Source organism: Pinus tabuliformis, chromosome Q (genome assembly GCF_031772625.1).
Source record: "Pinus tabuliformis cultivar Carrire ecotype Pingquan chromosome Q, CPIR1, whole genome shotgun sequence".
Lineage (NCBI taxonomy): Eukaryota > Viridiplantae > Streptophyta > Pinopsida > Pinales > Pinaceae > Pinus > Pinus tabuliformis.
In genome coordinates, this window is record NC_142296.1 from 1075815203 (window position 1) to 1075887291 (window position 72089).

Here is a 72089-nt window from a genome sequence, read left to right on the forward strand (position 1 = left end):
ACGACTCCTCCCTTCGCCACATCTTCCGTTATGGCCGGAAGTAACGACTTTATAAACCACTCAGCTAAAAGCTGATCAGGAACGTATGTTTTAACCATTCTTCGTCGACATCGCCACTCATGTATATGGTCTGATATATGAGTTGCGGTTGTCTGTTTGAAGTTAGTCAGTATTTCTATTCCCGTTTCATACCTTATCGGTAATTGAAAGTGGGTTAAGAATGTTGTGGCAAGGGAGCTAAAATTGTCGAACGAAGCTCTTGGCAATTCTATATACCATTTTGCCGCTGGACCTGTCAATGTCCTCTGAAAGAGGCGAAGCCTTATCGAATCATCATTTAGAGTGTTCGACGAACACCACAGATGAAATGTCATCACATGATTCGACGGGTCTTCACCTGGATTTCCATTGAATTTAGGAATGTCGGATGGAAGTTTGTGTGGGATCACTGGCCACCATGGGGCGTAAGCAATTGGATCATTGGTTAACCGATGTAAATCAGGCAACTCTAAAGTCGCCACGAATGGTAAGTGTTGATTCAAGTTAGGTGAAGCATAAGCAGGGTACGATGGAATCGCCTGAACAGTTGGTCTTTGCATACCAGCATAATGGAGTTGATGTTGGTATGACTGATACGGTTGATGGACTTGACCACTATAAAGTGGTTGATTTTGACCATTTTGGATATATGGTTGTCCAGTATTCGCAAAGATTTGCTGTTCAGAACCTTGGTACACTTGCTGGAATTGTGGCTGTTGGTATTGCACTATCCACAGTTGCGATACCATGGGTTGTTGTGCTACACTAACCATTGGACCAAGATGTGGGGTACTTGTACCCGATTGTACTTGTGTTGCCCCACTAGTAGGCGATTGTGGTTGGGTCGCAGGGTCAAGGGGCTGTTGCATGAGAACCTGAGAAATCTGAGGTTGACATACAACAGGCATCGTTTGAACTTGCGACACGGTTACAATAGCCGGTGTAGTTGGGATGTTCGTTACAGGTACACACTATTGCATAGAATATACAACTCTTGGTGGCTGGGATAGCATAGGTACCCAACTACTCGTTGCAATTCCACCATAACTTGAGTAAGGTTGAGAACTCCCGTATGGGTACCCTCCTGGAGGGGGTAATGAAAAGGCATACTGCCCCCCATACGGTGGTAATCCAGAACTTAAGGCAATTGATTTTCCTGGAGGACTGGATGGCCTAAATTGATTCCCAAAAGGGTCAATTTGATGAGTCTCACCATAAGAGTTACCAGACATTACTCCGGAACAGACAGGAACAGACCATACTGTCGAGATAGTCCCTTGGTGGACTCCTTCTAGCGATTGAGAGCTAGTTGGGACAAATGGTATGCCGGCGAACATTGTTGGATTCGCAGCAGGTAATTCTGCTGTCGCCGTGTCATTTGACACAGTCCTAGATGTCGACGGTTGTTCAGACATTTTGAGTCTATCCAATTGATTGCCTAGTGATTCTACAGGAACTTCCACTGGTGATGGACAAACTTCTATTGTAGCAGGAGATAGAGTGACCTCTACTCCAAAATGAATTGGAGTGGATACTTGCGGTTCCTCTATAATTTCCTCTATCGCAATCAGACGAGGTGGAAGAGGAAGACCATCAAGTCCGTAAAAGATTTCCGGTGCCGAAGAAGGGGTTGTATCAACAGCGACAGATGTTTGAGGAACAAAACTCTCTGGACCAGTTACAGATGGAACTGGTTCAGTTATACAAGTATTTGCCCCCAGACTAGGATCAATATTACTGTCCTTCTATGGCGGTTGAACTTCTTCTATAGAGGCAGGATTTCCGGAAATGTTTGGAGTAACCAGAATCTCAGATGTTGTCGGAACACTTGTTCTAACTTTTAAAGGAGATTTTGAACTGGTTCGACGAGCTCGCTTTGTCCGGATTGTTTTCGATTCCGGAGACAAAGATGGTTGACTCGCAAGCCTCCGAGAACGACGGATATTCAATTGACTTTCTTCCACGATTGCGGATTACTCGATCAACTAAAATATAAAGGGGGAAATTTGTGTTTCCGATTTGAATGAATTTTATTAGACGCTTTTAAACATAACTTTGCTTTTTCATGTTTTAAGAGTCGAGAAAAAGCTAAAGATGACTCTAGTCTCCTTCGATGTATTAACGAGCCCGAAGTGACAAATGCTCGGTTGGACCTTTTCAGTTATAGAGTTTGAAAAGGGCCCAAAAGAAACTGCTCTGGAGATATAGGCAGAGGGTGTGCCAAACCTTTCGCGAAACCACAGAATACATTTTACGGTACGGGTGGTCGATCTTCGTGAATGTTGTGTTCACTGCATCGCGATCAGTAGGGCGGCCGACATGGCTTCCTAAGGATAAAGGATAAATGCCTATAGGGGTCTCCCAATATATACGCGACGGTACGTGGGAGCACAAGTCCGTATTAGTGCCACCGACTCTCAGGAGGAATCACCCACCTTCGTAGAGATCGACAGTCACTATGTTTAACGACGCCGGAACACGTCTCTACCTAGACCTCTATGTGTTTGCATTATGTTTCAAATGCGTTGTTAGGTTCATTCAGTATATTTTAAGTTGATCTTTTTAAAGTTTGCCTTTCGAGGTTCACCACGAGATGTATATGAACAATTCCTAAATGCAGCCTAAGATGAGAAGCAAGCTTTTTCAAATCTTTTTGACTGATGAAAATCTTAACTACTGAGGGAGAAGAAAGGCAAATCTTTTCACACAGTTCATACAACACAAACTAATGCACTTTCTCCTAAATCATCATGCAAACTTTTTCAAATGCAAAATGCACAATGCATGTATTTTCTTTTCCCTTTCTTAATGTTGATGTATTACAAAAAGAAAGTTGTTATATAACTTTGATTTCGATTTAAAGCGAAAACAAACAAGCTTGTCCAAAATCAAAAGACACCTTAAGATTCACTTGCTTAATCACTGGAAATGCATGAAATCAAACCATAATGACGAAAGTAAATGACTAATCAGCTATGGACAGCAAACAAGCTAACTCTTTAGACCAGCAAAATGCCTAACACAGGTTCAGATCTAAGAGGCCAAAAGCAAGACTAGTTTACTCTTCGTTATGGGAAATTGTAAATGAGTAAGAAATACAAAGAAAAAGTACAATTTCGTTATATAACAGAGGCAGAATGATGGCAAGTAATATTGGTTTCAGAACAGGTGCAAGACTGGTAACTGGCAGCCAAATCTATAGTGAAAACAGGCAAGAAAAAAGGAGGAAACCCCAACTGCACTAGGCAAAATTGGGCCAACGCAGGTGCTGCACAGCCAGTCTGGCTCTCAGCGCAGGTAGCCCCTTTGGGACCTGCGTTGCAAAGCAGGTAACCTGTGTACTACCTGCTTTGGAAAACGAATGTTGCGTTTTCACAGTTTTCGGGTCACAATTTTCTAAAAAATGCACAGTTTTTGCTCAAATCAGAAGCAATCAGTCAAGCACGCTCAAAGGGATGATTAGGAAGGTGAAAAGCTATCACTAAGAGTTTACAAGGATCCTTGTAGATCAGCTCTTCAAATCATGAACTTGCTCAGAAATGAGCTAGAGTAGCTGCCCTCTACTTCGCTTTTGATATAGTCAAAAGCTTTTCGATTTGGTACTCTTTTGTTCAGGAAATGAATAGCAAAATACTACAAACACAATCAAACGGATACGATCCCTAGCGGAGTCGCCAGTTTGTTGTAGGGAAAAGTATCCGACTCGGATGACCCTATCCCACTCTAAGGGTGATAGTACCTCAACAACAACTGTAAAACAGACTACTTAAGGTTTACTTCTTTATGAAAGCAAAAGAGAATGGAGAAATGCACTAACCGTTGCCTTGCGCTTAATGTCGAATCCAAACTCTTCTCTTTGGCTGCTTGCTCCCAGCTCCTTGCTCTTTTGCTGGCCCAGCTACAATGAGATCCTGCAACATAACAAAGAAGGAAACTACAAGAAGCATGCAATCATAACTGGTTTAAGGATTAGTGTAAACCAAACATGCAATTATCACAATATATTATTGAAATAAGAGCACATAGAAGAACCTCAATAGCTTTTATTAATGAAGAAGTAAAGGTTCTGGGAGTATTACAACCATTGAAGGCTCCAATCCAGCAACACCTCCCAGCAGAAAGAATTTCTCCTCTTCACCTCTCTCAAACAATCACCCAATAGCTCTATAGTGAAACCAACAACATATCATTACTTTGCACAAAATTCCAGCCTCCTGAGCTCATAGGAGAGAGCTCAATATATAGATGAATTGAGAAAGGATGAGTCAGCTTGCAACTGATGTGTAGCTGCCTTGTGTCCTCTCTCTCTTCAGTTAATCTTTAGTTGATCTTCAGTTCTTGAGTCCACTTGGAGAACCTTGCTTCCACTTGGAGAAACAGAGCCTCTGACTCATCACAAGGCGAAATCCCTGATCCAAGTGTCATTTTTGGAAGATTCCAGAGCAATGACTCATTGTGCCACTTGTCCCATCTCGCTCAGCGCAGGTGGCCTTTGTTCCACTTGCTTTGCAACGTAGGTACACCATGGAGGATCTGAGTTTCAGCGCAGAAGCCTAGTGGAGCACCTGCTTTGATTTCAGGATTGCTTGTTTTTGAGTGTTTTCAGGTGGAGAACTGATCTGAGAGCTGTTGGTTTGCTGACCTTGTTCCTCTAGGGGTAGGAACATCATGCTTAGGGAACTTTGGATCTCCTGGATTATTGACAATTCATGCTTGTTGCTGTAAGGCACAAAATTGTCTATAACATGCGCAATTCTCCTAACCCTGCGCATCTAGTGATAAGTTCCTGTAGCCGTTTGAATGCCTTGCTATCATGCAACAATTTCATGCATGTCTCCAAAAAGGTAGTGAGCATGGAAGGATCCATCCCTGGTTCTAGTTGATCCTTAGTACGTGAAGTGGAGGCCTTCATGAAACTCTTCTTAGCTTCCATGAATGTCTCCTTCACACATTCTAAATCAAACTCGGGTTCCTTTATATGAGCCTTATGAACCCACATGCTTTCTTTTGGCTACTTCCCTTTATCATCTCCCATCGTCATACTGCTCCTAAGCATGATGTTTACATTTGGGTCTTCTTCGCGCAGTTCAAACCTCATCATTTGTAAATTCTAGGTCCGTGGGGGTTGTAGTACCCCTTTCTCATGCATCTTCGCTGTTAGCGAAGGGCAATCTTCTGCCTCATGATCAAATTGAGTATAGTACCAAAATGATATCCTAGTCAGGTTCGTACAATCACGGGCATAATGCCCTGGCCCTCCGCAATTGTAACAGATTATCTATCCGCGACCCCTCCCTGGTCCCATTCCACCTCGACCCTGACCACTCCCCTGAAACCCAGCGTGTGCCATCCCTATATTTGAGTCGAGGGCTCACGTTTTGGCCTGCACCTTATAGGCAGTAGTCTGATCCATCATTAGTTCATAACTTTGGTCGGTGAATTCGTTATGGCCTACCGACCTACAAAAATTAAAAAACAATTGCTAGGATGTTTGTGTATACTTCTACAACATATGACAATTATCTATGGTATGTTTTCCTCCTATCTGGTAGATCGCGCACCATAACACAGACACCACACTCAGCCCCACCTGTGCCTCCGATCTTAATGGCATTGGCCCTCCTCATGCCAAGTAGTTCGCAAACACTAGATAGTGATCTCTGTCATGGCCCTGGCCTTTGCATTTTATACACCATACTTCTTCGCACACCTCTGTCCAAGGTGCCCTATCCTATTTCAAACTCTGCATTTCCAGACATAGATTCTCTAGCTGCACGTGGATCTATTGGACTCCTAATCCAGGGTCTTGTATAGGGGTCTCATGCAACCTCATTACCATCTCCAACGCTTCAGCCTGGGTGGAATGTTTTTATTGTGACAGCATCATCCTTAAGTGTGGCATAAGTGAGGCGACAAACCATGCGCAATGTTGTGCATCTGTTAACGTCATATTGGCTTCGTGGATCATACTCTTCAACCTTTGGTCCAAATCCCAGGGGGTCTCACTTGGAAGCATCACGATCTCTTTAAACCTATTGATTGACTATGTCTTTGATTTTGGCCTGCTAAATTTCTTGTTCAATGCATTCTGGATCTCTGCAATTCCTGCATTTTGGCAGTCATTGGAATGCTTGATATACCAGGTTAATGCACAATCCTGCAGCGTGCTAACCAGCGTAGCCTTTTTGATATTATCATCCACGACACCCTGTGCTTCCCATATTTCTCTTCCTATGAACTAGAATTGGTCTGGATCTTCATTCCTTACTCCTCTGAATACTGGTAGTTTGATCGCACTTGCCATATTGAACTGTGGAGGTGGTCGAGGTCAAGTGGGTGGAGATGGAGTTGAGGAGGGTGAAGCAGGAGGTGGTATGGGTGGAGGGGGTAAATGCGAAATTTGCTACCTTATCAAACTGATCGCACTTCTCGGAGAAGCCTTCGCGAGCTCGTCCTTGCTCTCCCGTGAGGGTGAAACTAATGGATTGTTTTCTAATTCTTCACTACTTCCAATTCTATAGATCTTTCCACTCTGCTAGTTCCAAACATTAATTTATTTGCATAAGCTGCTTTTCACACAATAGCATCTTAATCCAAGTGTTCAAATATTTAACGTACTTACCTCACGGTCCCTTGAGAAAATGTCACTCTACCTTACTGTAGCTGATAATCATGTCTACCGCAAACTTAGTGATAAATCCTCTTATTATTCGGTTGATCCAATTGTCCATAGCTCGTGTTATCTTCTCTTCTGAGGCTTCTAGTTTGTGCACTACTTTTGCAGTCCACATTATTGGTTTGTTGAGCCTACACCTTCCCTGGATGTCTGCTAACTTTACAATCCACTGATATGTTAGAAAATTATATATTACGGAGCAATGGAACACATAAAATATTGCAGAAATATAAACACAGAAAACGTACAAAACAAGAGAGACACAGATATACGTGGTTCACCCAGTTTGGGCTACCTCCACCCCGAACAGCCAGTCCTTCCTTTCTATTATCCAGCAAAATGAAGAGACACAACCTACAGCAAATCTGCTGTAATATCCTCTGTTTTCTCTCACAGTCTCACCTCTCTGTTTGTCGCTCACAGAATACACATCTATCACACAGCCTCAAATACAATGCCCTCATACAAAGAGAGGGGTTGCCTTCTAGGGCAAAGAACCCTAAACTAAACATAAGTTCTACCGTCAGATCATCCGCCTAATGAATGGCCCAGATTGACTAGAAATTACTATACTTTTACAAGGCAATTTTACATTTATTTTTGGCTTCGGGGGCGTTGCCCCCGAGCCCCCGCCGAGGGACCGCTGGCCCCCGGACCCCTGCAGGGGGGACAAGTCCCCCCCGCACCCCCCCGTGTGGAGGGGTGTACAAAACTTCCTCAGGTATACATCCGACTGAAACAAAGACCTATGAACAATCATGCTCCACACACAACAATCTCCCACTTGGAGAATGATTGTAGAAACTCCACCGCTGCTTCATTTGCTGGACAATGACTCCTCTTTAGACCTGGCTGTTTCTCATCTTCATCGTCATCCTTGAAGACCAATTGAAACTGAGCATATTCTCAGTTTCTCCCTGGTTACAACTTTTGTTAGCATATCTGCAGGATTCTGGCTAGTGTGTATCTTTTCCAGCTTCAACTCTCCATCCTCCAACACTGATCGTATGAAATGGTACTTGAGCTGTATGTGTTTAGTCCTGGAATGAAATGCTGAGTTCTTTGCAAGATGAATGGCGCTTTGGCTATCACTGTATAATATGCCCTTATCATGCTCCTTACCCAATTCACCCATAAACCTTTGTAACCAAATCATTTCTTTACTAGCCTCTGTAGCAGCAACATACTCTGCTTCTGTTGTTGAAAGTGCAACAACACTTTGGATTTTTGAAACCCAACTGACAGTTGTTCCTCCAACAGTAAATACATATCCTGTAGTGCTCCTCCTGTTATCTCTATCACCTGCCATATCTGCATCAACGTATCCCTGTAGAGAAATGTTTGCACCACCAAAGCATAATGCTTGATTTGTGGTACCTTTAAAATATCTAAGAATCCATTTCACTGCCATCCAATGTTCCTTTCCTGGATTGTTCATGTACCTGCTTACAACTCCCACTGCATGTGCAATATCAGGCCTTGTGCAGACCATTGAATACATTAAGCTTCCAACTGCTGATGCATATGGAACTTTAGACATATAATCCATGTCTTCTTGGGTCTTTGGGCACATTTCCTTGCTAAGTTTGAAATGGATAGGAAAAGGTGTACTAACTAGTTTTACATTGTGCATGTTAAATCTTTTCAACACCTTTTGTATGTACTCATTCTGAGACAATGTTAATTTACGATTTTTCCTGTCTCTAGTTATTCTCATACCAAGGATTTGTTTTGCAGCTCCCAAATCCTTCATTGCAAATGAATTTGCCAATTTTCTTTTGAGCACATTTATTTCCTGCATGTTAGATCCTGCAACAAGCATGTCATCTACATACAATAACAATATAATATAGCTGCCATCATTTTGCTTTTTCAAATAAACACAATGATCAGAGTGACATCTAGTATAACCTTGTTCAGACATAAACTTGTCAAATTTTAGATACCACTGCCTTGGAGCCTGTTTTAAGCCATACAAGCTCTTCTTCAACCTGCACACTAGTTTCTCCTTCCCTTTCACCTCATATCCTTGTGGCTGATGTATATATATCTCTTCCTCCAAATCCCAATGGAGAAAGGTTGTCTTTACATCTAACTGCTCAAGATGCAAATCTTCAGCTGCTACAAGACTTAAAATGGTTCTGATTGAAGTCATTTTAACAACAGGAGAAAATATTTCATCAAAATCAATACCTTTCTTATGTGCAAACCCCTTAACCACAAGTCTAGCTTTATACCTCTGTTTTCCTCCATCTTCTTCCTTCAGCCTGTAAACCCATTTATTCTTCAATGTAGTTTTTCCTACAGGCAACCTGACTAAATCCCAAGTCTGGTTATGCATTAAGGAGTCCATCTCTTCTTCCATGGCTACCTCCCACTTCTTCCTTCTTTCAACCTGCATTGCTTCTTCATAACATTCGGGTTCACCAGAATCAGTCAACAATAAATAAAATAATGAAGGAGAGTATCGTTCAGGGGGTCTACTTATCCTGGTAGATCTTCTAACACCACTTTCAGGTGTTTGGGGTGCCTGTTGCTGTTGTGGTGGTTGCTGTTGTTTATTATTATTATTTTCAGGCACCTTTACCTTTTTAGTGATTTCATCAAGAACTGCATATTCCTTGTTTTCCTTTTCCTGTTTCTTTTCCTGCAACTGGTTCTTATACAAGACCTTTTCATTGAATATTACATCTCTGCTCCTAATGATTTTGTGATTTTCGTAATCATATAAGCGATAACTAAAATCATTAACACCATATCCAATAAAGGTACATTTCTTTGACGTTGCCTCAAGCTTTGTTCTATTTTCTTTATCAATATGGACAAAGGCCTCACAACCAAAATGCTTTAAAAAGGAGTAGTTTACCTTTTTACCTGTCCATGCTTCCTTCGGAACACCACCATCCAAGGAACTTGAAGGCCCTCTGTTTATTAGATAAACAGCAATATCTACAGCATCTACCCAAAACTGTAAAGGCAATCCTGCATGCAATCTCATGCACCTTGCACGCTCCATGATTGTTCTGTTCATCCTTTTTTACACACCATTTTCTTGTGGTGTTCTTGGAACTGTCTTCTCTCTGCGAATTCCATGCTCTGATCAGTACCTGTCAAACTTTTTGCTGCAATATTCACCTCCATTGTCTGATCTAAGACACTTCAATTTCTTTCCTGTCTCAATCTCAACCAAAGCTTTCCATTTCTTGAAAGTATCAAATACATCATATTTATTCTTAATACAATAAATCCAAGTTTTTCTAGTTACATCATCAATAAAAGTAACATAATAACGAGAGCCACCGAGAGATGATACCTGAGCAGGTCCCCATACATCTGTATGCACAAGCTCTAATTTTTCATTCTTCTCTTCTTTCCCAACTCTGAGAAATCTGACTCTCTTCTGTTTTCCATAAATGCAATTCTCACAGAAGTCCAAATCAACATTCTTCAAACCCAACAACAAATTCCTTGAGTAAAGAATCTTCATCCCCTTTTCACTCATGTGTCCGAGCCTATGATGCCATAATGTTGCATCTGCTCCTTTGGAAGTTAAAGCATTAAAAGAGTTTGAAATACCATTGCATAAATACAATGTACCAACCTTTTCGCCTTTTGCTATTACTAGGGCTCCTTTGGTGACCTTCCAAGCTTTATCTGTGAAAGTTGTCACACAACCTTCACCGCCTAACTGCCCTGTTGAAATCAGATTTTTCTTTAGATCTGGAACATGCCTTACCTCCTTTAATAGCCATTGGTTTCCATTCTGCTGTTTTACAAGAACCTTACCCATTCCAACGATTTTACAGGGTTTATCATCACCCAGACGAACTTGTCCAAAATCTCCTTGAACATAGTCATGAAAGTATTTCTTATCAGGTGTGGCATGGAATGAAGCCCCTAAATCTAACACCCAGCAATCAGTAATATTTTCGAAAGAAAGAATCAAAGCATCTTGTAACACCTCACCTGTCACATTTGCTTCATGATTGTTTTCTTGCTGTACATCTCCTTCTTTTCCCTTCCGAGATCTATAGTCTTTCTTTAGGCATCCTTTCTTTCCACATTTCCAGCACACTATCCCCGATCTGGACTTGGATCTGCCTTTCCTTGATTTACTGCGATATCCTGAGCTCTTTCCTCTTTCCATTTTTCTTCCTCTAGACTCCGCACTCAAAGCATTTCTCGATGTCTCACCAGAGCTTTTCCGTCGCATTTCCTCGCTAAGGATAGCATCGACAACATCATCAAACTTTAAAGTACTAGATCCAGAAACGGAGTTACTAATGGCCATTACCAAACCATTCCAACTTTCTGGTAATGAGCACAAGAATAACAGAGCTCTAACTTCATCATCAAAGTTTACCCCTACAGAACTTAACTGACTTGTAACTGTATTAAAATCATTTAAATGGTTTGCAACAAATCCACCTTCCGACATATTCATATTAAATAACCGTTTCATAAGAAATACCTTGTTTGAGGCCGAGGGTTTTTCATATAGTTTTGACAATGTCAGCATCAAACCCTATGTCGTGGTTTCCTTTGAAATGTTGAAGGCGACTGATGCAGCAAGGCACAACCGTATTGTTCCGAGTGCCTTTCTATCGAGAAGGTTCCATTCATCATCTTTCATACCCGTCAGCATCTTTGTTTTTACGCCCAATGGTAGGTATAGATCTTTTTGATACAGATAATCTTCCATCTGCATCTTCCACAGCGAGAAGTTTTGGCCGTTAAATTTTTCGACCCTAAACTTACCATCTTCCGCCATTGCTCCCACTTGAACCAGGAACCCTTCTTTCCTGCGAGTTTATCAGCCAAATAGACCTTCGGCTCTGATACCAGTTGTTAGAAAATTATATATTACGGAGCAATGGAACACATAAAATATTGTAGAAATATAAACACAGAAAACACACAAAACAAGAGAGACACAGATATACGTGGTTCACCCAGTTTGGGCTACGTCCACCCCGAACAGCCAGTCGTTCCTTTCTATTATCCAGCAAAATGAAGAGACACAACCTACAACAAATCCGTTGTAATATCCTCTGTTCTCTCTCACAGTCTCACCTCTCTGTTTGTCGCTCACAGAATACACATCTATCACACAGCCTCAAATACAATGCCCTCATACAAAGAGAGGCGTTTCCTTCTAGGGCAAAAAACCCTAAACTAAACATAAGTTCTACCGTCAGATCATCCGCCTAATGAACGGCCCAGATTGACTAGAAATTACTATACTTTTACAAGGCAATTTTACATTTATTTTTGGCTTCGGGGGCGCTGCCCCCGAGCCCCCGCCAGGGGACCGCTGGCCCCCGAACCCCTGCAGGGGGGACAAGTCCCCCCCGCGTGGAGGGGTGTACAAAACTTCCTGGGGTATACATCCGGCTGAAACAAAGACCTCTGAACAATCATGCTCCACACACAACATGATATAGCTCAAATGGAAAAGATGCATAGAAAATTTCAGGGATTTCAGTGATCCATACACTACTCCTTAGATACTCACGAATTTCTATTTTCCTATGCTACGAACTCGTGAATATTCTTGTCCAACCATTCTTCAATTTCTTTCTGTGTAGGGTTCTAGTGGCACGACATCAGACATCCTTTACGTAGATCTCGGTTCCGGTAATGGAACCATTTGCTGGCTTAGTGGGGCCTGACCCAGGTTCAGAGGTGATTTAGCCAAGCAAATCCCAGTACTACTGGCCCTTTCGGCAATAGTCCGCGGAGCATGGATTGAGGTCTAACCCAAAGTAGTATTGGAGAGTGCTCGAACCAAGTTTCTGCACCCTTGGAATGTCTGATGGAATTCTATAGGTTCGCGGTATGACCGGTCGCTGCACGTACTTGCAATCCCTTCGCAACCTGCGGTGTGGCTATCGTGAAGCCCTACTCGGGGTGCCACTTGTATAATAGTCAAGTCCCTTGCTATTTAAACGATTAATTAACTGGTGTGTGTGAGATTTGTTGTTATCACAACATATATCAGTGCGCGCAATACATATACGAATATAAACATAAAGAAGATAATGCACAGCGGTACACAAAATTAAGATAAACTTCTCTTTTTTAGCTTTTTGTCCCAATTACATGACTCGACTCTGCCATGCACACTTAGCTGCGAGGGTTTGTGCACTCAGTTGATGACTCTACCAGTCCTTTATGCACTCAGCTACAGAGCCTCTTCCTACTACTACAACCCAAGACACTTAGAACTCTAATCTAAGCTTGAACCATTCCTTTTCTCTTCTCTCTTAATCGCTATCTTTACAACTTAGAGCCTCGCTCTATTTATACAATCCCATGGTCCGTGGGCCATGGGTAGGCTAACTTTACACTAATTTACAATAAAATGTTTTAGGGCGGACAACCCTATGACTCAATTGTACAATTCGCGCTCTGCGCCCGCAATTTGCGTAGTTTTACAATATCTTTGACCAAAACTTGGGCTTTGAGCCCCAAAACCTACTGTGGGAAGATTCCATGCCCAAAGAGGTTCATGTCATAAAAGATAATAAAGGAAAAATAAGACCAAGGTTATGGGACACGTATTTCAAGTTGAATGTTGTGAAAGTACTTTAGTGGGAATCACTTTTGGTTTATTATTGGTTATGGAAATTGGCAAAGGAAAAAGGAAATAATTGGAATTTAATTGTGAAAATAACTGAAAATAGGAGAATATGGAGGTGAGGAGACACTAGTTTTCATGATAAGAAAATTAGAATGAAAACAAAGGAAAATGAAGAAAAACAAGACATCAATAATAAAAATGCATAAGAGGATCAATTCACAACTTTTGATCAATTTTTGCTTTTGCCAACTTAGTTTTTGGCTCTCTCATTTTCATTCTCTGTCATTCACTCTTGCACACTTAGAGTATTCTTGGAGAACTTTGGAACTCATTTGGATTTGGAGAACATAAAACAACCAAGAAAAGGAAGGAAAAGGACAATCAAAGGTAAGCGTAGGAAAGCAAGGAGAACATTTGATCAATAAATTCAACAAGAGGATTTGCAGGTAACATATTACATGAGTGATTTCCTAGATGAGGTGTGAATGCAGCGTACATGCATTTGTTTATTTGGTGAATTTTCCATCATTGGCATAGGTTTTTCCTAGTTTGATAGTGGTTTCAAACTTGCCCTTCCACTTCCTAGATCGTCATGGGGTGATGGGATTCTATTAAAAATTAATTAACAAAGAAAAAAACTTATAAAAATATTGCAGAAACGTAAACACGGAAACATATAAAAAAAAAGAGACACAAATGTATGTGGTTTATGAAATTTTGGCTACGTCCATGGAGAAACATCTAGTCCTTCCTTTCATATTATCTAGCAAAATGAAGAGATACAACCTATACCAGATCCACTGTAATTTCCTCTTCACTCTCACAAAGTCTCTTCTCTCATTTTCTCTCAGATTAATTGTACACAACCGCAATACAATTCCCTCATATAAACTGAGGGTTTCCTTCCACGGAAAAACACCCTAGATTAACATAAATTCTACCATCATATCTTCTTCCTGATGAATGATCCAGATTGACTATGAAATTACAATATTTTACAAGGTAAAATTTCATCTATTTTTAGCTTCAGGGGAGCTACCCCTAAACCCGTGCTAGGGGGAGGGGTTCATAGAATCACCATAACCTACCATGGACCCCCTTGATAGTGATCAAACAAGGATCCAATGCACCTGAAAACAAATAAACTCTAAACAATCAGGATGATAATCAATTTCCACACCTAACAATCTCCCACTTGGAGACTGATTATATAAACTCCATCATTGCTTCATTTGCTTGACAATGACTCCACTTGGACCTGGCTTTTCTCATCTGCACCATCATACTTGAATACCAATTGAAACTGAGTAGAATATCAGTTTCTCCCTAGTTATAACTTTTACTAACATATCTATAGGATTCTGGCTAGTGTGTATCCTTTCTAGCTTCAACTATTTATCTTCCAACATTGACCATATGAAATGGTACTTGGCCTATATATGTTTAGTCTTTAAATGAACTGTTGATTTCTTGTAAGATGGATGGAACTCTAGATGTCACTATAGAATGTTCTCATCTCCTACTTCTTTCCCAATTCATCCATAAACCTTTGTAACCAGATCATTTTTTACTATCCTCTATAGTAGCAACATACTCTGCTTCCATTGTTGAAAACGCAACAATGTTTTGCAATTTTGAAACCCAATTGATAGTTGTTCCACCTATAGTAAACACATACCCTGTGGTGCTCTTGTTTTTGTCTCTACCACCTTCCATACATGCGTCAACATATCCCTGTAGAGTAATGTTTGAACCACCAAAGCATAATTCTTGATTTGTTGTACCACTCAAATTCTTGAGAATCCAATTCATTGTCATCCAATGCTCTTTTCTTGGATTGTTCATATATCTAGTTACAACTCCAACTCCATGTGCAATATCAGACATTATGTAGACCATTGAATACATTAAGCTTCAAACTCCTGACGCATATGGAACTTTACACATATAGTCCATCTTTTCTTAATTTTTTAGACACATCTCCTTAGTTTGAAATGGCTAATTGGTTTTTCTTTCTGCATATTAAATTTTTCCAACACCTTTTCTATGTACTCACTCTAAGACAACGTTAATTTGTTATTTTTTCTGTGTCTAGTTATTCTCATACCAAGGATTTGTTTTACAGTACCCAAATCCTTCATTGCAAATGAATTTTCCAATTTTCCTTTGAGCACATTTATTTCCTACATGTTAGACCCTACAACAAGCATGTCATCTACATACAATATAATATAGCTTCCATCATTTTTCTTTTTAAGATAAACAAAATGGTCAAAGTGACATCTAGTATAACCTTGTTTGAACATAAAGCTATGAAATTTTAGACACAATTTCCTTAGAGCCTATTTTAATCCATACAATTTCTTCTTCAATTTGCACACTAATATATCCTTCCCTTGACCTCATACACTTGTGGTTGTTGCATATATATGTATTCTTCCAAATCTCCATCAAGAAAGGCTCTCTTTACATATAATTGGTCAAGATGGAAATCTTCTCTGCCCCTAGACTTAAAATAGTTCTTATTGAAGTAATTTTAACAATAGGAGAAAAAATTTCATCAATGTCTATAACTTTCTTTTTTGCAAACCCCTTCACCTCTATACAAAGCATTTCAAAATATATCAAGGTTTTCTCCTTTTCCTATTAGTAGGGATCCTTTCATGACCTTCCATGTTTTCTTTGTAAAACTAGTTACACAACCTTCACCTCCCAATTTCCATGGTGAAAAAATTCTTTTATTTAGATCTGGAACATGCCTTACCTCCTTGAATATCCATTTATTTTCATTCTATTTCTTTATTAAAACCTTACTGTTGTAGGGAAAAGTATCCGACTCGGATGACCCTATCCCACTCTAAGGCTGATAGTACCTCAGCAACAACTGTAAAACAAACTACTTAAGGTTTACTTCTTTATGAAAGCAAAAGAGAATGGAGAAATGCACTAACCGTTGCCTTGCGCTTAATGTCGAATCCAAACTCTTCTCTTTGGCTGCTTGCTCCCAGCTCCTTGCTCTTTTGCTGGCCCAGCTACAATGAGATCCTGCAACATAACAAAGAAGGAAACTACAAGAAGCATGCAATCATAACTGGTTTAAGGATTAGTGTAAACCAAACATGCAATTATCACAATATATTATTGAAACAAGAGCACATAGAAGAACCTCAATAGCTTTTATTAATGAAGAAGTAAAGGTTCTGGGAGTATTACAACCATTGAAGGCTCCAATCCAGCAACACCTCCTAGCAGAAAGAATTTCTCCTCTTCACCTCTCTCAAACAATCACCCAATAGCTCTATAGTGAAACCAACAGCATATCATTACTTTGCACAAAATTCCAGCCTCTTGAGCTCATAGGAGAGAGCTCAATATATAGATGAATTGAGAAAGGATGAGTCAGCTTGCAACTGATGTGTAGCTGCCTTGTGTCCTCTCTCTCTTCAGTTAATCTTTAGTTGATCTTCAGTTCTTGAGTCCACTTGGAGAACCTTGCTTCCACTTGGAGAAACAGAGCCTCTGACTCATCACAAGGCGAAATACCTGATCCAAGTGTCATTTTTGGAAGATTCCAGAGCAATGACTCAGTGTGCCACTTGTCCCATCTCGCTCAGCGTAGGTGGCCTTTGTTCCACTTGCTTTGCAACGCAGGTACACCATAGAGCAACTGAGTTTCAGCGCAGAAACCTAGTGGAGCACCTGCTTTGATTTCATGATTGCTTGTTTTTGAGTGTTTTTAGGTGGAGAACTGATCTGAGAGCTGTTGGTTTGCTGACCTTGTTCCTCTAGGGGTAGGAACATCATGTTTAGGGAACTTTGGATCCCTTGGATTATTGACAATTCATGCTTGTTGCTGTAAGGCACAAATTTGTCTATAACAGATGCCCCCTAAAGTATGAGGTCGTTTATCGGGTGAAATGCTTTATTGAGAGGATCTGAAGTTCATTCAATCTGCTGAGAAGTGTCCTGTAATAAGATACAATACGATACATTATTTTTCATACATTTTCATGATCTAGCTGAGGCGGGCATTCCCATGCTCAGCTTTATAAATACATTTTGGTACATAGAACAGACGATCGTCTGATTGTAGACTGATAATTCTCTGCTGAAATTATCATCCTTTGAGAAGGATGATCATCTGCTGCAATGATGTACATATCAAGTGTCTTTATATCCTGAATATATATCGCAGCCCGGATGGATGAAACTAGATCCGGGGTCTTCAATCTCTTCCGATCATCACTCGATGTACAAGTCGATCCATGTGAGAATTTCTTGAAGTCGAACATGGAAAGACATCGCTTGATTACCGGCCAATGATGTAAACTGTTAACAAGCGCGAGAGGAATCACCGATAAGGATGATGAACCTCAAGGTACAGCAGTACAATTCACATGGTGGGAATAAAGGACTTGGCGTCGACCACCATGCAAAATCCTCTGGTCGAAGGTCATTGATGTATACCTGTCGCCAGAAGTGAGAAACTTGCCATTGAGGCATGCAAGCTTCAAAGTACTGAAGGGGTTGTTCCTAGATCAACTCCTTGGATAATGAGCTGATGTCGACAAGGAGCGATCCGTCAAAGGAGGGCCTTAATGAATCCCACATCATTGACACGGAACGGAGCTAGTGATTGTGATGAGGTGAAAACAAACTGTGATGTATGATTCAGGGTGGCGGTCATGAAATGGATGAAGGACAATGTATGGCAGTGGATGGGACACGGTTGACTCTTTGCAGAACAACATCTCTTGAACATATAACGACACTGATGTGATGGATCGGTAGCATTACCCCAAATGTGGATGGTGTGGCGAGGACCATGGTGATGAGACCGGTGAATGAAACAACCCAACCCGATGTCATACGGAGGACAAAGTGTCATGTTCAAGAGCGACTTGCTACCATTAAAGCTGTGAGGTTCTCCCAATTTTTCCCCAGTCATTGCTGACCAGTACCTCTTTATTTTTGTCAAGCTTGAGGAGGATAACATATGCTTGTTCTATAACCTGCCCTTCGGGCAAGCCCATCGCTATGTTTTAACGAGCCTAGCGATAGGGAAACTCGTTCTCGTCTAAAGACAAGTTTGTCGCTATTTAATGAATTTAACGAGTCTAACGACAAGGATAACTCGGTCCTTTTCATTTTTAGAGAGTCTGAAAAGGTACGTAAAGTCAACTCCAAAATTCCTTTTTCGTCATCTAATCCCTTAAGTCCGGAAAAGTATAAAACAATACAGAAGGGATGAATTTTCGATTGCTTTAACGAGCCGAACAAAACAAGCGCTCGATCTTTTTGTGCAATAATCCCTCAGGTCCAAAAAGATTAAAATCTAGAGGAGGGATAGCTTTCCGGTCGCTTTAACGAGCTGGAAGGCCAAAACTCGGCAATCTTTTCATATTTTACGAGTCAGTGAAAAGAGCTTAAAGACGACTCGTCTTTTGAGGAACGAGTGATGAACAGGGTAGCAGCAGATTCCAGGTACAGGTTGGAATATTCCAATCACGGCAGTGTCACAAGGATGGCTTAGTGAAATCACTCTTCGCAGCTGTTCCTCAAAACGGGTAAACAAACATATGGAGATGAACGATTGGCCAAATGAACGGATGGAGGTGAGACTGCAAGAACACGACCAAGGGCTTTAATATGGCTGTCAAAGGTTACATTTACCAATGTTATTGACCGGTTCATTTTTTCTGGGTGAGCTTGAACTCTAGGGGAAGATTGCTCACAACTTATGTTTATTTTTTAACGAGCATGAACTATGTGCTAAAACTGCTCAGATCTTGCGTTTATTTTTTAACGAGCATGAACTGTGTGCTAAAACTGCTCGAATTCTTGCGTTTATTTTTTAACGAGCATGAACATTGCTAAAACTGCTCGATGATGCCCCCAGCATAATAATGCAGACGAGGCACATGTCCCTTAATCCCTAAGGGAACATTTCATTTTTTTAATGAGGTTGACCTTGTAAAGAACTGTCCTCTTGACTCCTTGTTTCATTTTTTAACGAGGTTGACATGAGATAAGAACCGTCCTCGGAACTTTTAGATCCATCAAAAATAGAAGGCTTCATATTCCGTTGCACCCATCTCCGTAAGATTACTCGGCGGTGGTGGGGCAAAAGTACCCATTAAAGAAGGGCCTTTTAGGAAAATTACTCCGATATATTGGAGAGGATGATTGCCTCCATGGATCGTTGGAATGCTTCTTGTGTTGGATGGCGGCACAACTTCTGTCGAAGTTGTTGTCGAACTGCCTGATCGACTTTTTCTCTCGCCATTCAACGACTGTGAATTCCCATGGCTTTTGTTTAATGTTGAAATTAAAGCATCATCTTGGCGCTTAAAGCTTGACAACATCATAACTTGTGATGGGGAAGCATTTCCACTGTCAACCAGATTCTGACTTGGGTCGGGAAATGGATCAGTCAACACGGCTGGAGTGTGTGGGTTCTTTACGAATCTTTTAAACTCAGCTTTGTACGGGCAATCTGCCGTCCAATGATCATCGTCACATATGTGACATCTCCTAGGTGTTTTCTCCTTTCTACGAGGAGTTTTTTGAGGAGATGACTTTCTTTGATCTTTCTTCCCTTCGTTTTGATTCTTCTTGCTTCCTGGTTGATTGGTTTCTTTGCCCTTATCTGTCGATACGGCATTTACTTCCGAAGCAAGAACTTCTTCATGCGCATTTTGATTCGAATCTTTACGGGCCTTCTTTTGATTGGCCTTTTTCGGATTCGAGTTTGCCGTGCCAATCATGCCATCTCCGGCATGAGAGTCACTATTTGATTTAGGAGGAGGAGGGATTGAAAACTCTGGTCTAGGGGCATCTGGTATTTTGTCATAGAGCGTGCCGGACTGAGTATATACTAAGTCCAAATATTGCGCACGAGCAATAACCTGCTCTTCTGTTACGACTCCTCCCTTCGCCACATCTTCCGTTATGGCCGGAAGTAACGACTTTATAAACCACTCAACTAAAAGCTGATCAGGAACGTATGTTTTAACCATTCTTCGTCGACGTCGCCACTCATGTATATTGTCTGATATATGAGTTGCGGTTGTCTGTTTGAAGTTAGTCAGTATTTCTGTTCCCGTTTCATACCTTACCGGTAATTGAAAGTGGGTTAAGAATGTTGTGGCAAGGGAGCTAAAATTGTCGAACGAAGCTCTTGGCAATTCTATATACCATTTTGCCGCTGGACCTGTCAATGTCCTTTGAAAGAGGCGAAGCCTTATCGAATCATCATTTAGAGTGTTCGACGAACACCACAGATGAAATGTCATCACATGATTCGACGGGTCTTCACCTGGATTTCCATTGAATTTAGGAATGTCGGATGGAAGTTTGTGTGGGATCACTGGCCACCATGGGGCGTAAGCAATTGGATCATTGGTTAACCGATGTAAATCAGGCAACTCTAAAGTCGCCACGAATGGTAACTGTTGATTCAAGTTAGGTGAAGCGTAACCAGGGTACGATGGAATTGCCTGAACAGTTGGTCTTTGCATACCAGCATAATGGAGTTGATGTTGGTATGACTGATACGGTTGATGGACTTGACCACTATAAAGTGGTTGATTTTGACCATTTTGGATATATGGTTGTCCAGTATTCGCAAAGATTTGCTGTTCAGAACCTTGGTACACTTGCTGGAATTGTGGCTGTTGGTATTGCACTATCCACGGTTGCAATACCATGGGTTGTTGTGCTACACTAACCATTGGACCAAGATGTGGGGTACTTGTACCCGATTGTACTTGTGTTGCCCCACCAGTAGGCGATTGTGGTTGGGTCGCAGGGTCAAGGGGCTGTTGCATGAGAACCTGAGAAATCTGAGGTTGACATACAACAGGCATCGTTTGAACTTGCGACACGGTTACAATAGCCGGTGTAGTTGGGATGTTCGTTACAGGTACACACTGTTGCATAGAATATACAACTCTTGGTGGCTGGGATAGCATAGGTACCCAACTACTCGTTGCAATTCCACCATAACTTGAGTAAGGTTGAGAACTCCCGTATGGGTACCCTCCCGGAGGGGGTAATGAAAAGGCATACTGCCCCCCATACGATGGTAATCCAGAACTTAAGGCAATTGATTTTCCTGGAGGACTGGATGGCCTAAATTGATTCCCAAAAGGGTCAATTTGATGAGTCTCACCATAAGAGTTACCAGACATTACTCCGGAACAGACAGGAACAGACCATACTGTCGAGATAGTCCCTTGGTGGACTCCCTCTAGTGATTGAGAGCTAGTTGGGACAGATGGTATGCTGGCGAACATTGTTGGATTCGCAGCAGGTAATTCTGCTGTCGCCATGTCATTTGACACAGTCCTAGATGTCGACGGTTGTTCAGACATTTTGAGTCTATCCAATTGATTGCCTAGTGATTCTACAGGAACTTCCACTGGTGATGGACAAACTTCTGTTGTAGCAGGAGATAGAGTGACCTCTACTCCAAAATGAATTGGAGTGGATACTTGCGGTTCCTCTATAATTTCCTCTATCGCAATCAGACCAGGTGGAAGAGGAAGACCGTCAGGTCCGTAAAAGATTTCCGGTGCCGAAGAAGGGGTTGTATCAACAGCGACAGATGTTTGAGGAACAAAACTCTCTGGACCAGTTACAGATGGAACTGGTTCAGTTATACAAGTATTTGCCCCCAGACTAGGATCAGTATTACTGTCCTTCTGTGGCGGTTGAACTTCTTCTATAGAGGCAGGATTTCCGGAAATGTTTGGAGTAACCAGAATCTCAGATGTTGTCGGAACACTTGTTCTAACTTTTAAAGGAGATTTTGAACTGGTTCGACGAGCTCGCTTTGTCCGGATTGTTTTCGATTCCGGAGACAAAGATGGTTGACTCGCAAGCCTCCGAGAATGACGGATATTCAATTGACTTTCTTCCACGATTGCGGATTACTCGATCAACTAAAATATAAAGGGGGAAATTTGTGTTTCCGATTTGAATGAATTTTATTAGACGCTTTTAAACATAACTTTGCTTTTTCATGTTTTAAGAGTCGAGAAAAAGCTAAAGATGACTCTAGTCTCCTTCGATGTATTAACGAGCCCGAAGTGACAAATGCTCGGTTGGACCTTTTCAGTTATAGAGTTTGAAAAGGGCCCAAAAGAAACTGCTCTGGAGATCTAGGCAGAGGGTGTGCCAAACCTTTCGCGAAACCACAGAATACGTTTTACGGTACGGGTGGTCGATCTTCGTGAATGCTGTGTTCACTGCATCGCGATCAGTAGGGCGGCCGACACGGCTTCCTAAGGATAAAGGATAAATGCCTATAGGGGTCTCCCAATATATACGCGACGGTACGTGGGAGCACAAGTCCGTATTAGTGCCACCGACTCTCAGGAGGAATCACCCACCTTCGTAGAGATCGACAGTCACTATGTTTAACGACGCCGGAACACGTCTCTACCTAGACCTCTATGTGTTTGCGTTATGTTTCAAATGCGTTGTTAGGTTCATTCAGTATATTTTAAGTTGATCTTTTTAAAGTTTGCCTTTCGAGGTTCACCACGAGATGTATATGAACAATTCCTAAATGCAGCCTAAGATGAGAAGCAAGCTTTTTCAAATCTTTTTGACTGATGAAAATCTTAACTACTGAGGGAGAAGAAAGGCAAGTCTTTTCACACAGTTCATACAGCACAAACTAATGCACTTTCTCCTAAATCATCATGCAAACTTTTTCAAATGCAAAATGCACAATGCATGTATTTTCTTTTCCCTTTCTTAATGTTGATGTATTACAAAAAGAAAGTTGTTATATAACTTTGATTTCGATTTAAAGCGAAAACAAACAAGCTTGTCCAAAATCAAAAGACACCTTAAGATTCACTTGCTTAATCACTGGAAATGCATGAAATCAAACCATAATGACGAAAGTAAATGACTAATCAGCTATGGACAGCAAACAAGCTAACTCTTTAGACCAGCAAAATGCCTAACACAGGTTCAGATCTAAGAGGCCAAAAGCAAGACTAGTTTAATCTTCATTATGGGAAATTGTAAATGAGTAAGAAATACAAAGAACAAGTACAATTTCATTATATAACAGAGGCAGAATGATGGCAAGTAATATTGGTTTCAGAACAGGTGCAAGACTAGTAACTGGCAGCCAAATCTATAGTGAAAACAGGCAAGAAAAAAGGAGGAAACCCCAACTGCACTAGGCAAAATTGGGCCAACGCAGGTGCTGCACAGCCAGCCTGGCTCTCAGCGCAGGTAGCCCCTTCGGGACCTGCATTGCAAAGCAGGTAGCCTGTGTACTACCTTCTTTGGAAAATGAAGGTTGCGTTTTCACAGTTTCCGAGTCACAATTTTCTCAAAAATGCACAGTTTTTGCTCAAATCAGAAGCAATCAGTCAAGCACGCTCAAAGGGATGATTAGGAAGGTGAAAAGCTATCACTAAGAGTTTACAAGGATCCTTGTAGATCAGCTCTTCAAATCATGATCTTGCTCAGAAATGAGCTAGAGTAGCTGCCCTCTACTTCGCTTTTGATATAGTCAAAAGCTTTTCGATTTGGTACTCTTTTGTTCAGGAAATGAATAGCAAAATACTACAAACACAATCAAACGGATATGATCCCTAGCGGAGTCGCCAGTTTGTTGTAGGGAAAAGTATCCGACTCGGATGACCCTATCCCACTCTAAGGGTGATAGTACCTCAGCAACAACTGTAAAACAAACTACTTAAGGTTTACTTCTTTATGAAAGCAAAAGAGAATGGTGAAATGCACTAACCGTTGCCTTGCGCTTAATGTCGAATCCAAACTCTTCTCTTTGGCTGCTTGCTCCCAGCTCCTTACTCTTTTGCTAGCCCAGCTACAATGAGATCCTGCAACATAACAAAGAAGGAAACTACAAGAAGCATGCAATCATAACTGGTTTAAGGATTAGTGTAAACCAAACATGCAATTATCACAATATATTATTGAAACAAGAGCACATAGAAGAACCTCAATAGCTTTTATTAATGAAGAAGTAAAGGTTCTGGGAGTATTACAACCATTGAAGGCTCCAATCCAGCAACACCTCCCAGCAGAAAGAATTTCTCCTCTTCACCTCTCTCAAACAATCAGCCAATAGCTCTATAGTGAAACCAACAGCATATCATTACTTTGCACAAAATTCCAGCCTCTTGAGCTCATAGGAGAGAGCTCAATATATAGATGAATTGAGAAAGGATGAGTTAGCTTGCAACTGATGTGTAGCTGCCTTGTGTCCTCTCTCTCTTCAGTTAATCTTTAGTTGATCTTCAGTTCTTGAGTCCACTTGGAGAACCTTGCTTCCACTTGGAGAAACAGAGCCTCTGACTCATCACAAGGCGAAATACCTGATCCAAGTGTCATTTTTGGAAGATTCCAGAGCAATGACTCAGTGTGCCACTTGTCCCATCTCGCTCAGCGCAGGTGGCCTTTGTTCCACTTGCTTTGCAACGCAGGTACACCATGGAGCAACTGAGTTTCAGCGCAGAAACCTAGTGGAGCACCTGCTTTGATTTCAGGATTGCTTGTTTTTGAGTGTTTTCAGGTGGAGAACTGATCTGAGAGCTGTTGGTTTGCTGACCTTGTTCCTCTAGGGGTAGGAACATCATGTTTAGGGAACTTTGGATCCCTTGGATTATTGACAATTCATGCTTGTTGCTGTAAGGCACAAATTTGTCTATAACACTTACCCATTGCAATTAGTCTATTGAGTAGAAAACGATTAGTTGAGTATCAAGTATAAGAGTACTCCCTTGGCATAGAAGATACCTTGAGAAGTTTAAAGGTAGAAATCAAAAGTTGCAAGAAAGATAAAGACAGGATAATTGAGTCACAGGAAAGGCTTTCCAGAGATGAAGAAAGGCAAGCCTAGGTTAATGAAATGATTCTACAAAGCTTATCATATCTGTATAGACAAGGAAAACCAAGGATCATTGATGGATAGGAGGAAAGGACTAATGGGGAATATGGTAACAGGTCTCGATCAAGATACAAGTTGGACATGGATGATACAGCTAGAGGTGGCAGATGGTTGGATACACTTGACAGGAGAGGTAGTGCTTATGGGTTCTATTCTAGTTTTGGTTCAGAGAGACATCATTGTCATCACCACCATCATCCTTATAGGAGGAATCATAAGCAATACTTACCAGATGAGTTCAAAAAATCCAAACCTCCTACATTCAATGGAGAGATGAAGAAACCGAAAGATGTAGAGGTGTGGTTGCTTGGGATGAAGAAGTTGTTTGAATTGCATGATTTTACAAATAATATGAAAGCCAAGATATTTATCTTTAGTCTCAAGATAAAGGTAGTTATCTTGTGGGAATATGTGAAGTGTGTCAGACACTTCAAGATAGAGGAATTGAATTGGCATGCACTTAAAAGACTCTTCATAAAGAATTACTTATTTGAGAGATATTATGATGGATAGGCTAAGGATTTCTATGAGATTGTGATGGGTTTCATGATAAATGAATAGTACATGACTAAGTTTCTACAGTGATTGAGGTATGTGTCTTACCTAAAGGATGAGAAGGTGAAGGTCCAAAGGTTCATCAGTGGACTGCCATTAGCATTCAAGGATCAGATTGATTATGATGAGCCTCGGCCATTGAAGGAAGTCATTGAGAAATTGAAGTGTTGTAATGAGTAGTCAAAGCGCAAGTCTAAGCATAAGTGTGATTGGAAAGGGAATGAAAAGGATAAAGGAAAATGGCCTAAGAAGTGGGGAAGACCTCAAGATGTAGGTGAGAAAGAAAATGTGGTTCCTTACAAGAAGTTTAATGCAACTAAAAAGAGACATGAAGCTCAGTTTGGAGAGTAGTAGAATAAAGGTAGTGATAGAAAACTATTGCAGTGTTGTATTTGTGGTAAATATCATCACAAAAAGGATTTTCCATTGTAGAAGGGTGGTAGACCTCAGATATATAGTGCTTAAGAGGTGAAAATAGTTGGGGATGTTAATCATAACATTCCTTGGATTTATGCAGCACTTGATAACAGGTAGGAAAATCATTAGACATCCATTATTGGGATGGAAGGTAAGCACTGTGATCAAGTTGTTTCCATTTTGATTGATCCTAGATTTAATTATAGTTATGTTAGTCTTGACCTAGTGGATAAGTGTGACTTGAATGAAGAAGTGCATGCAAAGTCTTGGTTGGTGTAGTTGGATAGAGGGGCCAAGGAAAGAGTTCATCATTGTGTGAGAGCTTGTGCATTTGAGTTGAATGGTATGCCTAGATTAGAATATATAAATGTTCTTCCTTTGGGTTCATATGATATACTTTTGGGTATGGATTGGTTGTTTATTTATAGAACTAAGGTAGATTGTTATGAGAAGGATATTGAGTGTTTGAATGATGATGGAGAGAAGAGAATATTGTAGGGAAAGAAGAAGCATACATCAATGAGAATGGTTACATATATGAAAGCTAAGAACAATTGTAGGAAAGGATGTGTATTATTTACAATACATGTTTCTAGTGATAAAGGCAAGGATGTTGAGGATGATGAAGTCTTCAAGAGGTATCATGTTTTGTTGCAGTTTTTGGATGTATTGCCAACAGATATTTCCTAGTTACCTCCTCATATGGATTTATCTATTGATCTAGTACTAAGAGCAACACCAAGATCAAAGGCACCTTTTAGGATGAGCACTATAGAGTTGGTGGAATTAAAATTTCAGCTTAAGGAAATGATTGATAAAGGAGACATAAGGCCAAGTGTGTCACCTTGGGGTGCACTAGTGTTGATTGTGAAGAAGAAGGATGGTAATATTAGGTTGTGCATTTATTACGGGTAGTCAAAAAAGGTGACTATCAATAACATGTACCCATTGCCACTGATTGATGATTTGTTTGATCAATTGAAGGGAGCAGTAGTGTTCTCAAAGATTGACTTGAGATGTGGTTATCATCAAGTGAAAATCAAAGAAGAAGATATCTACAAGACTACATTCCATACAAAGTATGGGAATTATGAGTTTGTGGGAGTTCCTTTTGGTCTTACGAATGCTCCAACCAATTTCATGTGTTTGATGAAAAATGTGGTGCATCCTTATCTGGACAAAATTGCGATAGTGTTCATTAATGATATATTGATATATTATAAGAATGAGGAAGAGCATGCAGAGCACTTGGAAGTAGTGTTGATATTATTGAGAGAAAAACAATTATATTCCAAGCTTAGAAAGTGAAAATTATTTTAGTATCAAGTTCATTACTTGGGGCATGTTCTTTCCAAGGAAGGTATATCAGTGAACCCATAAAATATTAAAGCTCTCAGGGAGTAGCCAACTCTTAGGAATGTGGATGAGGTTAGATCACTCATGGGACTAGTAGGTTATTGTAGGAAGTTCATCAGGAACTTCTCACAAATTGCCTATCTTATTACATCATTGCATAGAAAAGGGAAGAAGTTTGAATGGACTAAGGAGTGTGCAACTAGTTTTGAGCAATTGAAGCATTTTCTTCCAAATTCTCTAGCCTTGAAGATTGAAAATCCTGATAAGGAGTTCATAATACATATAGATGCTTACAAGAGAGGACTTATCGGAGTCCTGATGTAAGAAAGACATGTGGTACTCTTTGAGTTAAGGAGGTTGAATGAGCATGATAAGAACTATGTGTTAACGGGAAAAGTGTCTATTCAGAATGACCCTATCCCACTAAGGTGTGACAGTGACCTTAGAAACAAACAGAGAAAACTACTTTTGTATTCTTCTTTATGAACTATAAACAAAGAGAAATAGGATGAACCAACCTGTGTCTTGCGCTAGTCCCTTGATCCAATCTCTCTCCTCTTTAACAGCTTCCAGCTACCTGCTCCCTTACTTGCCCAGCTTCACCAAGTACCTGCAAGATCACAGAAGAAGGAAACTATACAAAGACATGGGTTCATACTCATAAAAAGCTTAGGATCAGATTTAAGCTAAACATACAAATGTAACAAACATCAATGATACACAAGCATGTAGGAGAAACTCAAATAGTTTTATTGATATAACAAGAAGATCCAAGAGGAGTTACAATCGATGATTCCTGATCCAGCATCAACCTCCCAGCAGAGAAGCCCCTCCTCACCTCCAACAAAGCATAAATCACCCAATACTCTGATATCTATCTTAAAACCGACAACAATTCTTTGCAATGTACAATATTCCAGCCTTTGGATCTCTTGGATGAGGGATCCATATATAGATGTATGCAAAGAGGATGAGTCAGCTCATGAATTGATTAGTGGCTTCTCTCTGTCAGTTTTTGCTTCCACTTGGAGACTGAGAGCCTCTTACTCATCCTTGGTCGAATTCAGTGAGGCAAGTGTCATTGGAGAAGATTCTGGAAGCTTCCATTGTCTCTCCACCTCGTGGAATGACTCTGCCACTTGTCACTTCCCGCTCAATGCACCCTGGTAGTGCATTTAGGTGCGTTGCAATGCACCTAGCTAGTGTATTTGGGTGCTTTGCAACGCAGCTAGCTAGTGGAGCAGCTGAAATGATCCTGATTTGACTAGTTCTGAGCAGTTTCTGGTGGAGAACTTCAGGGAGAAGCTGTAATTTGTTGACCTTGTTCCTTTAGGAGTTAGAACAACACTTTTAAGGACTTAGGAGCCCTTGGTTTATGGACATTTCATGCTTAGATCTGTAAGGCACAAAAATGTCTATAACAGTTGCCCCCTAAAGTATGAGGCCGTTTAACAGGTGAAATGCTTTATTAGGAGGATCCGAAGTTCTTTCAATGCTGGGAGGAGACCTGTAATAAGATACAATACAATACATTATCTTCATACTGTTTTCATGATCTAGCTGAGGTGGGCATTCCCATGCTCAGCTTTGTAGATTCATTTTCATGTACATAGGACAGACAATCGTCTGATGGTAGACTGATGATTCTGGTAGAGTCATCATCCTTTTCGTAGGATGATTATCTGTGCTGCAGTGATGTACATTTCAATGTCTTTATTTTCCTGAATATATATCGCAGCCCGGATGGATGAAACTAGATCCGGGGTCTTCAATCTCATCCGATCTTCACTCGAAGTACAAGTCGATCCATGTGAGAAATGTTTTGAAGTCGAACATGGAAAGACATCGCTTGATTACCAGTCAATGATGTAAACTGTTAACAAGTGCGAGAGGAATCACCGATAATGATTATGACCCTCAAGGTACTGTAGTACAATTCACTTTGTGTGAATAAAGGACTTGGCGTCGAACACCATGCAAAATCTTTTGGTCGAAGATCATTGATGTATACCTGTCGCCGGAAGTGAGAAACTTGCCATTGAGGCATGCAAGCTTCAAAGTACCGAATGGGGTGTTCCTAGATCAACTTCTTGGATAATGAGCTGATGTCGACAAGAAGCGATCCGTCAAAGGAGGGCCTTAATGAATCCCACATCAATGACACGGAACAGAGCAAATGATTTTGATGGAGGTGAAAATGATCTGATGATATATGGTTCAGGATGGCGGTCATGAAGGAATGAAGTATAATGTATGGTAGTGGATGGGACACAGGTGACTTCTCTGGATGACTTCTCTTGAACATGTCGGCGACACTTATGTGATGGATTGGTAGCATTTACCCCAAATGTGGATGGTATGGCGTGACCACGGTGATGTGACCGCTGAATGAAACAACCCAACCCGACTCAGGCACGGAGTGGAAGTGTCATGTTCAAGAGCGACTTGCTACCAACAAAGTTTCTTTGAGTTTTCTTCCCAATTTTTCCCCAGTCATTACTGACCAATACCTCTTTATTTTTGTCAAGCTTGAGGAGGATAACATATGCTTGTTCTATGATTTTCCCTTCGGGCAAACCCATCGCTATGTTTTAACAAGCCTAGCGATAGTGAAACTCGTTCTTGTCTAAAGACAAGTTTGTCGCTATTTAATCTTTTTAACGAGTCTAACGACAAAGATAACTCGGTCCTTTTCATTTTTAGAGAGTCTAAAAAGGTACGTAAAGGTAACTCCAGAATTCCTTTTTTGTCATCTAATCCCTTAGGTCCAAAAAAGTATAAAACAATACAGAAGGGATGAATTTTCGATAGTTTTAACGAGCCGAACAAAACAAGCGCTCGATCTTTTTGTGCAATAATCCCTCAGGTCCAAAAAGATTAAAATCTAGAGGAGGGATAGCACTTCCTGTCGCTTTAACGAGCTGGAAGGCCAAAACTCGGCAATCTTTTCATATTTTACGAGTCAGTTGAAAAGAGCTTAAAGAAGACTCATGTTTTGAGGAACGAGTGATAAAATGGGTAGCAACTGATTCTAGGTAAGGTTTGGAATTTTCCAATCACGACAGTGTCACAAGGATGGCTAGTGAAATCACTCTTGTAGCTGTTCCTCAAAATGGGTAAACAATCAAATGGAGGTGAATGATCGGCCAAATGAAAAGTGGAGGTGACAGTGCAAACACGACCAAGGCTTTAATGGCTGAAAATGCTTCATTCGCAGTGGTTAATTACTGGGGGATAGTTCATTTTTTAACGAGCTTAAACGCGGGTGGAAACATTTGCTCATGTCTTATGTTTATTTTTTAACGAGCTTGAACTATGTGCTAAAACTGCTCGATAAGTTTTTATGCCCCCAGCATAATATCGCAAATCGAGGTGCATGCCCCCCAAGCTTCATTGCATTCAACTCGGTGGTTGGAATGAAGGTTTACCTTTGAGATTTGGAAAGGGGATTTGTTTCATTTTTTAATGAGGTTGACACAGTAAAAGAAATATCCTCATGACTCCTTGTTTCATTTTTTAACGAGGTTGACACGAGATAAGAATCGTCCTCGGAATCCAAATCCATTAGATATAGAAGATTTCATATTCCACTGTGGCCACTTCCGCCAGATTACTCGGAGGCGGTAGGGCAAAATTACCCATTAAGGCCGGGTCTTTTAGGAGACCTACTCCGATATTTTGGAGCGAATGATTGCTTCCATGGATCATTGGAATGCTTCCTGTAACTTGTGAACTGTTGGGGAGAAATGTTTGTTGGTCTACGATTGTAATTCCTCCTTGGAAGGGAAATGCAATCTTCCTGAAGTAGGTCGACACAACTGCGGCCATGGCATATATCCAGGGCCTTCCCAGTGGGATGTTGTAATCGAGGTTTCCGTCGATTACTTCAACATCAATTTCCATTGTTTTACCCCCCAGTTCAACTTGCAAGTTACTTAAAATCCCGTATGGAGTGTATGATCGTCCATCAAATGATTTTAACATTGTTGACAATCGCGACAAGGGTGGTGAGCCTAATTTTTCCAGCAACTCATTGACATAATACATGTGGATGCCCCCTCATCAATAATTGTTCGATGAACAGTTTTGTTGAGGGCTTTCACTTGAATAAGGAAAGCTAGTTGAGCTGGTAACTGAGGGTCATATCCTTTATGATCAAAGGCCACAAGATTGGAATCCATTGGGTCAATCCCACCTATTGCTGATAATAAAGCTTGCTCTTGGGAGAGGCAATTTTGCGGTACCTCAAGTGTCAACATAGCGGACGGCGATTGGGCCAGGTCTTCTACTCTATTATAATTCTGTGCTACTTTTGCACGAGGATTAAATGTCGATTTGTGTACTACTCCTTTTGGCGACTTTATCATCGGTACAGGAAATATGGGTGGCAAAACTTCGGTCGAAGTTGTTGTCGAACTACTAGGTTGATCTTTATCCTTGTTGTTCGACAGCTGTGGATTCCCGTAATCTTTATTCCTTGTCGTTATCAAAGCATCATTTTGTTGTTTCGAAACTGACAACATAAGCACTTGGGATCGGGAAGTATTTTGATTAGCAACCAGTTTGGTCCCTGGGTTTAGAAACGGATCAGTCAATACCGCTGAGGTTTTTGAACTTTTAAAGAATCTCTTAAGCTCAGCTTTGTATGGACATTCTTTCATCCAATGATCCTCATCGCATATATGACACGCTGCAGGGGTTTTCCTATTTCCAGGAGGGTTTGAAGAAGATTTTTCAGGAGATGAATCATCCTGTTTCTTCTTCTTCCCTTTGCCTTTCTTCTTGCTTCCTGGTTGTTTGGTTTCTTTTCTCTTATTTGTCGATACGACATTTACTTCTGAAGCAAGAAGTTCATCTTTTGCATTTTGACCTGAAATCTTACGAGCTTTCTTGGATGTAGCCTTTGTCGATTTCGTGTCTGTCGTGCCAATCACGCCATCGCTGGCATGAGAGTCACTGTTCGATTTAGGAGGAGGAGGAATTGAGAATTCCGGTCTAGGGGCGTCAGGTATTTTGTCGTAGAGCATGCCGGACTGAGTGTAAATCAAGTCCAGATATTGTGCACGAGCGATCACTTGCTCTTCCGTTACGACTCCCCCCTTTGCCACATCTTCCGTGATGGAAGGTAGTAATGACTTGATAAACCATTTAGCTAATAGCTGATCGGGAACGTACGTTTTTACCATCCTATGATGACGTCGCCACTCGTGTATATGATCAGATATGTGAGTGGCCGTTGTCTGTTTGAAGTTGGTAAGCAGTTTTGTTCCCGTTTCATACCTTATTGGTAATTGAAAATGGGTTAAAAAGGTTGTGGATAAGGTACTGAAGTTGTCAAAAGAAGCTCTAGGCAATTCAATGTACCATTTTGCTGCTAGACTCGTTAAACTCCTCTGAAAGAGGCGAAGCCTTATCGAATCATCATTTAAGGTGTTTGATGAACACCATAGATGAAATGTCATCACGTGATTCGATGGATCTTCACCCGAATTTCCATTAAATTTAGGAATATCTGATGGAAGTTTATGCAGAATCGCTGGCCACCAAGGGGCATAAGCAATTGGATCATTTGTTAACCGGTTTAAATCAGGTAACTCTAAAGTTGCCACGAATGGTAACTGTTGATTCAGGTTAGGTGAAGCATACCCAGGATACGATGGAATTGCCTGAGCAGTTGGTCTTTGCATACCGGCATAATGCATTTGATGTTGGTATGTTTGGTAAGGTTGGTGGACTTGACCATTGTAGAATGGTTGATTTTGACCGTTTTGAATGTACGGCTGTCCACTGTTCGCAAAGATTTGCTGCTCAGTACCTTGGTATACTTGTTGGAATTGTGGTTGTTGGTATTGCACCAGCCACAGTTGTGAAGCCATGTGTTGTTTCCCGATACTAACTGTTTGACCAAGGTGAGGGGTAATTGTACCCGTCTGGACTTGTGTCGCCCCACTAGTCGGCGATTGTGGTTGAGTCGCAGGGTCAAGGGGCTGTTGCATTACAACCTGAGAAACCTGAGGTTGGAATACAACAGGCAGCGGTTGAACTTGCGACACTGTCACAATAGCTAGCCTAGTCGGTATGTTCGACACAGGTACACACTGTTGCATCGAATACACAACTCTTCGTTGTTGAGGTAGTATAGGTACCCAACCACTTGAGGTAATTCTAGTATAACCTGAATGCTGTTGTGAACTCTCATATGGATATCCTCCCGGAGGGGATAATGGAAGGGCATACTGCCCCCCATATGGTGGTAATCCTGAACTCAAAGGAATTATTTTCCCTTGGGGACCGGACTGCCCAAATTGACCTCCAAATGGATCAATTTGTTGAGACTCAACATAAGAGTTTCCGGATATTATTCCGGATGAACAAACTGGAACGGACCAGATTGTTGAAATAGCCCCTGGGTGGGCTCCTTCTAGCGGTTGTGAGCCAGTCAGGACAGATGGTATGCCGGTGAACATTGTCGGAATGACAACAGGGAGTTTTGCCGTCGCTGTGTCAGAAGACACAGTCCTAGATGTTGACGGTTGTTCAGACATTTGTAGTCTATCCAAAAGATTACCTAGCGATTCTACAAGGACTTCTGCTGGTGGTAGACTAACTTCTGATGTCGAAGGATATAGAGTAATCTCGACTCCAAAGTGCATTGGAGTACATGTTTGAGGATCTTCTACAATTTCTTATATTGCAATCAGACTAGGTGGAAGGGGAAGACCGTCAGGTCTGTAAAATATTTCTGGTGCCGAAGAAGCAGCGACAGATGTTTGAAGGGCAAGACTCTCTGAACCGGTTATAGGTGGAACTGATTCAGTAGCACAAGTGCTTACTCTCAAACTAGGATCAGTACCACTGTCCTTCTGTGGCTGTTGAACTTCTTCTGTTGAGGCAGGGATTCCAGAAATGTTTGGAGTAACCGGAGTCTCTAATGTCGTTGGAACACTTGTTCTAACTTTGATAGGAGACTTGGATCCGGTTAAACGAGTTCGCTTTGTCCATACTGGTTTCGCTTCCAGAGACAAAGACGGTTGACTCGTAAGCCTCCGCGAACGACGGGCTTTCAATTGACTTTCTTCCACGATTGCGGATTACTCAATCAACTAAAATAAAAGGGAAAGTATGCTTCCATATTAAATGAATTTTAGACGCTTTTGACACAACTTGTTTTTTCAGTTTTAAAGAGTCGAGAAAAAACAAAAGATGACTCTAGTCTCCTTCGATTTTTAATGAGCCTGAAGTGACAAGTGCTCAGATGGACCTTTTCCGTTAAGGAGTCTGAAAAGGAACGAAAGGGACTGCTCTGGAGGTCTACGTAGAGGGAGTACCAAACCAATCGCAAAACTATAGAATACGTTTTACGGTACAATAGTCAATCTTCCCGAATGCTGTGTTCGGTGCATTGCGATCAGTAGGGCGGCCGACACGGCTTCCTATGGATAAAAGGTCTTAAGCCTATAGGGGTCTCCCAATATATACTCGACGGTACGTGGGAGCACAAGTCCGTACTGGCACTTATCGTCTCAAAGTGGAGGAATCACCCAACCATCAGTGAGGACAACAGTTACCAGGCTTTACGATGCCGGAATACGTCTCTAGCCTAGACCTCTAAATGTTGTGCGTTAAGTTACAAAGCGTTGTTAAGTTCATTGAATTTATTTTAGGTTGATCTTTCTTATGAAGTTTTCATTTTGGGATCACCACGAGATGTAGATGTAATTCCTAAAATGCAATCTAAAGATGATAATCAAACTTTTATCTCTTTTCAGCAATGAAAATCCTAGCTACAAGCGAAAAGAAAGACACAATCTTTTCGCAAAGAGCAAAGAGCACACTGTAGATGCACTTTTCCTAAATCAAGCCAAACATATTGTCAACATGCAAATGCACATGCATGTGTTTTGTTTTTCACTTTCTTAATATTGATGCCTAAAAAGAAAGTTGTTGTACAAATCTGAATTCGCTTTCAAGTGAAAAACACAAACAAGCTTCTTTTCGAAATCAAAAGGTAGAGACGATTACGACACTTTATGATTTTGAAATAAACACTCGTTTCGACACTAGAAAGTCACAAATTCAGAACAAAGGCAAAAGTAAAAGCATAATCGACTGTCAATAGCAAATAAACTTTCTCCTATGATCGAAATCGACACTTGCGACAGATCGAAGTCAAAGGACGACAGTATGACTATTCTACTTTTGCAATGGAAAACTGTAAATGACGTAACAAACAAACAAAAACATCTACAGTTTCTTTTATACAACTGACGCGGAATATCAGAAAAGAAAACGGGTTTTTAAACAGACACACACACTGATCACAGGCTGCAAAAATCAGAGGCAAAACTGGAAAAAATGAGCAAACAACCTCAGCTGCACAGGGCTAGGCTGATCAACGCACCTGCTACACAGAGAAACTGGATTGCAATGCAGGTTTCCCTCTCGGGAACTGCGCTAAAATGCAGGAACTCTTCACAGTACCTGCGCTGGGGCAGAAACGAGAATTCTATCCGGGTTCTGGGAAACGGTTTGCAGTTTAATCTATGGTTTTTGGCCGAGTAAAAGCAATCAGTAATGTACAATCAGAGGGTAGATTTAAAGAAGGTCTAAGAGCTATCACAGAGGGCAAGCAGATCATTTGTGAATCAGCTGTTCAAATCATAAATAGATCCAGTGAATGGATTGAAGCAGCAGATGTCTACTTTGCATTTGTTAATGGCAAATGCAGTTCGATTTGCTACTTCTAAGTTTATGAAATAAACAACAAGAGAAACACAAACAAACTAACTAGACGATCGTCCCCAGTGGAGTCGCCATTTTGTTAATGGGAAAAGTTTCTATTCAGAATGACCCTATCCCACTAAGGTGTGACAGTGACCTTAGAAACAAACAGAGAAAACTACTTTTGTATTCTTCTTTATGAACTATAAACAAAGAGAAATAGGATGAACCAACCTGTGTCTTGCGCTAGTCCCTTGATCCAATCTCTCTCCTCTTAACAGCTTCCAGCTACCTGCTCCCTTACTTGCCTATCTTCACCAAGTACCTGCAAGATCACAAAAGAAGGAAACTATACAAAGACATGGGTTCATACTCATAAAAAGCTTAGGATCATATTTAAGCTAAACATACAAATGTAACAAACATCAATGATACACAAGCATGTAGGAGAAACTCAAATAGTTTTATTGATATAACAAGAAGATCTAGGAGGAGTTACAACCGATGATTCCTGATCCAGCATCAACCTCCCAGCAGAGAAGCCCCTCCTCATCTCCAACAAAGCATAAATCACCCAATACTCTGATATCTATCTTAAAACCAACAGCAATTCTTTGCAATGTACAATATTCCAGCCTCTGGATCTCTTGGATGAGGGATCCATATATAGATGTATGCAAAGAGGATGAGTCAGCTCATGAATTGATTAGTGGCTTCTCTCTGTCAGTTCTTGCTTCCACTTGGAGACTGAGAGCCTCTTACTCATCCTTGGTCGAATTCAGTGAGGCAAGTGTCATTGGAGAAGATTCTGGAAGCTTCCATTGTCTCTCCACCTCGTGGAATGACTCTGCCACTTGTCACTTCCCGCTCAACGCACCCTGGTAGTGCATTTAGGTGCGTTGCAACGCACCTAGCTAGTGTATTTGGGTGCTTTGCAATGCAGCTAGCTAGTGGAGCAGCTGAAATGATCCTGATTTGACTAGTTCTGAGCAGTTTCTGGTGGAGAACTTCAGGGAGAAGCTGTAATTTGTTGACCTTGTTCCTTTAGGAGTTAGAACAACACTTTTAAGGACTTAGGAGCCCTTGGTTTATGGACATTTCATGCTTAGAGCTGTAAGGCACAAAAATGTCTATAACACTATGTGACTCATGATCTTCAATTAGCATCTACCATCCATGCATTGAAGATGTGGAGGCATTATCTTCTAAGAAAAAAGTTTATTCTAATGAGTAATCATAGTGAATTGAGGTACTTGTTTAGCCAACCTAATCTAAATTCAAGGTAAGCTAGATGGTTGGATAATCTTAGTGAGTTTTATTTCAAGATTAAGTATATAAAGGGAAAGGAGAACTAGGTTGTATATGCTCTCAGTAAGAGAGTATTCTCTTAGTAGGAGAGTACACGTGAGTCATGTTGTAGTAGTGAGTACTTATGGGACAAATTTGTAGGTGAAATTTTACAGTTAGGACAACATGATGATAGGTACCAATAGTTGAAGAAGGCATTGCACCAACAAGGTGAAGGTGGTACGGATGAGGACTATCACCTCATGGCATATGGCTTGGTTAGATTTAGGAACAAGACTTATGTGCCAGATAGTAGTGACCCCAAGAAGTTTATCCTGAGGGAGTTTCATGTCAAGTCATATTTAGGTCACCAAGGATATCAAAAAACTTTGAAAATAGTTAAGAAGTTTTATCATTGGACGAACTTGAAGAAATAGGTGGTTGAGTTTGTTGTGAGATGTTTTGGGTTGGTAACAAGTTAAAGCAAAGTATAACCATCCAATTAGTCTATTGTAGCCTATTCTAATTCCAAAGATGAAATGGGAGGTCATTTCCATGGACTTCATTACAGGTTTGTCAAGGACATCAAAGCAGCATGATTCCATCATGGTTATTGGTTGACAACTATTCCAAGATGAATGTTGGGAAAAATCTTTAATGGGCATCAATTTTTGTTTATTAGTGGGTATGGAATTTGGCAGAGTAAAAAAGGAAATAATTGGGATTTAATTATTAAAATAAAGGAAAATACGAGAAAAGGGAAGTGAAGAGACACAAATTTGCATGTTAAGGAAATTAGAAGGAAAATGAAGAAAAATGAAGAAAAGGGAGACATTAATCATAAAAAGACATCAAGGGATGAGTTCACATATATTTATAAGTTTTAGCTTTTGTCAGTTCAGTTTTGGCTCCCTCATTTTCATTCTCTCTCACATTCATTGTTTCACACTTAGAGTATTCTTGGAGCACTTTAGCACTCACTTAGATTTGGAGAAAGGCAAACAAGCAAGCAAAGGAAGGAAAAGGACAAGCAAAGGAAAGTGTAGGAATGTAAGGAGAAGGTTGGACTAGTGGCTTCAACAGGAGGATATGCAGGTAATAGGTTACTTGTGTGATTTCCTAGCTAAGGAGTGAATGCATGGTACATGAATTTGTTTATTTAGTCCATTTAATGTCATCGGAATGGGTTTTTCCTAGTTTGACAATGGTTTCAACCTCTCCTTGGCATTTGCTAGATATCCATGGTGGGATGGGATTCAATCTTGGTTGAGCTTTGGGTTTTCAAATGCTTTCGGAACCAAGTGAGGTGGTCTCAGGAAGATTCCCAAGGGTTGGGGTGGAGATGGTTTAATCTAGGAAGCCGTCAATGGTTGGTGGAGATAACAAAATTCTTCAAGGTATGGTGAATAAGTTCTGAGGCATCCAATCTTGGTTTGGTTTTGTGATCTTGGGACCAATTTAGGTGAGATCATGGTGGACGTGGTTTAACCTATGGAGTCCTTGTTTTATTATTTCTTGGTTTATCCTATGAGATCCCACATTCATGCTTGGAATATGAAACGAGGTGATTGGTTAAAAGAAATATTTCATTCAACCCAATATATGGTTGAGTGGTACATGGAAGCCCCAAACTTAGTTGGCTTTTGCATATGTTAATAATATCTATTTCCTTATTGTGATCTATGAGAATTTGTACTCATTATTATGTGGATATTACGGCTGATTTTTCATGGTTAATATTATGGTTATATGTTGATTATAACGATTAATCTATGATGTATTATATCTATGGATCTTGTTCATGATTTGATAAGTATTTGAGTGGTTGATGAATGCATGGGATAGATAGTTTGGTTGCAGCTACTTGAGAGGAATTACACCTTGTTGCAGATTCACATATGAAGTTCAGATATTTAAGATCATATATGAATTAATGATCTGTAACTCATATTTTTACCATGTGTTTGACAAAATTTGTACTGTGTATTAGTATGTCTAGGTAAATTTCTAGATTCAAGTTTTACTGTTTGGCATTTCCTTAATGTAAATTATGATTTTGGAAAGTTACAAGCAATTCTAGGTAGTGTCTTGGAGGCTAGCCTGGAAAAGTGGCTCAGATCTCAGAAATGTAGGCATTGAACCTAAACATTTGGGTCATAACCACATGGAAGTAGGCCTATGCATGTGCTTGGAGGCTCATAACTACATGCATGTTGTTTTGTGGGTTCATTTTGGGGTTAGGATTGTGAAAAAGTAGTTCCATCTCAAGATTTATTCATCAAAGGTTGTGCAATAACTTCTATATGATCTAGTGCTCTAGAGGGGTATTAGTAAGTTTTCGATGTGTCAACCTCATATCCATAACTAGAACTTGGAGTTTGTGTCATGTCATAATGACACTCATCTCGTGTTTACCCTATCGGTCTTGTGAATTTAGGTAAATGTGGGAGGATGTGTTACAAAAGTAAAAGAAAAGTTTTCCATATGCCATAACTGAATCAAGCATTAGTTTGATAAGGAGTCCACATGCAACAAAAGCTTTAGTGTGGATGACCTAGTATTGAAGTGGGACAAAACTCGAGAAGAGAAATGGAAGCACAGTAAGTTTCAACCTCTTTGGATTGGAACATATATCATTAGCAAAGAGCTTGGCCATAATTCTTATAGGTTGAAATATTTAGATGGGAGGATTGAACCTCTTCCTGTTAGTGGCCTAGACCTTAAACATTACTTATAGTAGTAGCCATCGGTTGTGTTCCTCTTTTGTACAATTTTCTTTTCTTTTCTTTTGTTGTCATGTATCATTCCTCTCCATTTGTTTGGTTAGTGTACATAAATAGGACCTTGTGTGTGAATATATGTATGGCTCAAAATGACTATGTGGTGAAATGAACAGAGATTGTGACAACCATAATGCTTGTTTATCTGTTATTTCTTCTTCTTTCTTTGGGATATGCCTTAAGTCAAGTAGTGTCCATACAAATAATATAATACATTCAAGAGGAAATCCTTGAGTATAACCATGACACCCACGTCCATTTAGCATCCATATTCCTTAACTTCATGTTAAATTACACTGTGTTTTACATGTTAATCCAATCAACTAGATAAAGGAAAGGGGGAAACCAAGAGTGAGCAATCAATATCAGAGGTGTTGGCATTATGGTTCAAGTGTTGTCCTTGATGGCAACTCACTCAGTGGATGGTACAGGTGCTCAGAAGTTGGTACAGGTGATGGCAACTTAATCAGAAGACAGATCTCAGTACAGCATGCCAAGGAAACTCATACACGCTTTTTCGTTAAGCCCAAGTCGCGTGTACACGCAAGTTCGATTCAGAAAAAGCGCGTGTATGTGGAAAGGTTCCTTTGGTTCATGGTGGTTAGACCTTGGAAGTTGTGCGTATGATTTCGGACCATTATGTCTCGACGGACGTGTCGATCCCTAGTTTTAAAGTTGATGGTATTGTGTTACTATGGTTTTGGCTCTTGGTATTGAGAAAGGCCTAAGGCTATATAAGGAGAAGAAGATCATTAGGCAAATATCATCTTTCGACAAGGCATGAATATCTAAGAGAGAAAGAGATCTGATATGCAGGTTCTGAGTTGGTTGATCTAAGCCAAGGAGAGATCACATCGGTTAATGGAAGACTAGATCTAAGGATAGATCGGGATCTAATGGTTTGAAATGCACTATCATGATATGGTTGATTATGCGTATTTCTAGATCTGCATATTGTCGCAATGTTACGTTCTGAGTCTAACTAATATCTGGTACAGCTGCAAGTTGAGAAAGTTTATTTTTAGATCTGTACGCAGGTTGGCTTCGGTAAAAGGGCGTGTATACGCGGTTTCTGCTCATTAAAGTAGCGTATATCTTTTGAAGCTTGATTTTGGTTTACAGTGGGGTCTGACTGTTATTACAGAGTTCTGTAGTCTGCTCTGTGTTCTGGTAACTGGTGATTGACAGGGTTCAGTGGTTCAGTGATTCAAAGTTGGGTTGTTTTATGCTTCAATGATCTGTTGTGAAAATTGAATGAATTGTGGACTTCAGATTGTAATGTTGTGCTTCAGGAATATCCAAGTCTGAAAATGTATGAAAAGTGATACCTGGAAGAAGGAAGATTGTAGGTCAGCACCTACGTACTAGTATCTTGACTAGTACAAAAGCAAAGGGGGTTGGAGCTCCCTTCCAAGGAAGTTTGGAGAACGAGAGAAGGTTGAAGCCTTCTGCAGGTTGTAGCCTGCGTACTGGTATAAGGCTGCACCAGTACAAAAGATTGTAAACTGAAGTTTCATATTAAGAAAGATAGAGACAACTTGCAGCAGGTGGTTTTCACCCACATTGGGTTTCCACCTTATATCTTGGTGTTCATGTGTGTGGCTTTTTATCTGTTCTGTTATACTGCACATGTTTACTGTTAATATGATGAATAATGTCCTGATGCACTTAATTGAAGAATAAGCCAACTAAATTGTGAGTTTTCTGCTTATACGCTGTTTTACTTCGTCACAGTAGCGTGTACACGCTGGTTCACTTAACTGAAGTAGCGTATATGCTTTTGGGCATTTAAAAGTTTGATTAATCTGATAATACTGATTCACCCCCCCTCTCAGTATTATTTCCAACAATTGGTATCAGAGCAGGTCCTTCAGAGAAGCTTGATCGCTTGAAGGAAGATCATTCATCATGAGCAACTACGAGAAAGAAGCATCAATCAGGCCACCGGTTTTTGATGGAACAAATTTCAATTATTGGAAGGTAAGAGTTACTGCATATCTTCAATCTCTTGGTACAGAAGTTTGGGACATTGTAGAAAAAGGCTATGCTTTTCCTTCAGCTACTCCTACAGATCCAGATGAAAAAAAGGCATATGAAACAAATGCAAAAGCAGTCGCTACCCTATTAGGAAGTATATCTCAAACAGAATTCATGAAGGTCATGCACTTCAAATCAGCAAAAGAAATATGGGACAAAATGATCACTAGCTATGAAGGAGATGAACAGGTAAAGGAAGCTAAACTTCAAACACTCAGGATTCAATATGAGACTCTCAGGATGTATAATGATGAAAGTGTGGCTAATTATTTTCTCCGGGTAGATGAGATTGTTAATTGTATGAAAAACTTGGGTGAAGAAATAAGAGAAACTATAGTAGTTCAAAAGGTTCTAAGATCTTTATCCCCCAAGTTTGAATCTAAAGTATCTGCAATAGAAGAAAAAGAAAATCTCCGTGTTCTCACTATGTCTCAGCTACATGGAATTCTAACCGCTTATGAAATGAGAAAGGGAGGTCCATCTGACAGAAGGGAAGCTGCTTTTAAGGCATCAGGAAAAGAAGATTACTATGAAGCAAGCCATGTTCCAGAAGAAGAGGAAGAAGAATCAAATTTTGTCAGAAATCTTCAAAGGGGTTCTGGAAGGTTCAGAGGTAAGCTACCTTTCAAATGTTTTGCTTGTGGGAAAGTAGGTCATTATGCTGCAAAATGTCCTTATAAGGATAAAGGAAAAGAACCTGCTAGATGGAACAAGAAACAAAGTGCAAATAGGAAAAGCTACTACACCCATGAAGATAGTGATGGCTTATCAAACAGTGATGAAGATGAACAAGGTAATAAATATAAGCTGTTAATGGCATTTGAAGATGATGATTATGAGGATGCTATAGATATGGATAATCTCTATAATGAAATCACTAGACTCAAGAGAAGCATAGAAGAAAGGAATGTGATTATTGATACTTTGCAATTTCAGATTGATGAAAAGGAAAAACATCTTGAAAAACTAGAAGGTGAAATTGTTGGTCTCAGAAAAGAAATTGAGAAAACAAAAACTATTAATCTTAAATTTGTCAAAGGATCTGAAACCTTGGATGAGATTATTAGTGTGCAGCGGTCTCCTCTAAACAAAACAGGTTTGGGCTATAATGGAGAAACCTCTCAAGCATCCACCTCAAAAAGTTATCTTGATGCAGCAAGAGGAAATGAGCGGAAGAACAATGAAGATAATCAGGTAAAGTAGGGACGAGTTACAAACAGAAACTATCAGGGACAATCCTCCTTAAGGATGAACAAAAGCTACAACCAACCACAGGTAAAATCTTCTCAGTTTGGCTCAAGAATAGATGAAAATAGAAATTACAATCAGTTGGCTGGTAGATTCAATAACCGCAGAAGCTTCTTCAATGGACAATGCTTTTCTTGCCACAACTTTGGTCACAGAGCAGCTCAATGTGTTGCATATAAAACAATCATGACTAGGGAAGCTCAAAAACAAAGAAGTATGACAGGGATTACAAAAAGGACCTATAACAACTTTTCGGTGCTTGAAAATGAAGTTGAATGTTCTATTTGCAATAATTTTGGTCATAAAGACTCTGAATGCAGGAGCAGGTTTCAGGAGAAAAAGGAACAAGCCACAAGCACCAAAACATGGAGAATAAAGGAACCTCAAACAGAAAGATGTGGGATAGCATTTTATGCAGAAGGACAGGAAAATCTATGGTACATTGACAGTGGATGTTCGAAACATATGACAGGTGATAAAGAAAAACTTGAATCTTATTCTACTTTAGAAAAGGGAAAGAAAGTCTCTTTTGGAAATGATACTCCTGCTACTATAAAAGGAAAAGGTATTGCTCCTTTAAAAGAAAAGGTCAAGGCTGGAAATGTTTTGTATGTTGATGGATTGAAACATAATCTTCTAAGTGTCAGCCAGATGTGTGATCAAAAAACAGAGGTTATTTTCAGATCGAATGGATGTCTTGTTCGTGATCTTGATACAGGTAAAACAGTTCTCAAAGGCAAAAGAACTCCAAATAATCTGTACATATTTGAAGAAGAACAACAACAATGCTATCTTAGCAAGGATGAAGAGCACTGGTTATGGCATCGAAGGTTGGGACATCTAAGCTTCTCACAAATAAGGAAAGCATGCAAATATCAGGTAGTTCGCGATCTTCCAGATATCAAAATTCCAGACAACACCATATGCAAATCTTGTCAGTTTGGAAAGCAGACCAGAACTAACTTTCCAGAGAAGGAAGGATCAGCTAGCTTGCCTCTTGAGCTAGTCCATACAGATGTATGTGGTCCATTTAGGAAAAGGTCACCTCAAGGAGAAGAATATCTGATATTATTCATTGATGATTTCTCAAGGTTTGTTTGGTTAGGGCTTATGAAGCACAAAGATGAAGCATTCGAAAAATTCAAATCCTTCAAAGCATTGGCCGAAAATGAATCAGGACACAAAATCAAGTGCCTCAGATCTGACAGAGGTGGGGAGTTCACATCAAATGAATTTTTTGATTTCTGCGATGAACATGGGATAAGAAGAGAATTCTCTACAGCTAGAACTCCTCAGCAAAATGGGGTTGTGGAAAGAATGAACAGAACTATCCAACAAATGGCTCGTGCTATGCTCGATGAATCAGGTACTCCTGCAACCTTCTGGGGAGAAGCCGCACATGCTGCTGTTATCATTCTTAACAAAACAAATGTCCGAGTAAACAGCACTCAAACAACTCATGAGCTTTGGAGTGGTAAAACTCCTTCCGTGAAGCATTTCAAAATCTTTGGGAGCAAATGTTATATTAAGAACACTGATGAGCAACTTGGCAAACTTGAACCTAGAGCAGATGAGGGCATTCTTCTTGGTTATTCTCCACATAGCAAAGCATACAAGTGCTACAATAAAAGACTTGGCAGAATTGTTGACAGTATTGATATAGTGGTTGATGAGAAGGGATATATTCCTAGGCAAGTTCATCATGAAGAAGATGAAGGTTACTCTCAAAGGCGAAATGATGAAGAAGAAGAACCTCAAGAAGAAGAAGAATCTCAAGAAGAACCAGAGGAGCAGACAAGAATAGAAGAGAAGACTCCATCCAGATATGTCCAAAAGAATCATCCAGAAACTCAGATTGTGGGGCAGAAAGAAGCAGGAGTACAAACAAGAAGGACACTTGCAGAAGCTTCAAGCTACTTGGCTCTACTCTCCTCCATTGAACCACAAAATGTGAAAGAAGCATGCAAAGATGAATGTTGGGTCAAAGCAATGGATGAAGAACTTGAGCAAATCGAAAGGAACAACACTTGGGAATTGGTTCCTAGACCAAAAGATAAGAATGTAATAGGAACAAAATGGGTCTTCAAGAATAAGTTAAATGAAAATGGAGAAGTAATTAGAAACAAGGCCAGACTTGTTTGTAAAGGGTATGCACAGCAAGAAGGAATAGATTTTGAAGAGACCTTTGCTCCTGTGGCAAGACTAGAGGCCATCCGAATGTTCCTTGCTCTCTCAAGCTTTCAAAACTTCAAGGTATTTCAAATGGACGTGAAATCAGCCTTCCTGAATGGAGACTTAGAAGAAGAAGTATATATTGAGCAGCCAGATGGGTTCATTCTTGGGAATGATCCAAACCTTGTATGCAGATTGAAAAAGGCTCTCTATGGGCTCAAACAAGCCCCAAGGGCTTGGTACTATCGGTTGGACAAATATCTTCACCAACAAGGCTTTTCAAAAGGATCAGCAGATAGCAATCTCTATATAAAAGTTGAAAATAACAAATTGCTAATTCTTGTTGTTTATGTAGATGATATTATTTTTGGCAGCAATGAAGAAACTATGAGTCAAAACTTTGCCTTGGTTATGCAGAAAGAGTTCGAAATGTCACTTCTTGGAGAATTGACATATTTTCTTGGATTGCAAATCCAACAAAATGAAGGAGGTATCTTCTTGTCTCAAACCAAATACCTCAAGCAGATCTTGAAGAAGTATGGCATGGAAGAATCAAAACCAGTATGTACACCCATGGTTACAGGATGCAGCCTCAGTGCAAATGATGAATCAGCAGCAGTTCACCAACCCACTTATAGATCCATGATTGGGAGTTTGCTTTATTTGGCAGGTACTCGACCAGATATTACTCATGCAGTAGGGATGGTTGGAAGATTTCAAGCCAACCCAAAGGAAACCCATCTTCAGGCAGTCAAAAGAATCTTCAAATATCTTCAAGGGACCCAAAACTATGGCTTATGGTATCCTAGAAATACAGATCTCACTCTTCATGCTTACACAGATGCAGATTGGGCTGGAAGTGTGGATGATAGGAAAAGCACAAGTGGAGGTGCTTTCTTCATGGGTTCCAGATTAGTGTCTTGGTTCAGCAAGAAGCAAAGTTCGATTGCCTTATCTACAGCTGAAGCAGAATATGTGGCTGCAGCATCTTGTTGCACACAACTTCTTTGGATGATGCAGACCTTGCAGGACTTTCAAATCACTTGCACTCCACCTGTCTCTATCTTATGTGATAATACAAGTGCAATCAGCATTTCAAAGAATCCAGTCATGCACTCAAAGACCAAGCACATACCAATCAAGTACCATTTTCTTCGGGAACAAGTGCTTGAGCAGAAGGTCAAATTGGAGTATGTTCCTTCTAAGGAGCAAGTTGCTGATATTCTCACAAAACCACTGCCCAGGGAAACTTTTGAATATCTCAGACAAAAGCTGGGAGTAGTTGATGCTTCATCCTGTTGTTGAAATTTGTTTTGTTCTACAGAAAAGTTGGTATACGCAGGTTACGGAAGGGATATGAGCGTATACACGCGGATTTATGGTGAGTAAGTCGCGTGTATGCTGGACGCTTGTTGCAGAAAGAATATCCACGTACATACGCTGTTTTATACAGGATAAAACGCGTATATGAAGTTCTGAACAGCAAAGGAAAACTCTGAAGTTCTGAACAGCAATAGGAATGTCAGAAGTATTCAGGCACAGTTTCAGGGAGTGCAACAGGCACAGGTTCAGGGGGAGCAGCTCAAAAGTCTCATAAAGCATTGTTGGCATTCAGATGTTTTGGTTGTTGGTTTAAGAAGAAGGAGCTCAGAAAGCAATTCTAGTTGCTGATCTAACAAGATGTTTATCCGATGCTACTGGTGTCTTTTCTAAATCTTGGTCTAGATCTGTTGTCTCTATGTCTTTCTTGTCTCTTTTATGGTGTCAAGGTCATGTAACGGCCTTTGTTGGTTTCCCCACTATGCCTGGGATGAATGATGAAATGTTCATGTATTATCATGTGTCTTCACATGGTTAGGTGGATGAGTCAATATTGGTATATCCCCACTAGATTGGGTGATGAATGTATGTTGAGTCTTTTGATGATAGGAAGGTCTTCTTTAATGTATAAGTCTTTGTTCTTCTTGAAGAACATCTTTTGCAGATCTTGCCTACAGTCAAGGGGAGCATGAACAGCACTTGGTAAGCAGGACGGATAGATTGGTACACTTTGGCATACACAAAGGGGGAGCACACTTGGAGATTTCAGCATGTACTCAGGGGGAGTATGGACAGCAGTATGGACAGCAGAAGGAATACCAAGGAAGAGAATATTTTGGTCCACCCTTTGCCCTTGATGTCAAAGGGGGAGAGTGACTTGGTGTGGTGGTTGCCATCAAGTCCAAAGGGGGAGATTGTTGGCATTATGGTTCAAGTGTTGTCCTTGATGGCAACTCACTCAGTGGATGGTACAGGTGCTCAGAAGTTGGTACAGGTGATGGCAACTTAATCAGAAGACAGATCTCAGTACAGCATGCCAAGGAAACTCATACACGCTTTTTCGTTAAGCCCAAGTCGCGTGTACACGCAAGTTCGATTCAGAAAAAGCGCGTGTATGTGGAAAGGTTCCTTTGGTTCATGGTGGTTAGACCTTGGAAGTTGTGCCTATGATTTCGGACCATTATGTCTCGACGGGCGTGTCGATCCCTAGTTTTAAAGTTGATGGTATTGTGTTACTATGGTTTTGGCTCTTGGTATTGAGAAAGGCCTAAGGCTATATAAGGAGAAGAAGATCATTAGGCAAATATCATCTTTCGACAAGGCATGAATATCTAAGAGAGAAAGAGATCTGATATGCAGGTTCTGAGTTGGTTGATCTAAGCCAAGGAGAGATCACATCGGTTAATGGAAGACTAGATCTAAGGATAGATCGGGATCTAATGGTTTGAAATGCACTATCATGATATGGTTGATTATGCGTATTTCTAGATCTGCATATTGTCGCAATGTTACGTTCTGAGTCTAACTAATATCTGGTACAGCTGCAAGTTGAGAAAGTTTATTTTTAGATCTGTATGCAGGTTGGCTTCGGTAAAAGGGCGTGTATACGCGGTTTCTGCTCATTAAAGTAGCGTATATCTTTTGAAGCTTGATTTTGGTTTACAGTGGGGTCTGACTGTTATTACAGAGTTCTGTAGTCTGCTCTGTGTTCTGGTAACTGGTGATTGACAGGGTTCAGTGGTTCAGTGATTCAAAGTTGGGTTGTTTTATGCTTCAATGATCTGTTGTGAAAATTGAATGAATTGTGGTCTTCAGATTGTAATGTTGTGCTTCAGGAATATCCAAGTCTGAAAATGTATGAAAAGTGATACCTGGAAGAAGGAAGATTGTAGGTCAGCACCTACGTACTAGTATCTTGACTAGTACAAAAGCAAAGGGGGTTGGAGCTCCCTTCCAAGGAAGTTTGGAGAACGAGAGAAGGTTGAAGCCTTCTGCAAGTTGTAGCCTGCGTACTGGTATAAGGCTGCACCAGTACAAAAGATTGTAAACTGAAGTTTCATATTAAGAAAGATAGAGACAACTTGCAGCAGGTGGTTTTCACCCACATTGGGTTTCCACCTTATATCTTGGTGTTCATGTGTGTGGCTTTTTATCTGTTCTGTTATACTGCACATGTTTACTGTTAATATGATGAATAATGTCCTGATGCACTTAATTGAAGAATAAGCCAACTAAATTGTGAGTTTTCTGCTTATACGCTGTTTTACTTCGTCACAGTAGCGTGTACACGCTGGTTCACTTAACTGAAGTAGCGTATATGCTTTTGGGCATTTAAAAGTTTGATTAATCTGATAATACTGATTCACCCCCCCTCTCAGTATTATTTCCAACAAGAGGTGTATACAACTGTCTCTAAATGAAAAACGTCTCTTGCTCTGAATAAGTCAGGATACTGTTTCCACCCAAATAAAATAATAAGGGCCTAAGCACAGTTCTATAAATAAAATAAATAAAGGGCCATAAGAGAAAGGCTTACTGCTCAGAGAGGTGAAGCACTAACTTTGTCGGGGTATTGAATAGGCTTCTATAAGTGGAGAAACAACATATATGAAAACCAAGACCCTAATTATATTTAATTCAGTATCACATATTACCCTTCTCTTGGATCAAAATGGTTGTGAAATGGAAGCATTTGTTTTATGTTAAACCAAGAAAGGGAATGGCGAGTACTACACCTGATGAGGCTCATCATTGGGTAAATATGAGGACCTTAATACAACTCCAAGCTTACTAAAGTAAAATCTTCTCATAATTCCTTACATGTTTTAATTATATTTTTCTTAATGAGATGAGTAAAAGTAAGATGTTATGTATAGTGGTCTAATGTGCATTGATTGCAGGGTTTTGGGAGCAAATTATGGCAATTATGGCTAATTAAGGTGCAGGAAATCGAATGAGACAAGAAGGAGATATTACAGGAGATGGATCTTCCTCATTAAATCCTTACTCAGTCGAATATCCTTCAATCAAATCACACTAGCTCAGAGTTGTAGGCAGCCGAGTCATGAAGACCATTGGGAGCCAAGCTAGTGATAGTTAAAGAACCAGTTCATCTTGAGATTGTGAGCCAAGCCTCCCTAGATTTAAGGAAGTTGTTGGAAACTTCAGCTGTATAAATAAGGAGGCCTAGTGCCTCATTAGTATTCGTATTTTTTATAGATAACTAAACACTTTCGAGTTGAACGATTGTGGCAAAACATTGTTATATATATTTTTGATATGTTAATGAAAATGAGCATTTCCTTGATCTAGCACTGAGTTGAATTAGATGCTTGAAGCTCTTGTGTTGGGGCCCAACCCTAGAAGTGGAGGTCCCTCTTACTGTACTTGTATTCTTAGGTTACTTCATAGATTACTTGTTGAATTAATTTTGGCATTATTTCCTTGCAAGTATTAGTGAATTTGATTACTTTTCTTCCATTTGTACATATCTTTAGCAATAGCTTTATAAAGATATAGGAATACCAAAAAGGTTGATAATAGGTGGTTTTTTCCTCACTCCTCCCTTCGGGGACCATGGTTTGAAGGAAAAATTCCCACTCTGCCCCAAAAAGACAGAATTCTAATTTCTTATGAAATTTAGGGTTTTCTGCTCCTTAGGCTAGCATCTTTCAGTTTTCAAGGATAGGTTGCAATTGTTATTTCTGATATCTCCAACTTGGTATTAGATTTCATGGTGTTTCACAATAGGATGCAAGTATTTCCTATTATGAAACTAGCTCAGAAAAAGATAGAAAAGGTAGATCAACGCCTTAGAATTTAGCCTCTTCTAGGGGGAAACCTCCTTTACATTACATAAATGAAAAATTCTTGGATGATTCAAATGACAAAACCTCCTTTCTATATATAGGAGTCTAAGGAGTCAAAATATAACCTAACCGACCTAACAATAATAATATAAAGCCACAAAATAACAATAGAGGGATTCTATGGGGCACATTAATAACAATATGGGGACAATAAGGGCACAAAAATATTAATAAGGGATACAACTACAATAGTAATGGGGTAATCACTAGTATTATAGGGGCCTAACATGCCCCTCTCCTTCAAAAAAGTGTTGTCCTCAACGTTTGAGTAGTTCTAGATGCTTCTGTATAAAATTCTCATCCTCCCATGTGGAATCTTCAACGGATAAGTTCTTCCACTTGATGAGATACTCTGAAATTGATCGATTTCGTAGCTGTTGAGTTCTTGTTTCTGTGATTGCTTCCGATTCCAATATAATTTTTCCTTCCTCATCAAGTTTTGGCAATATTGTTTGAACTGGGAGCTTGTCACCTATAACCTTCTTTAGACATGAAACATGGAAAAATGGGTGCACTCGAGAAGCTGCAGGAAGCTCCAATTTCTATGCCATAGTACCAATCTTTTGCAACACCTTGTATGGACCATAATACTTTGGTGATAACTTATTATCCTTCTTAGCTTGCTTGAGGAACATTTGTTTATATGGTTGTAGCCATAGGAATACCCAATCACCTACACCAAAACTTCTTTTGCTGTGATGTTGATTTGCCTGTTGTTTCATTCTATTCTATGCCAACACAAGGTTATCCTTTAAGAGTTGGAGGACTTGTTTTTGATGTTTGATGTGATGTTCCACTGCTTTAACCTTAGAAATTTTGTAACGAATAAAATATATAAATAATATAAATATAATGTAAAAGATAATAATCATAAATAATAGTTAAGTTAAGCTAATAATTAGGTTGAAGAGGCATGTCTAATAGGACATGACTCTTCATGAAGAGATGCTTGCATGACATATAATCAAGCCTCTTGTTCTCATTGTAAATCATTATCATCATTATTCTTATTCTTATTCATTTTATTTAATATAATATTTATATCCTCAATGGATAATTTCATAATCCAAGTCTTCTGGAGTAATTAATTTGTAGAAGGAACTTTGTTCGCTTCATTTGGTATCAGAGCCACGTTTGGCTGATCACCATGCCTTTGGCTATCAACCTATCATCAACCTTGTTGCTGTCATAATTGAAGCGTTTCGCTATATATTGGGAGATTCTCCATTTTTTAGGCCTTTGGCCATTAAAAAAAAAAATTAACCAAAAAAAAAATATAAGTAAATAAATTAAAAAAAGAAGAAGAAAATAAAAAGTAAAAAAACAAAAAACAAAACGGATACAAAATCTCATACCAAGTATATTTAAAGCTTTTTATGTGGAGAAGCCCGTGTTTTTAAAAACAACCCATGGTAATTGCCCATGGTATTTTAAAAAGTTAAAGGAAAAAAAAGAAAAACAAAAAACAAAAGGAATACGTTTTACTTTTTACGTGGAGAACATTTTAACGGAGGTTTTAAAAACAACCCATGGTAATAGCCCATGGTATTTTAAAAGTAAAAGATATTTTGATAACATTGGAGAAAAAAAAGTGTGATCTAAATAATTTTAATCATTCAAATCTAAAGATTGTGACCGTACCAAGAGTCACATCTCATCCAAATTTTCCGAGAAAAAATATTATTATAATTATAAAAAAGGATACTATATAAGCCTTATATAGTTACATATAAAAGGAAAAGTGGGTCTCAAAAAAGTATATATAAATTTTATATAATTATAATTTTATAATATATATAAATTATTATTATATAAATTTTTTATTAAAAGAGCGAACCAAAAAAAGAAGAAGAGGAGGAGAATATTTGAAAAATATATATAGGAGAAATAAGTGATATTTTATAATAAAAATAGCTCCAGTTGACATATTGCTTACGTAAAAACATCAAGGAAAAAATGGAGACTAGTAATGAAAGGTTTCCTGAAACCTGTAGTACATGTGTTCGCACACTATTTAACATCGAAGGATCACTCGCAGGAAGAGACATCATAATCTTTATCAATCCTACTCAAAGAAGTAATTATGTTAGTCCTAAATGTGCTAATCAATTGGTGATTCTTGAATCAAATATAGTTGAAACAAATTTTTTTGGCAAACAATACGATATAAGGAATTTACACCTAAGTATTGGAGATTATACTTTTACCTCACAATTCACCGTGCAAACCCTAACTTTTAACGATAGTGACATTGTTTTGGGATCACCATGGATGAAAACTCTAGGTTCCTTTATTCTAAATACTAAGAAAAAGTTTTTAACATTTTCTTACAAGAAGAAGAAAATAACGATCCAAGATGTTACACTGAAACCTAAGTTAGTAACACCAGAAGATATATCGGATATTTCAAAAGTAATTTCTCAAGGTAAAAAAGTATTACAAAATATGCAAAATGAAATTGACAAAATCACTATTGACAAAAATGAAGAAGTTTCTCGACTTAAAAACCATAGTGAAAAATTGCTGACGCAAATTAAGATACTAAAGAAGGATAAGAAGTCATTAGAAAACCAGGTACAACAACTTATCAAGAAGGAAGCATCAAATGTAGGAATTCAAGTTGATGACAAAACAACACATACCAATTCAATGAATGTCAGAACTCACGAAGAAGACAAGCAAGTTGAAGAAAAGATGCGCGTGGATGTTGCAATTCAAACGATGAACATCCCTGATGAATGTTTCATAACAAACTCAACATCTTCGCCAGAATAAAATATAAAAATTCTCACATGCCCAGTAAGGAAAAATCAAACAAGAAAGGTTCCATATCGGCATCCGAATCATGAGAACAGACGAATCAACCATGCTACATATTTGAACAAGTTAGAAGGGAAACAACAAACTGATGTTCCAGATAATAGTGATGTAATCTCAATCCAGTCTTATGCTAACAAGTCGTCACAAAATTCGAGTGATGAGAATGCTATACAGAAGATTAATCTGGGATGGTCTGATCCCTTCTCGGTGCGACAATTTTCTTTGTCACTAAGAAGATCATGTCAACTTGTAGCGACGAGGATGACTATTCCAAAACAGAAAGACTTTCAAAGCCGAAAAAGAGATCAAGCTTTTTTTCATCGACAAGCTTTGAGGACAGAGCTTTTTGAGGAAGGAGGAAATGTAACAAATAAAATATATAAATAATATAAATATAATGTAAAAGATAATAATCATAAATAATAGTCAAGTTAAGCTAATAATTAGGTTGAAGAGGCATGTCTAATAGGACATGACTCTTCATGAAGAGACGCTTGCGTGATATATAAGCAAGCCTCTTGTTCTCATTGTAAATCATTATCATCATCATTCTTATTCTTATTCATTTTATTTAATATAATATTTATATCCTCAATGGATAATTTCATAATCCAAGTCTTCTGGAGTAATTAATTTGTAGAAGGAACTTTGTTTGCTTCAAATTTCTGTTAAATATGATGTGATGGATGGTTGCTGATATCCATAAAGTGCCATAAATGGAGTCATTTTTGTTGTTGTATGGAAGGAAGTGTTATACCACCATTTAGCTAGAGGCAACCATTTGACCCATTGTGTCTATTTATGAGATACAAAGCAACGAAGATATCCTTCCAAACCTTTTTTTACTATCTCAGTTTGCCAATCAGATTGAGGATGGTAAGATGAGCTATGAGCTAACTGAGTACCAAGACAAGAAAATAATTTTGTCCAAAAATTTCCAGTGAAAATGGGATCTCTGTCACTTATAATAATCTTTGGGTTTCCATGTAGCTTTTTGAATTGTTTCCATAAATGCAGTAGAAACTCTACTGGCTTTAAATGCATGTGATAGTGCACAAAAGTGTGCATACTTGGTAAGTCTGTCAAATACCACCATGATGACACTCTTTCCCTCAAATTTGGGTAAACCTGTGATAAAATCCATTGAGACCTCCTCCCAACATTGGCTTGGAATGGATAAAGGTTGTAATAGACCCGGGGTCTTAATTGTTTCAACTTCATTTTGTTGGCAAACCAAACATTCTGCCACAAACTTTTGAATATCCGATTTAAGGCCATCCCAAAAAAATTCCTTCTTAACCTTGTGGTAAGTTTTTAAAAATCCTGAGTGCCCTCCTAAGGGAGAAGTCTGTAATTCCATAAGAATATTTTGTTTGAGTTGGGAGTTCTTACAGAGGTATAAGCGATCTTTGTACCATCATGAATCATTTTGCCAACTAAATGTATAAGATGTACTGGAATCTTGTTGTAACTTTCGAATAAGTGACCACACTTCTTCATCATTCTTCAAGTCCTCCCTTGCTTCATTTATCCAATCTAGTTGGATAATAGAAATTGCACACAACAATGCTTCCATATCCTCATCCTTTCTTGAGAGTGCATCTACCACCACATTTTGCTTCCCCTTTTTGTAGACTATTTCAAAGTCATAACCCAACATCTTTATGACCCGCTTTTATTTTTCTTCAAAGGATAATCTTTGTTCTAAAAAGTATTTAAGGCTATCATGATCCATTTTTACATTGAAGTGTCTTCCCATTAGGTAGGGTCACCATTTCTTAATTGCATGTAGTATTGCCAACATTTCCTTCATAAATAGCTTTGTGTAAAAACTTTCCCTTGATTGGACAACTTTCGAAAGCAATGATCTTTCATCTTGCATTAAAATAGCGCCAATTCCATTTCTTGAAGCATCACATCCCACAATAAAGGTTTTTGTGAAGTCCGGTGTAGCTAAGACCGGTGCTGGGCACATTTCCTATTTAAGATGTTCGAAGGCCTTTGTTTCTTCTGGAGTCCATGAAAATGCATCTTTCTTCAATAATGTTGTTAGAGGTGCTACTATTCTCCCATAGTTCTTAACAAACTTATGATAATACCCTGTCAACCTGAGAAATCCTCACAGATGCTTTATGGATGTGGGGATTTTCCATTCCTTAATGGCTTTAATTTTGTTAGGGTCTACCTTAACTCCTTCATGAGATACAATATGACCTAGATATTCCACCTCTTGTACTCCAAAGAAACATTTGGATCTTTTCGCATATAATTGTTTCTCCTCCAATAGTTTTAACACCTGATCAACATGTTCAACATGATCCTTCCAAGACTTGCTGTAGATTAGTATATCATCAAAAAATACTAACACAAATTTTCCAAGGAAGGGTTTGAAAATGGAATTCATCAAACCTTGAAATGTAGAAGGTGTATTGGTAAGGCCAAAAGGCATGACCAAAAATTCATAATGACCCTCATGAGTTCTAAATGCTATTTTTAGAATGTCTTCAGTCTTCATTCTGATTTGATGATATCTTGAACGAAGATCCAACTTGGTAGAGTAAATTGATCCATGCAATTCATCAAGTGATTCATCAATGACTGGAATGGGAAACTTATCTTTAATAATGAGCTTGTTGAGCTCCCTATAATCTAGACACATGTCCCATGATTTTTCCTTCTTGTGCACCAATACTACCGAAGCAAAGAAAGAACTTTGACTAGGTTGAATTATACCAGCCTCTAGCATTTCTGTAACCATACGTTCAATTTCACTCTTTTGGGCATAGGGATATTTGTACGGCTTGATGTTTGGAGGAGCACTTCCTAGAATCAGATGAATAGAATGATCATGATCATGAATACATGGGAGACGTTTGGGAGTCTCAAATACCATGCAATTATTGTCCAAGAATTTTTAGAGATCTGGAGAAATAGATGATCCCAATGTGGAAATATCTAGCGAACATAATTGTGCAATTACACCTATTTGTTCCTTTTTTAGAAGCTTTGCCATATCATTATAGCTGATTATCTTTCCTGGTTTCCCTACAATACCCTTTAATTCAACTTCCTCTCCTTCCACAGAAAACTTCATGAAAATTTCTTGAAAATTAAAAGCTATTATACCCAAGGATTGTAGCCATTGGACTCCTAGTACAACATCAACACTACCATTGGAACTGAAAGCATTGGGCTATTCAATACATATTCTTCCATGGATAGCTTGATATTATGGAACTTTCTAAAGTAATTTATCATTCCTCTTTCTGCAACCATCACTTGACACTCTGGTGCTGGATATAGGAAGCAATTCAATTCTTTTGCTATCTTACAATGAATGAAATTGTGGGTACTTCCTAAATCAATCAACACTATTACCTTTTTCTTCTTGATTTATCTTTCTATCTTGATGGTTTGAGGAGAGGTAATTCCAGCCAATGCATTACAAGATATAGTCGGATTCAGTTCTTCTTTATCTAGGCTTTGTTCCTAGAGTATATCCTCTTCTTTTGACCTTTCTTGCTCCTTTTCTTCTTCCTCTTCACAATCTATGTATAATAATTTATTCTTAGCACACTTATGAGCTTTAGTGTATTTTCTATCACAACTATAAAAAATCCCTTTTGCTCTTTTTTCTTCCAATTTTTGTGGTGTGAACCTTATAGGTTGTGGAAGACTAGGGGCAACAACACTTCCATCTTTATAGTTGTGAGTGGTATGCTTCCTGGTTGCCATAAGTTTTCTTTCCATTTTTCTTTCTAACCTAAATGCCTTCTCTAATGAATCAGGTTCTCAAAGGCAAACATCATGTTGGATATTATCCTTTAGAGTCCCTATGAAGACATCAATCCTATGCTCCTATAGAATATTTTTTACCCTTATGTTCAATTTTTGGAACTCCTCAATGTGCTCCATTATTGAACCCTTTTGTTTGAGACTTATCAATTGGCTAAAAAAAGTGTTGCTTTTTGTATCCTCATAATGTGCTGTCAATTCTTCCGTAAAAATTTCCCAAGTGATCATTTGTTTACAAGAGCAAAGCCATTGATACCATACAAACTGATTTGGTTCCAAATATAAAGTTGCAATACGTACCTTTTGTGTGTTTTGCACATTATTGAGATTGAAAAATTGTTCCATCTGTAATATCCATGTTGCAGGATCTTTGCCATCAAGCTTCCTCATATCAATTTTTGGAATATGGTGGGTTTTCGGTCCAACATTAGAGTCTACAAAATCATGATTAACATTTCTTTTGTTCTCATCATGAGTTTCCTTTACTACCCTTTCACCATTAGTAAGAATTTCTTGTAGAAACTTTGTCAAATGTGTCTTCAAATCTGTCTTCAAATCTATCTTCAAATCATCCATCTTTCCACGTCATTCATCTTAGTTTCTACGCCTTTCTTTAAACAATCCATCTTATCTTCTACGCCTTTCTTTAAACCATACATCTTAGCTTCTACATCTTTCTTTAAACCATCCATCTTATATTCTGTTACTTTTTGTGCAAGTGACACTTGTTGCACTTGGTCTCATAATTTTGATATATCATCTTGCATTTTTTCCTCTTATTCATGATTCATGCTAGAGTTTTCATGTTGCTTACTGTGTGTTTGCATTTTCTTTGCTCGAGGCATCAACCACTGATAATAATTCTTTACTATGCCCTTTGAATTCCTTCAAACTAATTTTTCAAACCAAGCTTATGCAAAAATTTAAAAAAACTACACACCTTTTTTCACTTTGTAGGAGCTTGATATTGAATCTGATGTATCTCTGTAAATTCGGATCATCAAGTTCTGAAATTGTGATCTACAATAGCCCTCTACGTCCTCTTTCCAATGCCACCAGTCTGATCCAAATTGGATTCTCCAGGGAAGAGTTATGCCAAATCTCCCACAGTGACCTAATTATAGACTAGTTCAGTAGAGCAAACTTGTACGACATGCCACGAGTCACCGTTTCAACCTTTGGCTATGAAAAATAGATACAAGAAGCTACAGTCTATCCTATTTTTGTACCTTCTTACAAAATTTCAATCTGTTGCTCAAAGAGAATGTTATGATGATTTTCCCCAGGTCACCTATTTGGAATGTAATTCAGGAGTTTGCAAGAAGACCAAATTCCTCAGATCATATCTCCACAAATATAGTGCAAAAAGCTCTAAAATTTGGACCCGAGTTTCAGTGCAATTTCATATCAAATGGGTTTTTTTTAGCTTCTAAAACGTCGCAGAAAAAATGTTATAGAAAAAATTCCATGATGACCTATTTGGATCAGTGAAACCCTAGAATCTAAAGCTTTGATACCAAATGTTATGAAACCAACTCACAAAAAGATAGAAAAGATAGATCAACGCCTTATAATTCAGCCTCTTCAAGGGTGAAACCTCCTTTACATTACATAAATGAACAATTCTTGGATGATTCAAATGACAAAACCTCCTTTCTATATATAGGAGTCTAAGGAGTCACAATATAACCTAGCCGACCTAACAATAATAATATAAAGGCACAAAAATAACAATAGAAGGATTCTATGGGGCACATTAGTAACAATATGGGGGCAATAGGGGCACAACAATATTAATAAGGGATACAACTACAATAGTATTGGGGTAATCACCAGTATTATAGGGACCTAACATTTCCATACATGAACTAGGAAAATGAATGATGACATTATGTTTTCTTAAGTTGATGGAGATCTTTCTTGTCTTGACATGACTTATGGGTAAATTCCAGAAATGTGAGTATTGCAGGAGTTTCAAGAGTCCAGGAAGAATATCATGTCACTAGCCCTAGCCTAACCTCATCCATCCATAATCTCCAAAAGCCACTAAGTCCATAAACCGAGTTATCATTTCATAAGACCAACTTGCCATGCTTGTTGAGCAAATCCAACCATTGTACAAACTTTGGTTTGAGTTCTGAGAAATTCCTAGCCACTTCCTTTCATTATTCCTTCCATCACTCACATTCCCTAAGCCCTATACCACTATCTAAATCACTCCTTTTTGTTTCGGCTTGATATGGTAGGAATACAGGGGATCCTGTAGGTGCATTAGGACATCGTGTAGGACGACCTATAGTGGCCTGTTTTAAGGCCGATTTGTGAAGCACGCATCAATAAAGATAGGAGAAGACCCCTGCTTGCCCCTGAAGCCATATTACCCTTCACAAACACCTCTCTCCACACCTAATCCACCTCCCATATAGACAACAAGAATTAGCATTCATGTTTTAACAAAAAGGACAAAAACATAAGGTTGTTGTGTTCATTCTGTTAGAGCCTAAATCTACCTCAGGCTGAGAAAGGTAGGATCTAGGATAACATCAAACCATGCTTAAACTAGTAGCTAGCGCTACCAGGTTGGGAGAGGGCTCTCTCCTGGTCAATCTCAGCAAAGATGCGACCAATAAGGGCTTGAGATGACTGATCTAAATACTGATCTTAGGCTAGGTATATGTGCAAAAGAGTTTGATTGAATAAAATGATGTTTTTGTTGGCTCAAATGGAAAAGCATATTTTGGGTGCGGGGAATGAGGCTCAGTTTTGAAGAGATCTTAATGGGGCAAGGTAGGCAACTGATTTGGCACATTAAGTTGAATGAGATGGAGAGATTAGACAGGTGAGTAGTTGAATAGGGCAAGAAAGCTCTTGGATCCTCTTCAAACAGCTGAAAACATCAAAAGCTAAAGCAAACCCTAGGTAGAGCACTGCATTTTCAATGGATTCTACCTTTTCCCTTGTTTGTTTTAGTTAAGAAGAAACAAGATAGATAATGGCATACATAACACATAAGTAAATTCACAATTATAGAAGAAAGCGCTATACCAAGACAAAATTCCACATGAATCACAAAGAGTGTTGCAAACCCTGGTCTCAATTACTTAGCCAAAATGCTCATATGAGTATACAATGAAGCTCCTTTCTTTCTCAAAAGTCCAACCATGCTAATGATGGAAATATCACAAGATATAGACAAACCATAACTCATCCTAGCCTCTAGGGGTTGAGCTCACAAGTTTAGGATATGTTCCAACTAATTCTAAACTCAGAACTAGAAATCAAGCAGTGGAACAGCTTGCCTCTAGAAACTAGGGAACTGATTCATTCAGTTTCAAACAATTTTTAGATAGATGAATCTACCTCCATAAGTGAAAATTAAACATAATTACATCAATATTCATCAATTTACATTAAATTACATCACAAGTTTGACATTGAGAAGGAGAAAAATTCAAACTGTCAAAAGCTAGGCAAAAAACAGAGTATACTTGGTCAAATTGAGCAAAAATTTCCCCTATGCGTCGTGTTGAATTCTCTATGCATAGTGCCTATTTGTAGCCACTTTTGGAGGCCTTTCTGGTGTCCACATTTTCTCCAAGTGTGCTTGTTAGAAAGGCCTACCTATCTACTTTCCACCCCAAGTGGAATTTTGAGTTTGACCTCCATTTTCCCCTCCAAAATTGGGTTCTCCCAACACTGCTTCCTGTGTGTCAAAATAGGGGCAGTAAGGTCATTTTTTGAGTGTTTCTGACCTTTTTGAGAGCTCAAAACCTGTCAAAATTTCTTGTCCATTGGTAGGAAAGCATAAGTTTCGATGCCAAATCCAAAAATGCTGATTTGTTGTCATTTGGAAGCTTCCATCAAAAGCGAGTGGCAGGTGGCGTGGCGCATAGGGCATAAAATTTTGTTTTTTGAGCCAAAAATTCCAAAAATGCAAAAAGTGCCCCAATTTTTTTTGAAATTTGGGCTGAGTCTTCTCCATCAAGTGTTTTTTTTGGCCAAGGAAGCCTCAACCAATATCTGAAGTCTATCTTTCTCCTTTTTCCTCCTCGATGCCCTTTTCAAATTTGCCTTCAAGCTCTTGATTCTTGCCTTGCAGACTTTGTTTCTCGCCATGTAGTGATAAGCCATATGCCTCAACAATTTCTTGTCCCCGTTGACCTTCTCTAACAAGCTCTCTAAGTGTAGATTAGCTCTTTCAAGCCAAGATTCCTGATCGGCATTGATCTCTTGCTCAAGCGATGTGAGCTTCACCTTCCTCCTTTTGGCAGCTTGGCGGTTTTCTCGAATGTTTTGCAACTCCATAATCGCTTGCTGATCCTCAAGTTGCTTATTTCTTTGCTCCAGATACTTTACTATCCACTTAGCTCTTTCCAAATTGAGGGAAAAATAATTGATGTCTGCCTACTGCTCTTGGATGACTTCTTTGAGGTTTGAGCTTTGTGGGCCCAAATCAGTATCATCACCCTCTCTGAGAATGAACTCAGTCTCCTACTCACCTGATGGTCCCTCATCCTATAATGGCCTCTTGCCTTTGTCCTAAACCTGCTATACCAATGAAGGAAGTGAGATCCCTTCCACCCCGAGTGGAGATAATACTTGCTTGGTTGCTGCAAACAATCGTCTAGTGCCCTTTTGATAAGTGATAAACACCGGCATACTAGCGATCTGTGTCTCATGACCCTCAAGCCGATGTGAAGGTCTAATTGTGTCATGCAAAGCCTCTGGAGGTCCCTGAGGAGCTGTGAAGAACTCACGAGATATGAAATCCTCCCAAGTGATGCCCTACACACCAAGATGATGGATGACCACAATCTTAATGAGAGAAAAATGGTAAATACTATTGAACTGTTGCTGAGGAGTCTTTTGTTGTACTAGGCTGGTCATCTTTTCAATATTTTGGCACATGAAGTTGGGGAGATTCATCATCCTTACCCTAGTAAAATGCATCAGCAACCTGATATGATAGGCATATAAAGAAAACTGGCCCTCACAGCTGAAATACTTCATTATCAGTTTCATCAAAGGAGCATAGGAATCTTTCAAGTACCGAAAAGGAAAACCTCTGCTAAGTTGTCTCAAATAACTGGGCTTGATGTATGGTTCATAATGTTGCCTATCAATTTGCTGCCTTTTGTTCAATTTCTCTCCAATATTAGGAATACCGGTTGCTATAGAAATAGATTCTGGTGTTAAAGTGAATGTTACACCAGCTAGAGTGGCTGGACCATCATGTAAATGAAGCACAAACAACTGGGCCAACTCATGGTGAAATTGGACTCTAGAAACCATCTCACAGTACTCATAGTAGGATTGGTTTTGGAAGCATGTGATGGTGAGAGTGCAGGCATGTAGCTCAGCAACGGTAATAGGTTCCTCTCTTATATATTTTCCACCCTTATGAGGCCTCCTTGGTGCATGTACCTATGTAGGAGAGTCACTGTGTGTCTCTTCTTCATGATCATATGAAGGATCAGACTCCATGCTTGCTAGTAAGTGAGTTTTCTTGCTGAGTAGTAGGAATTTATGGTGTCTTTAATTTTCTATCACCAAGGGAAAAGTATATGAGGGACTGTGGAAGGAGAGAGTATGAGGAATTAGGGAGTGATATGTAAGCTTTAGGGACAACAATTAGGGTTGGGGATTTGTAGTTAGGATTTGGGAAATGGGAATTGGGGATAGGGATAGATAATTTTTTGGGAGTATGGGAGTAAGGGAATGGGGGAATAAGCTGGGAGAATAAATGGAGTGAAAAAAGTAAAGGAAGGGTAGAATAAACTTGGCAGTCAAATCATAAATGCAAACCCTAAGCAATGTTTTCTTTGAGAAAGGGAAAGGAAGTAGGGTTTGATTTTCTTCACATACCCACCATAAACCTTGAAGAAAAACTCCTTCAATAGCAATGAAGAGATCGTGACTTACTTGCACAATGAAAGATTTGAGCATTTTGGGTGATTTGATGGAGTTGTTGAAGAAATCGGGGTTGGCAGCTCTATGCACCGCGCCTCAAACCCATCACGTCGTGCCTTCTATGTACACCGCGCCATAACAACTTTGCACTAGAAATCATGGCCCTATGCGCTGTGCCTCTTATATGTGCTACACCTTCCACCCAACATGCCGCGCCTCCAATTTTGCACAGTTTTATCCAAGTTTCTCTCCTTTTGCTCAAACACCACTTCCCCTTTACTCACACTTTGTTCTTTGAATGCAAATGAGCCTTTCAATTGAGAAGAATGATTTATACCCAAGAGCTTTTAATTTTTGTTTCATAAAACCCACTTTTACACTGTTTGCAATATGAGTTTACTTTTCCACTCTGTTTTTTGGAGCTTTTCACTTTATTTGAACCTTTTGATGAACTGAATGACATAATTTGTCTTGATTTTTGTTTGCTTTGTAGGGGATGGAGCTATTGAGGCTTGGGAAGGAGAGTAGGCTTGCCTCTGAACTACTTTACATACAAGAGAACTAACAATAGATGAATTAATACAATAAAATCTAAAATAATTTTTTTTTCCTCAAAACAGAGCTTTTAGGAAAGATACATCTCTGAGCAATTGATTATGAAATTTATTGGTACTGGAACCTCCTCATGTGCCTTTTGGCTATTATTGGACATTCTGAAAACCTTTTTGATGAAACTCTAGACCTAATGACAGTGAAACCCTAGAAAAGACTTTTGCAAATTCAAAGACAAAAAGTGACTACAAATGATCTTGATGAATGGAAATGAGCCAGCAGGTAAAGGACATGAGGAAAAATTCACAACAAGCCACTACCCTCAGATGATCCATGCTCCTAATGGAATGTAGCTGACTGAGCGAGACACCTAATGTGCAATGCAATAAGAGAATTTGATCTCTGATGGAGGGATGAAGATACCGAAACTAACATTAGCTCTAATGGGGATGGCAGCATCTTGGAGGTGCCAAGAACTACAGATCTCTGGGAAAGCAAACAGTGTCTTCATCCATTGGGCTATGGAGTCAATAACTTTGACAAATCAAAAACAAACTCTTGACTCAATTTCAAGACTAAAATGTGACTCAAAACTGACTCAATTTCAAAACTGAAATCAACTAAAGGACCTCACTCTAACAAACCAAACCAAACTGAAATCAAACCTCAATTTTATAGCCTTCTCCTCGGGCCCCAAACTGAAGAATGAAAACAGTACACACTTGCAATGGAATATAAACAAACTAGTATGTACAATGACAGCATAAAACATTTCACAAATAGTACCGTTTGAGTAGCCAACCATTGACCGGCCCACCAGGATAGTCTTCACCATTCATTTCTTGCAAAAGGAAAGCATTTTGGCTCCGATATGCAATGATCCTGTAAGGTCCTTTCCAAATATTTTCAAACTTGCGATGTTTACCTTTCTCTTCATTCCTTGCATCCCATTTCAGCACTATGTCTTCTATTTGAAACCTGTCCACCTTCGCCTTTCGATCATATATCTTTTTGATTCTCTCTTGCAGCTTGAAAGTGTTATGAAATACCTCCTCTCTAGTTTGCTGTAAATGAATCATTTGATTGATTCTCTGCTACACATGATCATCTTCACTACCCATTTCTTGTAGGAGTTTGACCACCGGGACCGCAAGAGAGGTTGCAAAAACTGTGTCCACACCATACACGAGTTCAAAAGGAGACATGCCTATAGATTTCTTTTGACTTACTCTATCTGCCCAAAGTTCATTGACCAGCTTTTTATGCCAACTTTTCTTGTTAGTTTTGAGTAGCTTTTTGATAATATTGACCAAATATTTATTTGAGGATTCCGCCAATCCATTGCCTTGTGGGTAATAGGTGGTTGAGTGCCCCAAAGTAATTTTATATTTACGACAAAAGTCAATCATCCTCTTAGATTTAAAGGTTGTTGCATTGACAGTGATCAGCTTATTTGGACAACCAAAACGAGAAAAAATGTTGTTTTCAAGAAATGAGATAATTACTGAATCAGTGGCTTGCCTCATGGGGCTTGCCTCATGGGAATTGCCTCAATCCATTTGGTGAAATAATTCGTCACTGTGAGGATCCATTTATGCTGCACTGAAGAAGAAGGATGGATCTCGCCACTGAAATCCAAACCGCACTACTAAAATGGAGCACTTACTTCAATGGGCTTGAGTGGTAAAGGCTGCAACTTCCTCTTACGTTGAAAAATCTGACATTCGTGGCAGCTTGCTACTATTTTTTACACATCAACAAAAAGAGTTGGCCAGTAATATCCCACTCTCAAGATTTTATTGGCTGTTGTCTTCCAGAAAATATGGCCTCCACAATCTCCTTTGTGAAAGTCTTCCATAACCTGTTTTGCCTCTTCTTCAATGAAACAATTGAGCAAGACACCACTGGGGTCTTTCCAATAGAGTGCATTATTCATGATACAAAAATTTGCAGCCTTCAATTTTAGTATTCTACTTTTGTTCTTAGCCATTCTAGGTGGTGATGATAGATTTTAGAGTACATAAACAATGTTTGAATACCAAGGAAAAAGAAGAAAAATTTCTGATACCTAAGCAGGCAGACTCTCTTCATCTTCCTCAGACATAGCAGCAATGAGATTAATGTCCAAGGTGTGCAAATTTGACTCGGCCATTAGTTTAGCCAGCCCCTATCCTTTAATGAGCTTTGTTGGTTTGATCTCCACGTCATACTCCAACAAGACAGCAATCCATTTGCCTCTTCTTCCCTCGGGATCTGTTTGCACTAAGACATCTTTAACAGCAGCATTAGGAACATAAGCAAGGATGTGGGAATGTAAAATATAAACCCGAAAGTCTTTCATTGCCTTTACCAAAGCAAGGGCCTATTTTTCAATAATATTATACTTTAATGCACATCCCTTATGGTTCTATTGAAAAATGCAATTGGTTTCTCGAGCTGGTCTCTTTTCTGCATCAGGACTGTTGCCATAGTATGATCCGAGGCAAATGAAAAAAAATAAAATCCTAAGTATAATCCAGGCTGATCAAAACCAGAGCTAAAGAAAGGGCTAATTTCACCAAATTAAAAGACTTAATTGCTTCCTCAGTCTATCTCACTACACTATCTTTTTTGAGCATGTTTGTGATTTCACTTAAATGTTCTGCAAGATTAGGCACAAAGTGACGTAAGAAATTCATCTTACCATTGAATGATTGGATTTCTTTCTTACTTCATGGAAAATCAATCTTTTGAATGGCTTCCACCCGAGCTGGATCATACAGATGCCCTCCTTTGATATAATATGACCAAGAAGCTTACCTTCATCCATGGCAAACATACTTTTCTTTGGATTGAGAGATATACCATACTTCCTACACCGCTGAAATACAATCTTCAAATGATAAAGGTGCTCTTCATCTGAATTAGAGAAAACTATTAAGTCATCAAGATAAACAACTAGAAAGACATCTTTTTCATTAGAAAATGTGATATCCATCGCTCTTTGAAAGGTTGCACCAACATTTTTCAATCCGAAAGGCATCTTTGCATAATGAAAAGTTCCCCACGAAGTGGTGAACACTGCTTTGTCTCTGTCATCCTCATGGACCAGAATTTGGTTATACCTGGAATACCCATCAAGTAGTGACATGCGGGAAGCTCCAACTACCCGCTAAAGTATGTGATCCATCTTTGGAAAAGGATAGTTATATTTCAAAGATACTTTATTCAAATTTCTAAAATCAATACATAGTCGAATCTCACCTGTTTTCTTGCACACGGGCACCAAGTTTGAAATCCAATCTGTAAACCATATGGGAACAATGATACCTGCTTTGTACAACCGATTGACTTCCTTCTCAATTGAGGGCAACAACTTTGGATTTATTTTTCTTAGCTTCTGACGAAAAGGTTTCTGATTTGGCTTGATCAGGATGATATGTTGAATGATGCTTGTGTCATATGACTTCAAATCTGAATAATCCCAAGCAAATACATCAGTAAAAGAAGATAGTAAACTGATATACTTTTCTTTAATCTGTGGAGGCAACGCCTTTGATAATTTCACCATTTTAGGATTTTTAGCTGATCCAATCTCCACATCCTTAACTCCTTTCTCGGCTAGTAGCAAGCTCAGTTTTCGAGCCACATCATCCTGATCGAACATCTCCTCTAAAGGTATTAGACCTTTAGGAATGATGTTGTCTTTCAGCTACAAAACTTCCATCTGATTGACTTCTATATTCACCTCACCATCATCATACTCTACATCAATAGAAGTGTCTTTGAATTTACCCTCATTTTGCAGAAATTCATCAATCTCATCATCATCTTGAAAAACTTGCCAATACCTTTGGTTGTCGGGGACAGCGGGGCAATGCTTCACATGAATCTCAAAATTCTTGTTTGAATTCATTCGAATTTTCAAATTACTTACTACTATTGCAAGAGAATCCACAATGACATTCTAAACACAAGGGACACATGTCAAAGTATAATATGAAAATACTCTCAAAATATCGAGTAGCACATTGCGGTAGGCCCGCATTCGAGGATTTTTAGCTTGGTATTCCCCTTTCACTTGCTTGATAACTAACTCAGAGACACCATACACTGAAATCCTTTTAGCATTCAATTTTATAAGAATTTTCAAACCACCAATTAAAGCTTCATATTCAACCTCATTATTTGAACAGTCAAAAGCTAATTTATAAGAACAGACCCTTACATTGCTTGGCACTTTGTTTGGGGCAAAAACAGGGCTGCGTATCCAAATGCCAATTCCAGCACCTTCCCTTCCTACCGTGCCATCAAAATCCATGCTCCACAGGCCTGCTTCATCCTCTTCCAAATGCTGAAATTATGTTTGTTATGTTTCTCCTCCTTGTTGTCCATCAATATGTTGCTGTTGTCGGAAGGCTGATTGCTCAGCAGTACTATCAAGTCTTTGTCTTTCTTGCTTTAAGACCTCTATGAAATTTTCAGTGATCTCGGGAATGTCTTGTACTTCAACTACTTGGCTATTTACATCATTAAAGTTATCTGAATACAAAAAAAAATGATTCTAAATCAATATGTATATAGTTGATTGGATGATTTATTGGTTTCTCCTTGCTAATGATCATGTACTTCATCTTTTGTTCTCAATATAGTTTCCTCATCTCACCGAACACGGGAATGGTAGCATAGGAGAAATCAAGCTACATTGTCCCTTTAATCTTTGCTCCCCAAGATTGGAAAGAAGCATGCCAAATCTAGGAGGTATATCCACCACAACCAAATCCATCATAACATTTTTTGCTGGAATTTGATCCAAACTTACCACCAAATCCTTGATAAGACCAATACACCTTACTCTACCGAAATCAAAAGAGTGAAGGTCATGATATTTTATAGTGATATCCAACCCCAATTTCTCCATGATGGCCTTAGGCATGAGATTATGAGAGGCTCCGGAATCAAACATAGCATTGTGTAACACATAGTCATGAACCCTGAGACTAATGTAAAAAGGAGCTACATCACTATCTATAGATTGACCTTCCAATGCGAGACCAAAAATCAATTTAGGTCTGTCATCTACCACGTTCACCATATCAGATGATGGATCCAAATTCAAAATCTTAGACACCTGAACTTCGTAGTTGTTGTTATTCATCAACTCAGTCAAAGGAATAGATATTTTTAACTTAGCAATTTCATTTTCCAAGTTAAAAACTAAAACTTTCTCTACCTCTTTTGTTGAAACCTCTTTCTTTTCAGTTTTCTCCTTTGACACACTAGGCTGATTCGATCTTTCATTTGCTAATGGAATTTTGTTGGCGGTAGGATCAGCTGTCTCTTTTCCCTTTTTCTGCAAAATAGGAGGATCATTCTTTGGCTTTTCTACCTCCTTCCTTTTCTGAATTGGATTTATGGGCACATCTATACTCCTGAGGGAATATTGACGTTGTTGGGCTGACAAAGCATTCATGTATCCTCTTCGATATTCATCGGACTCCTCCTCAAGAACTGTTTCATTTGCCAAGATGAAATTTTCATCCCTTTGAACATCTGAATTCTCAGAATGTTCCTCATCTTCAGTAATAAAAATTGGCATATCATCAAGAATAAAGAAAATATTCTCTTCTCCAATTACATTCTCCTCATCGTCTAATTCCGGGTCATGTACAAAATTCTGGTGTAAGGGTGTCTTTACCTGCTATTGCATCGTTTGGTCTTGTGCTCACTGCTCTCTTTGCTTGATTCTAAATTGTGGTTGTTACTTACCATGAAAGTTGGGATTTCTGACTTGTGGTTCAGACTTTTCAATTATCAATCTGTCAAACATTTTCTCCATCTTCCGAAGCACTTGATCTAAAGTGGAAACCTCTTGCTTGATTGTCACCTTCTTTTCAGCCTTTGTTCCAGCTCTCTTGGAAAGGAGATTAGCTTCAACATTGACTGCAATTTTCTGCATGTCTTCCAAAGTAGCCATATCTCTTTCTCTTAATTGATAAGCCATATCAGAATTGAAACCATCCAAAAACTTAATCAAAGCCAGCCCCATAGGTGGCTTTATATGATCAAGAATTGCATTGTAAACTAAATTGGATCTAATACAATAATCTTGAATAGTCTCACCAACATTTCGCTTGATGTTCTCATATTCGGAAAGGATCTCAAGAGGATTTTTCTTCACTTCTCAGTGATCTAAGAATTGTATCTGCAGATTAGCCAATGTAGTGATACTTGCAGCCGGCAAAGCTATGAACCATTTCTTCACTTCACCACCAAAAGTTTATACAAACAGTCTCATGGTCACATTTTCTGCATCAATCTCATGGAGGTCAAGGAAATCTGCCATCCTATCCACATGTTGCTGAGCTATAACACCGTGAGCAGTGCCATCAAATAGTGGAATTTTTCTTTGATAATCGGCGGGCATATCATCTAGATTTTGAGGCAGCACAAGGGGTGCAAACTGAGTAGCCATTGCTCTTGGTGGATTTGCAATCTGTCTTGGGGATGTTGGGGGAGTGGGTACAGTTGATGTATGGGGTATATGAGGTGGGGACAAGGGTGAATAAATCTTGGATGCTTGAGGGGTAGAAGGAGTAGAGAAAGGTGACACCACTGCAAATTTTCGATCAGCGATAGTAGGCTGCATGGGAATGGTGGGAATGAAAGGAGGTTCAGTGGGAATTTTTGAGCTAGATGCTATTGCAGATGACCCAAGGGTTGCAAATGCAGTCTCTAAGAAATCAACGATATTAGAAGCCACAATTTAAGTTTGGAGATGTTTCAAGATATAATTGTCAATATATTTATTGGCCCTTTCAGTTTCAAGATCTTTAACAAACTCTGGATTTAAGGCAGTTGAAGCAACAATGCTTTCAGATTAACAAAGACAATTCAAACTACTCATCAAACTCAAGATCTTCAAGATACTCAAAAACAACAGGACACGAATGAGATTTGAAGACGGGAATCATAGAAATTCCTTGGCAAAGGATTATCAAAATAAGATTGGGATTTTCATACATAGGAGGTGGATCGGGGTCTGGATTTTCTCTGGTATATCTTTTGGAAGTGAGTGTGCTATTATTTCCAAGAAATCAAATGGACATTTGAAGCTTGTTCAACCTATCAAATCCTAAACTTATCATCCAAAAGCTTAGAATTATGAGATGTACTGGGGTGATTTGCAGGTTAGATACTCCATTTATAAGACTAGACTAGAGAGTGACTGAAGTAGCTTTTATCTAGTTGTGCTAATGCAAAGAAAAAGTGTTTTGAAGGCTACCTGACTGATCTTCAGGCTCCGTCTGTAGTTTATAAAACAAATAATACCAACAAAAAAACAATTTCTTCCCCAGTATGGTCACCACTATGTTAGAGCCTAAATCTACCTCAGGCTGAGAAAGGTAGGATCTAGGACAACATTAAACCACACTTAACCTGGTAGCTAGCCCTGCCAGGTCAGGAGAGGGCTCTCTCCTGGTCAATCTCAGCAAAAATATGATCAATGAGGGTTTGAGATGTCTGATATAAATACTGATCTTAGGCTAGGTATGTGTGCAATAGAGTTTGATTGAATAAAATGATGTTTTTGTTGGCTCAAATGGAAAAGCAGATTTTGGGTGCGGGGAATGAGGCTCAGTTTTGCAGAGATCTCAATGCGGCAAGGTAGGCAACTGATTAGGCACTTTAAATTGAATGATATGGAGAGGATAGATAGGTGAGGAGTTGAAGAGGGCAAGAAAGCTCTGGGATCCTCTTCAAATAGCTAAAAACCTCAAAATCTAAAGTAAACCCTAGGTAGAGCACTACATTTTCAATGGATTATACCTTTTACCTTGTTTGTTTTAGTTAAGAAGAAACAAAATAGATAATGGCATACATAACACATAAGTAAATTCACAATTACAGAAGAAATCACTATACCAAGACAAAATTCCACATGAATCCCAAAGAGTGTTGCAAACCCTGGTCTCAATTCCTTAGCCAAAATGCTGATATGAGTATATAATGAAACTTCTTGCTTTCTCAA